At 37.7% G+C, this 72,089-nt stretch overlaps 1 protein-coding gene across 1 annotated transcript; it reads right to left on the bottom strand.

The window, feature by feature from the left end:
- Nucleotides 1-22,502: 22,502 nt before the first annotated feature.
- LOC126203687 (uncharacterized) lies at nt 22,503-52,227 on the bottom strand. The gene is made up of 5 exons (XM_049938056.1): nt 51,797-52,227; nt 51,526-51,674; nt 37,489-37,644; nt 37,202-37,388; nt 22,503-23,133 (listed from the first exon to the last, which is right to left on the bottom strand). The coding sequence occupies exons 1-5, from the start codon at nt 51,908-51,910 to the stop codon at nt 23,005-23,007; spliced, it is 735 nt and encodes a 244-aa protein (XP_049794013.1). The 5' UTR covers nt 51,911-52,227; the 3' UTR covers nt 22,503-23,004.
- Nucleotides 52,228-72,089: the final 19,862 nt, after the last annotated feature.

Genomic DNA, 72,089 nt, shown 5'->3' with positions numbered 1-72,089 from the left:
GCCTTGGTGCCAATGATGGTCATATGCGTGTTTGGCGCCGTGCAGGTGAGCGCCACAATCAGGACTGCATACGACCGAGGCACACAGGGCCAACACCCGGCATCATGGTGTGGGGAGCGATCTCCTACACTGGCCGTACACCTCTGGTGATCGTCGAGGGGACACTGAATAGTGCACAGTACATCCAAACCGTCATCGAACCCATCGTTCTACCATTCCTAGACCGGCAAGGGTTCTTGCTGTTCCAACAGGACAATGCACGTCCGCATGTATCCCGTGCCACCCAACGTGCTCTAGAAGGTGTAAGTCAACTACCCTGGCCAGCAAGATCTCCGGATCTGTCCCCCATTGAGCATGTTTGGGACTGGATGAAGCGTCCTCTCACGCGGTCTGCACGTCCAGCACGAACCCTGGTCCAACTGAGGCGCCAGGTGGAAATGGCATGGCAAGCCGTTCCACAGGACTACATCCAGCATCTCTACGATCGTCTCCATGGGAGAATAGCAGCCTGCATTGCTGCGAAAGGTGGATATACACTGTACTAGTGCCGACATTGTGCATGCTCTGTTGCCTGTGTCTATGTGCCTGTGGTTCTGTCAGTGTAATCATGTGATGTATCTGACCCCAGGAATGTGTCAATAAAGTTTCCCCGTCCTGGGACAATGAATTCACGGTGTTCTTATTTCAATTTCCAGGAGTGTATTTACAGTAAAAGTTCACTAATCCAAAATATAACTTCAAATATTTTTTATTCCTAGATTTTGGGAATTTTGTGATGGCCTCAATATTTTCTCCATCAGGCAAAATCCCTTTTTCACTTATGCAAGGCCAAGAAATTTTAATTGTTTCATTGCAAATTTACATTTTTCTAATTTTAGTGTCATACTCCCCTGTCTCATTTTCTCTCCAATTTCCTTTAAAATTTGTATATGCTCTTCCCAGGTCTTGCTTGATACTAAAATGTCATCCACATATATGATTAATTTTTCCAAGAGTTCTTTACCCAAAACAAAGTCTAATCCCCTAATGAATGCTGCTACAGATACATTTAAACCAAATGGTACTACACAGTACTGAAAACTTTTTCCATTAAACAAAAATGCAGTGTACTTTCTAGAACCTCTCTCCAGTTCAGTCTGATGAAACCCAGAAGTTACGTCAAGGCTAGTCATATACCTTACATTTTCAAACTTGTTAAGCAGTTCATCTATGCTTTCAGAATGGTCAGTTTCTCTCTCTAAGTATCTATTTAGATGTATTGAATCAAGAACTAATCGGATACCCCCATCTCATTTTGAAACCACTACTAATGGGTTATTGTATGAACTACAACTTCTTTCTATTATTTTCCACCTTTCCATTTTCTGAAGCTCTCTTTCCACTTCTTTTCTTTTGCAGATGGGAATAACATATGGTTTAATGAAGAATGAATCATGCACTTTTAATTTCAGTTTACATTGATACCCTTTTACTCTCCCAGGGTTTACATTAAATATGCCATTATAATTCCACAAAAAATCCTCAAGTTCTCGTCTGTTCTCTACATTAAGTCTTTCAGTTTCAGACACTTTTTTAGCTACCAGTTCACTGTAGGAGTCAGCACTGTTATCATTAATACAAAATTCCTCCCCTTCCTCACAATAACCATCACCGTTAGTCTCTTGCACCTCCCTAATCAGATTGCTTTGGCCATGATCTTCCATTACAATACTAGCTTCCCCATGAATTACTCTTTGGTTCAACAAATGTTATTTTCATGTCAGTCCAGATAAAATTTACTTTTGCCTTAACTATCCAGTTCATATCCAATATCAAGTTTTCATCAATCACTAAACATCCTTGTACAAATTGCACATCATTAATTTTAAATTCTAGTAAGACTTGTCTGGTAATCAATTTACTACTTTTTCCTGTTGCACCTTTTACCCTTACCCCTGTTACTGAAATTCTGTGAAATTCTCATTATTTTTAATCCTACCCCTTAGCTACTTTGATAATCCTGTAATTGGGCTACCTGTGTCCAGAAGACAGCTTCCTACCCAATCAGAAATCTGTACTACAATTTCATTGACTTCATTTTCAAATAACAGATCCTCCTCTATATCCCAGAAATTCACCCCTTTGTCACAATCATGGCTTTCTTCTACTGTTTCTACACATCCACTGAATATTTTTCTATCATATGACTGTTTTAGATTTTCAAAACAACTTTCCTTCCCTAAATACATATTTTGACAAATTTCATTTATGGCTTTAAACCTTTGGTCACTATGGTTACATTTGTTATCATAGTCACTAACTACTTTCACTATTTTAACACTGATCAAATTTTCTCTCTCATTTTCATTATAACATTCAGACACAATATCACTAACATCTACTGGCAAAATTAAACTATCGTGTACTTTTCTCCTTGTTTCAAAATCATCACTCAAGCTTACATCGGAGTTTCCAGAATCTTTCAGCATACAATCATCAACCTTAACTTCTGCATATACCATTCCATCCAATTCTGTGAGCAATACAGTATCATATTCATCATCATAAACATTATCATCACTCTTAATATCACTCTCAACACTCCATCTTCACACACTTCTTCAAATACACCAACAACTTCAACACTATGATCCTTCTGTTCTACTACATAATCTTTTTCCTGTTCATTGATTACTGAAATTTTATCTGGAATAACACTGTCATCTTCACTTTCATTTCTAAGTACATGATCATCAGCTTCCATACTTACAACACCAGTATCAGTTCTTTCACTCATTTCACAATCACTCAACATCTTCATCTTCACTAAACCATACTCATCAGATCTGTTCTCATCACTATCAGTAACTACCATTACATTACTACTATCAAAGAAATTTGTCAAAATGATTTCCTCATTTTAAATTCAGATTTTCTTTTCCTTTTTTTGTTCATCTTTGTTCTCAGATAAAAAATTCTCCCAAAATTCCCTATCAAAATTCATTCTGTTCACTTCAGGTTGTCTTCTGGATACAAAGTTTTATATGCGATTTCAGTCTTTCTCGGTGTCATGTATATGTGTCTTCTGGACACAGGTAGCCCAGTTACAAGATTATCAAAGAAGCTAAGGGATAGGATTAAAAATAATGAGAATTTCACAGAATTTCCAGTAACAAAGGTAAGGGTAAAAGGTGACTTCACCAGAAGATGATGGGTACGAAACTCATTGAAACGTTGCGACAAGACGATGCCACCACTCGGCTGATAACCTGAGAAGAATTCATCAGTACGTAGTTTTAGTATGCCCTATTTGCTCTACCCCTTCCATTTCTGAAATCACCACAATGTGCCTGATTATAAACACCATTTATATTTGCCTCACTCCGCCAGGCTCCGAAAGAGGCAGGCCTTAGTTTCCCAGACCATTCCTTCTGTTATCAAAATTGTTACCAACATTTCCTTGACTTTGTCCCCACTGCCTATTTCCTGGCTCAAAATTTCTGTTCTCTGATCCCTGCCTATCATTTCTTTCCCCATTTCTTCTGTCTTCATTTCTAAATCTACTATTCCCTTGGTACTCTCCCCTATAATATTCATTTCTAAAATCTCCCCTATAATTTTAATTTCTAAAATCTCCCCTATAATTTTAATTTCTAAAATCTTCCCTCCCATCCCAATGTTCAAAATGGTCATTGAAAGCTCTGTTGTTTCTATTTCTACTGTCATCTTGCCTGTCATTATACCTTTCATTTCTTTCCCAGGCTAGGTCTAATTTGTCAACATATCTCAAAAATTCCTCAATAGTGTCGTCAGGCCTGTAGACCAGACTCCATGGTACTCAAACGTCTTTTCAAAGCATCAGCTTGAATCATCTCATCTAATGGCTTATCTAAATGCACTAATGTTTTTAGCTGCTGCTCACAAAAGGTTTTCATTTGATCACTACCTTGCTTGAAATTTGGACCATTTAAGAACTCGGACTTGATTCTGGCTTGTCTACTTTCTGACCAAAATTTATTTATATAAGCACATTCAACTTCACAAAAAGTCATGTCATGTTTGATTGTCTGGTTAGCCCACGAGAGAGCCTCCCCATCCAAGAATTTTTCAATGAATTTAATTTTTAAATTGTCATTCATGCTACTTTCAAAATTGTCTTTAATTGAAACATAAAGTCGACAGGATATATATTCCCTTCCCCTGAAAAGGTATTGATATTATTCCAAAATTGATTGCAGTTGCTGAAAGATTTTATAACAACAGTGTCCTCAATATCCTGAATTTTTTAATTGAAATTTGAAATTCACCCTAAACATGTACCTATGGCCTTTTAGTTCTGTAAAATTATCATTCGCAATTTTGGTGAAGTCTTGTATACTTTTATCTGTCTTGTTAAATGTTTTCACTACATCTTTGTTAAATTTTTTTAAATGTTGAAATTCTGATGTTGCAAATTTTTCAAAACTATCATCTTTTCTTTCTACAGATTCTAATCTTTCTTCAAAATTCTGCTGTTCCTGTTTTAAAGTAGAAATTTACCCCTCTATAACTGACATGTGTTTGGTAGTTTTGTCTACTTGAACCCAACATTTTTCTAAGCTATCTTTTGTTTCACATATTTGGTTCCCAGGTCCATCTAATTTCTTTTTAGTAGAGTCAAGTTTTTGATCAAGAGAAATTTTATGTTCATCAATCGACTTTTTCTGTTTCTCCATTAGTTGAAGTAATCTATCCAAAACAGATGCACTTGAATCGAACCCACGAAAAGATGAACATTCACTTACATTATTGTGGTCACTGTTCTCCCCAATTCTGTTGTTTCGATTAACTACATTATCTTCAACATGGACTGATGAGCAATTACTTGTGTCATTATCATTTATTTCCTCCCCACTAACATTTACACCATTCTGATTATTTATGTCAACCTCCCTGTTGTCTTCCATATTAACAAAGGTAGCGAAAAATTTTCATACAAAAAACTAATAAAATTTGCACCTACAGTACATTTCTTCTTCTATGCTTTGTGATTATTTCAGTTTACCTCATTTTTGGCGTTTATCATTACGTTCTTTATATTGTAGTGCTGCTGATTACAATCTCATTGTTTTCCTTGCGGAACCCTCAAATACAATATAGAATTACAAAATTTTTCTGAAACAAAATGTAAGATTAATTTACAGAATAATGACATATCCCTGCTCCATTCACCACATGAGAAATTATTATTAAAAATTCTTATAATTATGCAGGGTGTACTCATCCAACTGCTTTTTATCTGATGCTGCCACAAGCACTGTGTTCCTTCATGTCCACTGTAACTTGGTTTTTACACCAAGAATGACCAATACAAACATTATGTTTCAGAATCTTTATTCTATATTAGGTCATAATTGTTATGTTACTTTGACAAAACTCAAAAATACTGACATGCTTACAACACTGACGTACATCTTACTTAAGCAATTACATGCATCTTGCACAACATCTCATTAGACACTGCCATCCAATGCCAACAAGGCTGCCCCTTTATATATAAATCCGAACAATCCTCAGTATTGTTATAAAGGGTTTTTTAATAAAATTACAACTAAAACTGCTGCCTCAAAATTAATGACACATTTCAACAATTGCACTAGCTCTTACAGAGCAAATACATATAACAATGTTCAAGCATTTAACATTTTGGGAGTGTGTAAATACTCAAAATATGAAATATTAACAATACTTTTAAATGATTAATGGAAAATCTCATATTAAGATGTGAAACAAATACTAACAAAGAGATAGAGGGGCTCGCCAGTACTTACCTCAGCTCAGTACAGCCGATAGATTCACAAAACAGAACAGAAAATTTACATTCCCAGCTTTCGGAACTATGTTCCTTCTTCAGGGAGGAGGGAGGGGAAAAAAGGGAAGAAGGGAAAGTGGATTCAGTTACTCCTGCCATCTTCCTGGACTGCACCTACGTTAACCAACCTCACTCCCATTTACTCTTCAGTCTTCTGCTTTTTCCCTCTCCTCTTCAGCCATTCACGCATCTTTTCATCCTACATAGTTGTGTTTATCTTTATACTATATACCTCTTTACTTCTGTATGCATCCTCTTTGGTTTGAAGCTGGCACAGTACTTAACAGTAGAGTATCTTTCGCTTTCCTCTGACAACCATGCCTCCATCCTTGCTACCCTCCCTGTTTGCCTTTCCCTGTTGCTTCATAACCTGGGTTGTGAATAACTGAACCCACTTTCCCTTCTTCCATTTTTTCCCATCTCTCCTCCCTGATGAAGGAACAAAGTTCCGAAAGCTAGGAATGTAAATTTTCTGTTCTGTTTTGTGAATCTATCGGCTGTACTGAGCTGAGGTAAGTACTGGCCAGCCCCTCTATCTCTTTGTTAATATTTGTAACAATACTTTTACTATTTTTATAAAATGCAAAAGATACATGGTTTGGAAAATGTTCCTACCAATGTATATGTTTCCAAGTCTCCCCTTGCATGTGGCAAAATAAGTCTTTTATTTATTATTGACAAAACACTTAAAGAACTGCCTGTGTTTATACGCCACTTATAACATTTTCGCGAATTACATTTTAATTTTCTAATCAATTTTGATTCTCTCAGTTGCTTTTTTGTTTAAATACTATAGACTTTAATTTAGATACTGTTTTAACACAAATCCACCTCAGTTTCAAAGAAATGACTTTGACCAATGCACTCGATCATTTGTTCCCGATTTCACCTAATTACGTTAATCCTAAATATTCCTACCATTTACAGGACTTATATACTTCAATACGATTGTAATTTAGTAAACAGTTTCATTGTAACAATTTTATAAGTATAGCTTTACCTATACCACTACCTTTTGTTTACCAGTGATTCCTGTTTATTTCAAATTGGCTCAAAAAATACGTGTTTTAAATGGGTTTCAATGGACTTCTACGTCTCACATATTAGTTTTCAATTAGGTCATGTCAGTGAAAAATCCTTACAACAAATACTTTTGCTTGTGACATATTTCCTAGTGATTCTTTCAGTGCTTTTACAGCAAGGCTACTGTCTTTTTTATACGCATCATTATCTCCTCCGATTACGACACAGTTCACACCATCTTTTACTGCTGTTGCACAGTTTTTCAGCACTTCTCATAAAGGAGCTCCAGGTTTTGTAATTCCAGTGACTTTATAGTCTGACTGGATATCGGACATGATTGCAGCTGGTCCCTTACCATGGCTCGTTGATAGAATGTAAATTTCTTCTTTTTCCTTCACTGTTTATTTTTCTGTCTTCCATTCCTTGTTTTCACGTATTGTGTCTACACCATGTTTATGTTTAACAGGACATAACGGTAACGAGTTGCCACAGGCACTTTTTTGGTTGATAAATGTGTAAGAGCAGTTTCCTGCAGCACTGAAAATTTTTTTCATGGCTTTTGACTGTCTGAATTTAACGCCTCACATCTGTTCATTAGTGGAACACGATAAATGTTCATATTTAACACAGGGTTGGAGCATTTCTTAGGCCTAATAAACACACACTGCTGTTCACAGTTTTGCGTCTCTGTCAGTATGTCCACATACAACTTTAGTTAAATTGTTTTGTAGTTCTTCCCTCACACTTATTTCGAGTCTTGCATTACACATTTCTAAGGCAGCTTCAGGACCGTTGCACTCAGTTCCGCAATCATATGAATTTTTACTAACATTTGCTTTCATGAAGCAACATGAATGATACCATTTGTGTGTCGCTACACGTGTTCTGATACCTTTTATCACTTGTTTTTCACATAGTAGACAATTTACTGATGGTAATTTACTGATATTTGATGAGCGATTTACCAGTACGTCCATATGCGCCGCCATCTTGGTCAAACATATGCTGCCTCCGCCACTGTATTCACTGGACATGACCCCCTCCGACTTCTTTCTGTTACTGAGGCTGATGAAAACCATGAAAGGACGTTGTTTGCCACCACTGCTGAGATAAAAACAGAATCGCTGAACACCATAACGATAAGTGAGTTCAGGAATGCTTTCAAGATTGAAAAAAGTACTGGCACAAGTATTTCATATGTGATAGGTATTACTGTGAAGGAGACAAAGCTGATGATGATGATCATGATATGATTAGATAAAGATTCTTTAAGAAAAACAAAATATCCTATTACTTTTTGACTTTCCTCCTACACCATGCAAAATGACCATGATGACAAACTCAGAGAAATTAGAGCTCATACAGAAGTTTTCCAATGGTTGTTCTTCCCGTGCCCATTTCGTGAATGGAGCAGAAGTAATGGTAAGGTGGTTTGGGGAGTATGGATGTGGGTGAGGTAAGTTTTCTCTGGTGAATAGATTTCTCCACTCCCTCCAACTTGTAGGCATTTGCAGCACTGCACTCTCTGCAGCCCCAGCTCCTGTATTGGTGAGATTTGGCATTAATTCAGAATGACTTCACTTCTGTCCCAGTTAAGCACAATCAACACTATGAAACAAGATGGTGGTTCTACATCTGCATCTACATTTATACTCCACAAGCCACCTAATGGTGTATGGTGGAGGGCACTTAAGGTGCCACTGTCATTACCTCCCTTTCCTGTTTCTGTTGCGTATTATTCGCGGGAACAACAACTGCCCGAAAGCCTCCATGCGCGCTTTAATCTCTCTAATTTTACATTCGTTATCACCTCGGGAGGTATAAGTAGGGAGAAGCAATATATTCGACACCTCATCCAGAAACGCACTCTCTCGAAACCTGGACAGCAAGCTACACCACGATGCAGAGTGCCTCTCTTGCAGAGTCTGCCACTTGAGTTTGCTAAACATCTCCGTAACACTTACCAAATAACCCTGTGACGAAATGCGCCACTCTTCTTTGGATCTTCTCTATTTCTTCTGTCAACCCGACCTGGTATGGATCCCACACTGATGAGCAATACTCAAGTATAGGTCAAACGAGTGTTTTGTGAGCCACCCTCTTTGTTGATGGACTACATTTTATAAGGACTCTCCCAATGAATCTCAACCTGTCACCCGCCTTGCCAACAATTAATTTTATATGATCATTCCACTTCAAATCGTTCCGCACGCATACTCCCAGATATTTTACAGAAGTAACTGCTACCAGTGTTTGTTCCACTATCATATAATTGTACAATAAAGGATCCTTCTTTCTATATATTCGCAATATGTTACATTTGTCTATTTTAAGAGTCAGTTGCCAATCCCTGCACCAAGTGCCTATCCGCAGCAGATCTTCCTGCATTTCGCTGCAATTTTCTAATGCTGCAACTTCTCTGTATACTACAGCATCATCCCTGAAAAGCCGCATGGAACTTCCGACACTATCTACTAGGTCATTTATATATATTGTGAAAAGCAATGGTCCCATAACACTCCCCTGTGGCACGCCAGAGGTTACTTTAATGTCTGTAGACGTCTATCCATTGAGAACAACATGCTGTGTTCTGTTTGCTAAAAACTCTTCAATCCAGCCACACAGCTGGTCTCATATTCCATAGGCTCTTACTTTGTTTATAAGGTGACAGTGCAAAACTGTATCGAACGACTTCTGGAAGTTAAGGAAAATGGCATCTACCTGGGAGACTGTATCTAATATTTTCTGGGTCTCATGAACAAATAAAGCGAGTTGGGTCTCACACGATCGCTATTTCCGGAATCCATGTTGATTCCTACAGAGTAGATTCTGGGTTTCCAGAAATGACATGATATGCGAGCAAAAAACATGTTCTAAAATTCTACAGCATATCGATGTCAGAAATATAGGCCTAATAGTTTTACGCACCTGCTCGACAACCCTTCTTGAAAACTGGAACTAACTGTGCTCTTTTCCAATCATTTGGAACCTTCCGTTCCTCTAGAGACTTGCGGTACACGACTGTTAGAACGGGGGCAAGTTCTTTCGCGTACTCTGTGTAGAATCGAATTGGTATCCCGTCAGGTCCAGTGGACTTTCCTCTGTTGAGTGATTTCAGTTGCTTTTCTATTCCTTAGACACTTATTTCGATGTCAGCCATTTTTTCGTTTGTGCGAGGATTTAGAGAAGGAACTGCAGTGCGGTCTTCCTCTGTGAAACAGCTTTGAAAAAGGTGTTTAGTATTTCAGCTTTACACGTGTCATCCTCTGTTTCAATGCCATCATCATCCTGGAGTGTCTGGATACGCTGTTTCGATCCACTTACTGATTTAATGTAAGACCAGAACTTCCTAGGATTTTCTGAAGTCGGTACATAGAATTTTACTTTCGAATTCACTGAACACTTCACGCATAGCCCTCCTTACACTAACTTTGACATCGTTTAGCTTCTGTTTGTCTGAGAGGTTTTGGCTGCGTTTAAATTTGTAGTGAAGCCCTTTTTGCTTTCGCAGTAGTTTCCTAACTTTGTTGTTGAACCATGGTGGGTTTTTCCCATTCTTCACAGTTTTACTTAGCACATACCTGTCTAAAATGCATTTTACGATTGCTTGAACTTTTTCCATAAACAATCAACATTGTCAGTGTCGGAACAGAAATTTTCGTTTTGATCTGTTAGGTAGTCTGAAATCTGCCTCGTATTGCTCTTGCTAAACAGATAAACCTTCCTCCCTTTTTTTATATTCCTATTCACTTCCATATTCAGGGATGCAGCAATGGCCTTATGATCACTGATTCCCTGTTCTGCGCTTACAGAGTTGAAAAGTTCGGGTCTGTTTGTTATCAGTACGTCCAAGAGGTTATCTCCATGAGTCGGCTCTCTGTTTAATTGCTCGAGGTAATTTTCGGATAGTGCACTCAGTATAATGTCACTCGATACTCTGTCCCTACCACCCATCCTAAACATCTGAGTGTCCCAGTCTATATCTGGTAAATTGAAATCTCCACCTAAGACTATAACATGCTGAGGAAATTTATGTGAAATGTATTCCAGATTTTCTCTCAGTTGTTCTGCTACTAATGCTGCTGAGTCGGGAGGTCGGTAAAAGGAGCCAGTTATTAACCTAGCTCGGTTGTTGAGTATAATCTCCACCCATAATAATTCACAGGAACTATGCACTTCTATTTCACTACAGGATAAACTACTACTAACAGCGACAAACGCGCCATCACCGATTGCATGCAATCTATCCTTTCTAAACACCGTCTGTGCCTTTGTAAAAATTTCGGCAGAATTTATCTCTGGCTTCAGCCAGCTTACCATACCTATAACAATTTCAGCTTCGGTGATTTCTATCAGTGCTTGAAGTTCTGGTACTTTACCAACACAGCTTCAACAGTTTACAATTACAATACTGATTGCTGCTTGGTCCCCGCATGTCCTGACTTTGCCCCGCACCCTTTGGGGCTGTTGCTCTTTCTGTACCTGCCCAACACCATCTAACCTAAAAAACCGCCCAGTCCACGCCACACAACCCCTGCTACCTGTGTAGCGACCTGCTGTGTGTAGTGGACTCCTGACCTATCCAGTGGAACCCGAAACCCCACTACCCTATGGCGCAAGTCGAGGAATCTGCAGCCCACATGGTCACAGAACCGTCTCAGCCTGTGATTCAGACCCTCCACTCGGTTCTGTACCAAAGGTTCGCAGTCAGTCCTGTTGACGATGATGCAGATGGTGAGCTCTGCTTTCATTCCACTAGCAAGACTGCCAGTCTTCACCAAATCAGCTAGCCGCCAGAAGCCAGAGAGGATTTCCTCCGATCCATAGCGAGACACATCACTGGTGCAGACATGAGCGAAGGACCCTTTCCACATCTGGAATGACTCCCCCTGGTATGCACATGGTTTTCTTCCTCTCCCTTACAATAATCACTCTCACATTTGGCGTTCAGTCCAAAGAAGAGACAGGTTTGATGCCACTCTCCATGCTACTCTATCCTGTGCAAGCCTCATCATCTCTGAATAATTACTGCAACCTACATTCTGAATCTGCTTGCTGTATTCATCTCTTGGTCTCCTCCTATAACTTTTACCTTCCACACTTCCCTCCAGTATTAAATTGGTGATCCTTAGATGTCTCAGAATGTGTCTTGTCACCAATCCCTTCTTCTAGTCAGGTGGTGGCACAAATTTCTTTTCACCCCAATTCCATTCAGTAACTCCTCATTAGTTATGTTATCTACCTATCTAATCTCCAGCATTCTTCCATAACAACATGTTTCAAAAGCTTCTATGTTCTTCTTGTGTAACAGTTTATCATCCATGCTTCAGTTTCACACATGGCTACACTCCAGATAAATACCTTCAGAAAAGAAATTCTAACACTTATATCTATATCCGATGTTAACACATTTGTCTTCTTCAGAAATGGTTTTCTTGGAATTGTCAGTCTACATTTTGTATTTTCTCTATTGTGGCCATCATTTATTTTGTTGCACAAATAGCAAATCTCACTTACTACTTTTAAGTGTCTTGTTTGCTAATCTGATTCCCTTAGCATCGTCTGGTTTAAGTCTACTACATTCCGTTATGCTTGTTCTGCTTTTATTGTTGTTCATCTTATATCCTCCTTTCAGAAAACAGTCCATTCTGTTCAACTGCTCTTTCAGGCCCTTTGCTGTCTCTTGACAGAATTATACCATCACCAGCAAACCTCAATGTTTTTATTTCTTTTCCTTGAACTTTAATTCCTACTCCAGATGTTTCTTTGGTTTGCTTTACTGCTTGCTCTATATGTACACTGAATAACATTAGGGATTGGGTACAACCCTGTCTCTCTCCCCTCTCACCCACTGCTTCCCTTCCATGTCCCTCAACTCTTATAACTGCTGTCTGATTACCATACGAGTCGTAAATAGCCTTTTGCTCCCTGTATTTTACCCCTGTCACATTCATAATTTCATGCTCCCTGTATTTTACCCCCGTCACATTCATAATTTCAAAGTGAATATTCCCATCAACATTACCAAATGCTTCTCTAAGTCTACAAACGCTATACATAGGTTTGCCCTTCCTTAACACATCTTCTAAGACAGCTTGTAGGACCAGTATTGCTTCATATATTCCTAAATGTCTCTAAACCTGTTCTTACCTGAAGTTGGCTTTTACCAGTACTTCCATTCTTCTTTCTTACCTGAAGTTGGCTTTTACCAGTACTTCCATTCTTCTGTAAAGAATTTGTGTTAGCATTTTGCATCCAGTACCTACTAAACTGATAGGTTGATAATATTCGTACCTGGCAGCACCTGCTTTCTGCAGAATTGCAGTCATTACATTCTTCTTTAAGTCTGAGGGTATTTCATCTGTCTCGTACATCTTGCACACCATATGGAAGACTGACTCTCCAAATGCTGTCAGTAATTCTTATGGAATATCGTCTACTCCCAGGGCCTTGTTTCGGCTTAGGTATTTCACTGCTCTATCAAATTCTTCTTGCAGTATTGTATCTCCCATCTCATCTTGATCTTCCAGTTCGACTATATTGCCTTGAATTTCATCTCCCTTATATAGGTCCTCTATATACTTCTTCCACCTTTCCCTTCTTTGCTTAGGTCTGTTTTTCTGTCTGAGTTCTTGATATTCACACAACTGCTTCTTTTTTCTCCAAAGAGATCTTTAGTTTTCCTGTAGACGGTATCTATATTTCTCCTAGTGATATATCCTTTTAAATCCTTACAAATGTCCTCTGGTCATTCCTGCTAAGCTGTTTTACAGTTCCTATCAATCTCATTTTTTAGACATTTGTATTTCGTTTTGTCTGTTTCATTAGCTGTGTTTTTATATTTTCCACTTTCATTGATTAAATTCAATATCTCTTGTCTTATCCAAGGAGCTCTACTAGGCCTAATCTTTTTAGCTATTTGATGGTCTTCTGCTTTCACTATTTCATCTCTCAAAGCTACCAGTTCATCTTCGATTGTATTCATTTCCCTCTGTTCTAGTCAGTTGTTGCCTAATGTTCCTCCTGAAGCTCTCAACAATCTCTGGTTCTTTCAGCTTAACCAGGTCCTATCTCCTTAATTTCCTCCTACCTTTTTGCAGTTTCTTTAGCTTCAGTCTACAATTCATAACCAATAAATTCTGGTCAGAGTCCACATCTGCTTCCAAAATCTTTCTGACCATTATACAGCATGTTCAAAAAAAGTGTTGAATACTTTGAGAGGTGATAATACTCATTGAAACAAGAAAAATTAGCACAATAAACATGGGACCGGAAATGCATACTTTCTGAGATAACTCAATTAAGTATGGGTCCAGAAATGCAAACTTTCTACAATAAACATGTGTTTACAGGTGGTGTTCAACATGGCAACCCAACATGGCAATGCACCACTCTGTCCCAGGTGTAAGGAATGACACACCATTTGAAGTATAAAGGGTGGCTGACCCGCTGGCAAGCATTGGAGACACGACCCTGTAATGTCCGCACATTGTTGCTTGGCGTAGTGTAGACCAGTTAATCAAAAGTCTATGGGATTGAAATCTGAGGAATGAGAAGGTCAAGGAGTGGGACCCCCCCTATGCAAAATTATATCAGGCACTTTCTTCTAATTCCTTTCCTCCACTCCATATTCACATATTATTTCCTTCTGATCCTTTTCCCACTATCCAATTCCAGTCCATTAATCTTTAAATTTTCGTCTCCCTTAACTATCTGCATAACTTCTTTTATCTCATCACACGTTTCTTCAATCTCTTCATCATCTATGGAGCTAGTTGACATATAAACTTATACTACCATGGTGGGTGTGGGCTTCGTGTCTATTTGCCTATGATAATGTGTTCACTATGCTATTCGAAGTAGCTTACCCACATTCCCATTTTCTTATTCATTATTAAACCCACTCCTTCATGACCCGTATTTGATTCTGTATTTACAACCCAATATTTGCCTGAGCCCAAGTCCTGATCCCCCTGTCACCTAACTTCAACCTATCAGTTTCCTTTAGAATGCCAGTTTTGTTTCACCTGATGACAACATCCTCCTGAATAGTTCCCACCCAGAGATCTAAATGGAGGCCGTTTTACCTCCTAAATACTTTACCCATGAGGATGCCATCATCATTTTACCATACAGCAGAGCTGGATGTCCTTGGGAAAAATTACATCTGCAGTTTCTCCTTGCTTTTAACTGTTCACAGTCCCAGCATGGCATGGCCAGTTTGGTTGACGTTACAAAGCCAGATCAGTCAGTCACCCAGACTGTTACCACTGCAACTACTAGAAAAGCTTCTGTCCTCTTCATGCACCATATGTTTGTATCTCAAATTTACATCAAATTAAACAAAGCTCCATATCAAAGCCAGTCATTCTCGCATACTTTCAATGTAACTGCAGGGAGAAAAACAACAATGTTCTGTAATGAACTGCAGTAATACTGTAAAAACTATTGTCTACATCAATGTTCAATAGTGGTATGTAAAAAATATGACTTCATAGAAAATTTGATTTTTGACAGGCATATCTTGCTATTTCAACAATGACATTTGTGACAGATGATTTATCAAATTTTTGTGTGATTTTTCAACATTTCAGGATCTTTTCCGCCTGACAGAGGTATGGATGTACACAGAATCAACTTCTGAATTGCTGCACCTTACATCAGTGCAAAAGTGTGACTAATCTCACAATAGGTTCATGGGTAGTACTACTTACAATCTCAAACTTTGCTAAGATGATGTGGTTACGTAAAAGGAAAGTTTACCTCATAAAAATTCAAGCAATATCAAGAACATTCTAACAAAGTATCAATGTGATTCACACAGAACAACTGGCTTTCACTGCTGTGAAATGTAAAGTTATGCATACCACGAAATATAAAAAAATTGTAGCAATCACACCTAGAGTCAGCCATGATGTAAGCAGTGCTTTTTCTGAGGAAAAAAAAGAAAAAAGGGGGGAGGCGATACTAGTACTCACAAAGGAGACATTACTCATTACTTCAGCAGCTTCCACAGTTTTAACATATCCTCTGATGTAAATCATTGTTTCTAGACTGCTTCTTGCTTTTGCAATGAACTACAGACTGACGACTTTCGGGTAGCCATGAATCTACATATTTGTTAGGTCTGAACTAAGCAAGAGGAGTTCCTACCATCCTGATGAACAACAGTGCAAAAGTTGTCCGCATAAGCACAGATGACCTAGATGCAATAACTATAAGATCCAATTGAGAGAAACTCCATTCACTGAAAGATATTGGAACTGTGCCCAAAGTGTGCTTCAGAGGAAGTAGTATATCTGAGAATTTATTTTATATCTAAAAAGAAAGATGATGAGACTTACCAAACAAAAGCGCTGGCAGGTCGATACACACACAAACAAACACAAATATACACACAAAATTCAAGCTTTCGCAACAAACTGTTGCCTCATCAGGAAAGAGGGAAGGAGAGGGAAAGACGAAAGGATGTGGGTTTTAAGGGAGAGGGTAAGGAGTCATTCCAATCCCGGGAGCGGAAAGACTTACCTTAGGGGGAAAAAAGGACAGGTATACACTCGCGCACACACACACATATCCATCCACACATACAGACACAAGCAGACATATGTCTGCTTGTGTCTGTATGTGTGGATGGATATGTGTGTGTGTGCGAGTGTATACCTGTCCTTTTTTCCCCCTAAGGTAAGTCTTTCCGCTCCCGGGATTGGAATGACTCCTTACCCTCTCCCTTAAAACCCACATCCTTTCGTCTTTCCCTCTCCTTCCCTCTTTCCTGATGAGGCAACAGTTTGTTGCGAAAGCTTGAATTTTGTGTGTATATTTGTGTTTGTTTGTGTGTGTATCGACCTGCCAGCGCTTTTGTTTGGTAAGTCTCATCATCTTTCTTTTTAGATATATTTTTTCCACGTGGAATGTTTCCCTCTGTTATATTCATATCATTAATTTGAGAATTTATTTTTTTTGAAGATATTCATGGAAACGATGAATTGTTTACTTTCAGTTAAAAAATGGAAAATCCAGGATGGAATGTAATAATTATAAGAAAAGGAAAATTGCCACTCACCATATAGTTGAGATGCCGAGTTGCAGAAAGGCACAACAAAGAGACTGTCACAAATAAAGCTTTTGGTCCGTAAGTCCTTCAACAAAAATAGATTTTACACACACACACACACACACACACACACACACACACACACACACACACACACACACAAAAGCATGCGTAAGGTGTACTTGCTCACTCGCGCGCGAGTGAGTGAGTGAGTGTGTGTGTGTGTGTGTGTGTGTGTGTGTGTGTTTTACTGATGAGGGCTGTGGCCAAAAGCTTTATGTAAGTGTCTTAATTGTGCCTGTCGGCAACTTAACACATCATCTTTATGGTAAGCAGCAATCTGTGTTTGTTGACCTACATTGTTGAAATTCCTATTTAAGTTTCCATCATTTGTTTCTGTTATTTCTTTATTATGAGACAAAGTATTCAAGTAAACTTTCTCCAATGTTTTATTTTTTCCTTCAGATGTTATTTTTTGGCATGCTTTATGCCTCGTACTCTCCTTGTGATTGTGTATCTTTTTTCTGTGACACTAACTGCTATTTTCGGGATTGTCCAAAATGACTGATTTTGCCATTTGTCCACACCACTGAAATTTTCATTCTTATCCATTTATTGACAGCTAGACTTCTCATTTCAGGGCACAATTTACATCCTAACATTTTATTCTTGACATACAGCCACTTGTTGCTTTTATATTTATCTACAACAGTAGCCAACATTTGGGCAGCCATATTCAGAATCTTTCTCGTTTTCACCATGAGCAGATTCAACACTTTCAGCTTCTTCGGTCTACCTGTTTTTACTAATCGTCATAATGAAACTACTTATTTTCCTCATTTTAAAGAACAGTTGCACTGATTTAAGCTGGATTGACTTTAAAGCTCACATGAACAGCTCGCAAACACATGCTTGTAACAATGAAAATATCACAGGAAAAGAAACACTGATACAGCTAGTGAACTGAGAGCAACTTCCTATTTCCAATAGCAATGTGTGAAACAGAAAAATGTGGTTCCAACTTATAAGATATATAACTGGAAATTTCATTCATGAAGACAACACCATCTACTGGGATATTTATAATACATTTTTTCTCTAAATAAATCCAACACTTTTTAAAATGTAAGAAAAAAGGTGCTGTTACACATACTGCCAAGAAAAAACTGCTGGTTATAAGTACCTGGTAGAATCGATGTGTAGAGATATGAAGCCAAAAAATAGCATTTGCTGTCATGAAGCTTCAATTAATATGTAAGTTAAAATGAAATCTGTCTATTACACTTTGCTTATAAAACACTTTCACTGAACTTACTTGAATATTGTTCATATCATTCGATTGCTTAGATCACACACTGCCACAGTTTAGCAATTCTGATAATGCGGGAAAAGGTGATATAAGGAAATATTAATTATAGTGAGTGAGTTTTCAGCATGTAACTTATGTGAACATAGGCTTTCCCAGGGTTTATGAAAAGCTCTCAAGCTTCAGCCAGGAGACAATGTTGTAAAACTATGAAATTTACAGGAGTGTCATTCTTATAATTTTTTTGGTAAAATGCCAAGACATTGTGGTTGCCATCCTATTTATATGTGGAGGATGGCACTCTGCCTATGCCTCTTCCTCTACCTGGTGTCAATGAGCCAACAGTGGGGAAAGGGAGTTCAGGCACAGCCACACACCATACTGTGTGGATATCTAGATCTGCCTAGCAAGTCAACTAGTGTGAGGTGGACTTCCAGCATTCAGCAGTTAATACACAATTTTACAGCAAACTAAGTTGATAGCCCTTGTCACAACTGATAATCTTGAGGTGCATCAGTTTACTTCAGCATGGAATCTCGTGTTACCAGCTATATGCTAAGAGGATGCCGATCAGTAGTTGCCATGCCATGCAGGTCAAGATGTCCACACAGAGAACTTATACCATGCCCAGATCTGGTGATGTGACAAGTTGGTTAAGAAAGGAAAAATCAAAGAATTTAGCACAATCTCTAGGCCCGTCCTAACTCCTCCTCCTGCTCCATCATGACATGGTGGACCCCAGTGTCCATGGAATGGAGGTGGCTGTACTTCACATACACTGACCAGACAGAACATTATGACCACCAACCTACTATCGACAAAAATCAATCCAGGCAATAGTAGTGTCACCTTGTAAGGAGTGAGTGATAGTCAGGCGTGTGCGTGCCCGCGCACACGCACGCACGCACGCACACACGCACGCACGCACGCACACACACACAGTGCATGTAGTATCACTGAGTGTGCTGTCCACATGTGGAATGGGGAAGGGACACAATCTGAGTTTGATCGAGGGCAGACTGTGATGGCCTGGAGGCTCAGCACAAGCATTTTGGAAACTGCACGACTTGTCATGTGCTCAAGGAACGCTGTTGCAAGTGTCTTCAACACAGAGTGAAATCAAAGTGAAACCCCATCCGGACATTGTGGTGCTGGACGGCCACCCCTCACTACAGATGTCTGGTGTTGTAGGCTGGGCAGACTGGTAAAACAGGACAGGGGTGAACTGTGGCAGAACTGACATCAGACGTTAATGCTGGGCAGAGTACAAGTGTATGTGAATACGCAGTGCACCAAATACTCCTAACTATGGGCTCCTCAGCCGATGACCCATGCATGTGCCAATGTTAACACCATGATATTGGCAGCTACAACTGAAATGGGTATGTGATCATCGGCAGTGGATGTTGGTGCAGTGGCAGAGCATTGTGTGGTCTGAAAAATCCCAATACCACCTTAATCATGCCAATGGCAGGGAGTGAATCTGTTTTCTTCCATGGGAACACCTCCCTGGCACCTGTACTGCAGGATGGTGACTAGCTGGCAGCAGATCCATTATGTTCTGAGGAACGTTCAAGTGGACATCCATGGGTCTATGGAGCTCATGCAAGGCACCATGACAGCTGAGGAGTATCGTTCACTGGTTGCAGACCATGCACACCCCTTCATTACAGCAATGGCATTTTTTAAAAAGCTAATGCACTTGTGTGTGCAGATGTGGTGCTAATTCTCTGCAGTGACCTACCAAGGCCTCATTGCCTCCCTGCCATGATGTCTTACTACTGTTATCATGCCACGATGTCTCACCACTGTTATCTGTGCAAAAGGTGGGCATACTGGCTATTAGGTAGTTGGTCTCAATGTTCTGGCTGATCGGTGTATAAATCTGGGGATAACAACAATGTCTCAATGCTTCGCCACACGACAAGTGTGATACTTGTCAAAAGTCACAGTTTCCCAACACTACCACATAACTGGAAACCCAGGGCCTTTCATCAGTGTGTACTATCTGACAGACTTTTTTGTGTCAAAGGGTGAAAATCAGCAATTGTAACGCCTTAAACCTATGAGCGTTGAGCTATGTGATCTGTAAGTATGAAAAATACACTCCTGGAAATTGAAATAAGAACACCGTGAATTCATTGTCCCAGGAAAGGGAAACTTTATTGACACATTCCTGGGGTCAGATACATCACATGATCACACTGACAGAACCACAGGCACATAGACACAGGCAACAGAGCATGCACAATGTCGGCACTAGTACAGTGTATATCCACCTTTCGCAGCAATGCAGGCTGCTATTCTCCCATGGAGACGATCGTAGAGATGCTGGATGTAGTCCTGTGGAACGGCTTGCCATGCCATTTCCACCTGGCGCCTCAGTTGGACCAGTGTTCGTGCTGGACGTGCAGACCGCGTGAGACGACGCTTCATCCAGTCCCAAACATGCTCAATGGGGGACAGATCCGGAGATCTTGCTGGCCAGGGTAGTTGACTTACACCTTCTAGAGCACGTTGGGTGGCACGGGATACATGCGGACGTGCATTGTCCTGTTGGAACAGCAAGTTCCCTTGCCGGTCTAGGAATGGTAGAACGATGGGTTCGATGACGGTTTGGATGTACCGTGCACTATTCAGTGTCCCCTCGACGATCACCAGTGGTGTACGGCCAGTGTAGGAGATCGCTCCCCACACCATGATGCCGGGTGTTGGCCCTGTGTGCCTCGGTCGTATGCAGTCCTGATTGTGGCGCTCACCTGCACGGTGCCAAACACGCATACGACCATCATTGGCACCAAGGCAGAAGCGACTCTCATCGCTGAAGACGACATGTCTCCATTCGTCCCTCCATTCACGCCTGTCGCGACACCACTGGAGGCGGGCTGCACGATGTTGGGGCGTGAGCGGAAGACGGCCTAACGGTGTGCGGGACCGTAGCCCAGCTTCATGGAGACGGTTGCGAATGGTCCTCGCCGATACCCCAGGAGCAACAGTGTCCCTAATTTGCTGGGAAGTGGCGGTGCGGTCCCCTACGGCACTGCGTAGGATCCTACGGTCTTGGCGTGCATCCGTGCGTCGCTGCGGTCCGGTCCCAGGCCGACGGGCACGTGCACCTTCCGCCGACCACTGGCGACAACATCGATGTACTGTGGAGACCTCACGCCCCACGTGTTGAGCAATTCGGCGGTACGTCCACCCGGCCTCCCGCATGCCCACTATACGCCCTCGCTCAAAGTCCGTCAACTGCACATACGGTTCACGTCCGCGCTGTCGCGGCATGCTACCAGTGTTAAAGACTGCGATGGAGCTCCGTATGCCACGGCAAACTGGCTGACACTGACGGCGGCGGTGCACAAATGCTGCGCAGCTAGCGCCATTCGACGGCCAACACCGCTGTTCCTGGTGGGTCCGCTGTGCCGTGCGTGTGATCATTGCTTGTACAGCCCTCTCGCAGTGTCCGGAGCAAGTATGGTGGGTCTGACACACCGGTGTCAATGTGTTCTTTTTTCCATTTCCAGGAGTGTAAATTTTGTTACACTGATGTAACTATATAAAAAATAAGAATCGAGCTGACCTCGCGGAGATTGTATAGTGTCCCAGAAATAGTTAACACTCGCTTTCTTGGCGTCCCAGCTTGTATGTACGAAAATTATTGCCCTAACAGAACCCGTTTACGAAAATAACGCAGAATAACTTCTAATGTTGTCTTCCTCGCAGACTTAACGTGGTACCCAGTCTGCCACGTGTTACCATTTCTGCTTTCAACACACACACACACACACACACACACACACACACACACACACACACACACACACACACACACAAGTGTTCCTTCCACTATGTAGAGGTTCCTATTTCCCAGCACAAAGGATGTGAATGAATCGAGCATTGTGATTGGCTCTTATCATTTTACCCGCCGAATTATTGATGCCACCAGTATCGAAACTGTCGTTTCTTTCTGCAGACGGGACTTTCAGTGGTAAAATTATTTTGCACAGATCGCTAAATGGCATTGACAGTTAAACCTGTCTCAATGCTTCACCACACGACAAGTGTGATACTTGTCAAAAGTCACAGCTTCCCAACACTACCACGTAACTGGAAACCCAGGGCCTTTCACCAGTGTGTACTATCTGACAGACTTTTTTGTGCCAAAGGATGAAAATCAGCAATTGGTAATGCCTTAAACCTATGAGCGTTGAGCTATGTGATCTGTAAGTATGAAAAATAAATTTTGGTAGAAAAGCAAATGAAAAATCACAAAATAATTTCCTTTACAAATTTTCAATATTGTCTCACTGAGAATACATAATAAAATAATACAGCAGTACTGTGAAAGAATACAAATCAACGAACATGGAAATTATAGATTTATTTCAAATATGAGCTTCTTTGAACTGCTATCTGGAGTGTGCACACAATATATTACCTAAAAATAAATAATTTATCAGCATGCTATGACAATGTGGATATCTTTCTCTCTCTCTCTCTCTCTCTCTCACACACACACACACACACACACACACACACACACACACACACACAATTATAAGTGCAATAATAAATAAATATAGATTTGGCAACAGATATGGAAATTACTGCTGCCATTTTACGAGAAGAGAACCCTTCCTGAGAGAGACAGTGTTAAAAATGTAAGTTAATGAATGACATATGACATCACATATGACCAGAACATTGTGCACAGGACCACTACAGTGGGCCGATAGATAAATTCTACAGTACTACATTCTTACAGAAAAAAATAGAAACATTGACAGTTAACTAATGTTCTAAATTTTTATCTTGTTCTGCAACACTTGGTTCTATTTCCGTTTCCACTTTGATCTGCTGAAGCCAATGCTCCACCTGGGATGGCCTTCGTTCAGTTGCATTCTCTGCGCAATCCTCATTCTGAAAGGAAAGAAAAGGACTGCTACTATTATCCATTTCAATTTATTTTCTCCTTTTCTCTTAATTACCACAATATCTCAGAGCACAATTCAAAGTTTTAAGAAGTTTTAGTTCTCAATTCCAAGCAATGTCATTTGAGACTGATGATGGAAACATATTGAAAATCTCTAACTTTCATCATCCATACAGCAAGTAAAATGTATCTTCATAATAAATACTCTGTATTAAAAGTATAATGGAAAAAAATTAATGGGAAGAAGAAAACAGTGAGCAATCAATTTACAGTAACACCTACAATTTAAAACAGTATCTGTTCGACAAAGGTGCTTTGTCTTCTCTGCCTGTAATCTCAGTATCTGCTTTTCAAATGTATTAAAGGCATTTAATGCAGAAACATACACAATCTCTAAAGCACCAAAGTCGCAAGATTAAAAACTTAATGGACATCTTTTGTACTGCCAATAATTAAAAGCAAGATGAAGGAGATAGGGAAGTTAGCGGGTGGGCATCCCCAGGGCTCTGCAACCGACAGGAAATGTCACACCCATAGCTGTTCCACACCTGATCCATCACAGCCAGGAGCACCCACTTGTCAACAAACTGCACCCTGAATAGAAAACTGGGTGTGGAAGAAAGGAGGCTAACTGAATCTAAAGGTGATTAAAATAGAGTAAAATATGAATAAAAGAGTAGCCTGGTTAAGGATATAGGGTTGGGGAAACCCCCAGACCTAGCATACTGCAGGAGCTGCCCCATCTGCAACCATCCTGTCCCTGCTCCATACGTAGATTAAAACCTTATAACTGACAATAAAAAACATTTTCACACAGAAAACTGAGAACCAGTTCAACTTCTGTCAATTGTTAACCAATATTAGAGGTAATGAGTGCAGAAGTCCATACTTAGCACAGAGGACCAGAAGGAAGTGGAATTTCACCAAGATGTGAGCTACTGTCTGCAAGGCTCCACAACCAGAATGTGGGAGTGGCTTGTTACATACAAGAAAACTATGGGTTGACATTGTATGACCAATGTAGAGATGATACAGGATTGTGGATTCCTTCAGAGAGAAGCAGAAGGAAGAGCACCCTGCTGCAGTTGCCTCCTTGATTGTGCAGTTTATTAGACGGAGCAGTAGCCCACCAAATGTCATGCCATTCCCGAGAAAGTAGACACCTCATGTCTACTCCACGTATCTACACTGGCAAAAGCAAACTGGGAGTGAGTAAACGCTCCTCTAGCCATTTGTTTGGCCAGTTCATTCCCCAGGATACACATATGAATTGGGACCCAGATAAAGACAATTGAACAGGCAACACAACAAAAGTCAGCAAGAAGGTCATGAGTAAAGGAGACCATAGGGTGGCAAGAGCAGTATCAGTCAGCAGTATCTAGACTGCTTATTGAGTCAGTACATATTACAACACTGTCAAAGGAGGCCATATAATAAAATGGAGAGCTCTGCTAATACGTGTCAGCTCTGCCATAAACACACTACACGTTCCTGGCAGGAAATGGCATTCCATACTAGCAAGAGATGTAAACACATATCCCATCTGATCAACAGTTTTAGAAGCATCTGTGGTAAAAGATAATGGAGCCTGGAACTCTTGAAAAACTGGACACAACAGGCGCCAAAGAGATCGGTCGTCATTTGTCACCTGGGCACCACCCACAGGGGAGGAAAAAAAAAAAAAAAAAAAACGGGGAGCACAATCCACGGAGGGGAGATGGAGCTCTTGGCAGAGGCAACGAGGTGCATTCCAACTCATAGTCCCACCAGAGAGCGGATTTCAGGATGACGATACCCCTCATATGTAAAGAAAATGGGGATTGTCGAATGGTGATTGCACAGGAGACCAATAGCTGGTACCATTGAATCTGAAGGGGGAAGAACCCTGTTTCAGCAAGGAGGCTGTCTATGGGACTAATTGGAAAGGCACTGGTGGCCAGATGCACGACATGATGGTGGACTGGGTCTAACAGTTTTAAAGCTGAACAAGCTACCGAGTCACAAACCGTGCAACCATAGTCCAGGTGGGACAAAACAAGGATCTGGTAAATACAGATAAGAGTAGCACAATGCGCACCCCAATATGTGTGGGCACGTAAGCAGAGAGCTAGTCTTCAGCTTGAGAATATGGGTCAGCTAGGTCACCTTTCTATCAGAAATGACGGCCAAAAAACAGGACTGTGCTACAACATTCAGATGCTGAGTACCTAAGTAAGATTCTGGGTCAGGAGGTACTGTGGCACAATGGCACAAAAGCATGATTGACATTTTTGTAAGAGAGAATTGGAAACTGTGGAAAGGGCCCATGCAGAGCCCACTGCATGGCACCTTGGAATTGGCATTCAGCAGAAGCTACTAAGTGGGAGCTAGGACCACATGCAAAAATTGTTGACATACAACAGAGGGGTGACCAGCAACCCAACAGAGGTTACTAACCCATTAAAGGGGATGATGAAAGTAGTGACACTCAACACAGAGCCCCATGGGATGCTATTCTCTTAGATCTGGGGAGTGAAGTGCCAACTCTAACATGTAACAACAGGTGGGATAAAAACTGATGAATAGAGATGGCCTTGAAAGCCATAGTCCTGAAAAATGAGTAAAGTGTGATGATGCCGCGTAGCATCATACGACTTATGCAGCTCAAAAAAGGCTGTGACAAGGTGTTGGTGTTTAGAAAAAGCCTATCAGATTGCGGTTTCCAACCAGGCAATAGCCTGAAGTAATTTGCAGTCAGTGAAGAGTTCATTATAGAATTGAGCTTGGTGCAGGGTGGAACATAAGGGGACATCTTCAACTTGACACTTCCGCAGTAGAAAGGTAGCTGGATGGGAAGAGCATGCCAATGCTGTCGCAAAGTGTGTCGCAAGCTGTTCTGCAAGTACCACTGAATTGGTAGAAAGACAACCCTGTAGGACAAGACCTGGAACAGATGTTGAACGTTGGCACCCCTAAGACCACAGAGACTGGCCCACACCTGGCATGAAGATGCATACATCCCTGAAGAAGAGACGTGTTCCCAGCATTCCCACTAGCTGCACCTGATTAAATAGCGAGTCTTAGAACAATGTCGCTCAAAAGTGATAAGGTTGGTCTGCGTAGGGCATCGTTTGAAACTTTGCAGGGCTCGTTAGCGATCCTGAATAGCTACTGCAATGTCTTTGGTCCACCACGGCACCAGCCAATGATGGGGTGAGATCTGTAGAAAGGAGAATACCAGTTCCAGTGGCACGGATGACTTGCACAACCTCATGAATGCAATCTGACTGAGAGGCATACAAAGGCCAGTTGACTCTTGTGAAGTGCCCAGCATGATACTCAGTCTGTCTGATGGTGGCACGGAAACAAAAGACACTACATAACTGGGACAAATTCCAGGCTAAAATGGAGAAATTTTACATGAAAATTAGCAGCAAGTCTGCTTAGCATAACAATTTAAAAACAAGGCGCAATGCTATGGGGAAACAACACAGTGTAATATACAAAATGTTTTGGGCCTACACCACATTGTGAAACCGAAAATAAGAAGTTGACAAAATCTCACACTTAATGAAAGGAATCACAGGCAATATGAACTAAGCATTCCTGGAAAATGATGCCATGACAACAGAGGAATTCATCAAAAGGTGCCAGTGTATTAAGGAAATGCAACAGACGATGAATCAGACAAAAAGAGGCATGACTAACTCCTAAATTTGGTTCCTATGGCAGTTGCAGAAGACCACCACGAAGTCTCCTCCCTCACGTGCCAAGTAGTAAGACAAGAGAGACAGCAGTTTATGGCAGTCAGAAGTGTTAGACTGGATATACATGAGATAGCAGCAGTGAATGTCAGTCTTATGTTCCAGGATGTAATAGAGAATAATGAAGATTTGTATCAGTCTTTACCACCAGTTCCATCATCAATCAAGTGGGACATGAAGAATGGATTTGGCCAACTTGTACTTATACTAGATTAGATTAGTTTTTCGTTCCATAGATCCGTGCTGAGGAGATCCTTGTGGATGTGGGACATGTCAATTTTTTTTTAAAGCTGAAATAACAATACTAATAGTATGAATATATACATCATTTGTTTCTATTAAAAAATTCATCAATGGAGTAGAAGGAGTTGGCCACTAGTAAGTCTTTCAGACTCCTTTTAAACTGATCTTTAATTGTAACTAAATTTTTTATGTTTACTGGCAAATTATTGAAGATGAGTGTTCATGAGTAGTGGACCCCTTTTTGAACTAAAGTAAGTGCTTTTAAGTCCTTGTGCAGATCATTTTTGTTCTCGGTATTGTATGTATGAACTGAGCTGTTTGTTGGAAAAAAGAGATATATATTATTTAGGACAAATTTCATTAAGGAGTAAATATACTGAGAGGCAATAGTTAGTATACCTAGTTCTTTGAAGAGGATTCTACATGACGTCCGTGAATGTACTCCACAAATAATACGTATTACACGCTTTTGCACTCTGAAAACTTTTGTTTGACTTGAAGAGTTACCCCAAAATATTATACCATATGACATTATGGAATGAAAGTAGGCAAAGTATGCAAGCTTTTTCATTTTTATGTCGCCTATGTCAGCTAAAACTCGAATTGCAAATACAGATTTGTTAAGGCGTTTCTGCAGTTCTGTGGTGTGTTCCTCCCAACTGAATTTATTATCAAGTTGTAATCCCAGGAATTTAAGACTGTCAACCTCTTCTATCTGCTCTTCTTCATACTTTATGCATGTGCTGGGTGGAAAACTCTTACAGGTTCTGAATTGCATATAGCGAGTCTTTTCGAAGTTTAATGTCAGTGAGTTGGCTTTAAACCATTTATTAATATCCATGAAAATATCATTAGCAGATCTTTCTAGAACTACACTCGACATACTATTTATTGCAATACTTGTGTCATCTGCAAACAAAAAGAACTCTGCTTCTGGCAGTGTAACTGATGAGAGATCATTAATGTACACAAGAAAAAGCAATGGCCCTAAGATGGATCTTTGTGGGACACCACATGTAATTTCTTCCCATTCTGATGATGACTGATGACTTAATTCCCTATTCCCTTGCACTGACACCCTTTCCTCCTGTTAGCGAGGTATGACTGGAACCATTTTGCAGCACTGCCCGTGACACCATAGAATTCTAATTTATTTAAAAGGATGTTGTGGTTCACACAATCAAATGCCTTTGACAAATCACAGAAAATACCTGCTGTTTGTAATTTTTTATTTAATGAATTAAGTACATTTTCACTGTAGGTGTAAATAGCCTTCTTGATATCAGAACCCTTCAGAAATCCAAACTGTGTTCTTGATAATATGTTATTTGTGGTCAGATGGTTGAGAAGCTGCCTGTACATTACTTTTTTCTAAAAGTTTTGAGAATGCTGGTAAAAGTGAAATCGGCCTGTAGTTTGATGGTATCTCTTTATCCCCTTTCTTGAATAGAGGCTTAACAGACTGCAACCATCAAACAACATCTAGCATATAATCAATAAAAGTTCAATCAGCTCTTGGGCCACGTATAACACCCTGCAGAAGCACAGACATTTGAAGCACAAAGGACAACATGCCAGTATGTTTTCACTGTGGACGCCCTGAATGCCGTAGAGAAAGAAGATGAATATTCAATAACTATCACACCACAAGAAATCAACCATTATAACAGTCAGCCAACTGAAGACGATTATAATCTACCCACCAGACATAGCCCATCATTGTACCATGGACGAGGTCACATGCCATAGCCACTGCTTGTCACTGTACAGAGTTACCAGCCATTCACCTAGCCACTGAATTCAGGAAAACTACACAAGGCGATCATCTATGAAGATGAGGCTGCCACAGATGAAAATAATCCATGGACAACAATTACCACAATGTCATGAAATCTGATCGATGTCATCGACAGCCAAGCTCCTTGTCTTTTTCTTCTGTAGTGTCTAAAGCTTACTGTCACCTGCTAACGAAGATTATATTCCGTGATACAAAAGTGACTGACTGCATGCGCGCACACACCCACACCTACACTGCCTTGGATGATTGATTGACACTGAAGATATTGTTATCCCGCCATAATAATTGAGACAACATTGATTCATCAGTCAACACAAACAGGTAAAATATACAGCTTTTATCAACTGCAAAAAGCTACCCAGGCTCCCAAAATAAACCTACATAACCATAATGATTATAGGGGTCACAAGTAGTCAAGGAGAACTGTTAATCACTAATTAACAGAAGTAGCCACAACTCATCTCTAATCGTATGTGCATAGGGACAGCCAAACCAGTCCAGGAAGGGTGGCTTAGTGTCAATAATGAAGAATCACATTCTGCTACTATAACAGCAAACACAGTGAAGGAAGCTACTATCAAACTGCCAATTTGGATTTGGCCTAATCCAGCAACAATGTCAACGAGTGACAGCCATTCTGCGACAATGTTGGGATACTTTCAAATTCGGAGTGGAGGAAAGATAGACCAAGAGGTCCATAGCGAAACACCATACAAACACTGGGTACCATCCATCAATTAATCAGCACTCGTATAGGTTATTGCCAACTGAACAACACATAATTCTGGAGGAAGTGGAGGAGAAGATGCTGCAAAATTACATAATTAAACCTTCAGAGAATCCTTGGTCCTCTACTGTGGTCTTTATGAAGATGAAAGATTTCAGTGTTTCTATGTCAACTACGAATTGAACAAATTCACAATAAAATATGTCTTCCTATTGCCACATAATGATGACATCCTAGACTGCCTGAAAGGAGCAAATTATTTCTCAACTATGGTCATGCGATAGGCTATTGGTAAATGATGGCACAGGCCAGGTAGAGACTGCCTTTACAACACCCGACTGCTTCTATGAGTTTACTGTTATGCCATTTTGACTATGAAATGCTCCAGCCACCTTTGAGTATATGATAGACAACCTCCTTGGAAACCTTTAATGGATGATATGTCACTGCAATCTGGATGACACTGTCATTTTTTGAAGACATCTGAAGAACATCAAGTCACCTGACAACCAAGTTGAAAGTGTCTTCAGACCACAGAACTCTGCCTGAATCCGAAAAAGTGCTTCTTGATCATCCAAGAAAAGAAATCTCGGAGCACCTATTTAATGGCAATGGGGCCTGTCCCAATCCAGAGAAAGTAAAAGCAGTCAAATATTTTCTAACTCCTTGGTACATTCATAATGTGAGAAGTTTTCTCGGAATGTGCTCATACTACTGGCGATTTATAAAATAATTATACATCAAGGCACGTTCCTTGCAAGAATTACTGCATGGAGACATCAAATTTTTCTGGGATGAGATGCAAGAAAGATTTTTCTTTTCCCTCATGGAGGCACTAATCTCTTCTCCAGTTCTGGCATTATATAATGTTAATGCTAAGCAGACCTTCACACAGAAGCTGGCAGTTTTAGGATAAGTGCAGTTCTAGTGCTAAATCATGAGGTGCTTTTGCTTCCAGAGTACTCTCCCAGTCCCAGATGAACTACTCTACAACTGAAAAAAAGAGTTCCTTGCCATTGTCTGGGTCATCGATAAGTTCAGTCATTTATTTGTCAAACCATTCACCATTGTGATGGATGGCCATTCTCTATGTTGGCTGGCAAGCCTGAAGGATTTTCTGGATCAAATGCCGATATGGGTGCTTTGGATCCTGGAGAATGAAATCACAGTAGTATACAAAAGTGGACACAAACGCCATCACACTGATTGCCTTCATGGAATTCTTTGGATGAACACAGCAGCATGGATGACATCTCAGTCATCACTGCATTAAATGACATTGCTGCTGAATAGGGAGAAGATCCAACACTGCTGAAAACCAAAGGAAGAACTGACCAAAGGACACTTCCAATTAACAAATGGAACATTGTGTATGAGGAACTATGACCCAATGCAGTTGGAGGTGGGGGTGGGGATGGTTGTTTATCATTCAACCTCATCCAAGGCTGGTTATCCTAAAGTATTTCCACAAAGCCCCAATGTCTTATTACCTTGGATACATGAAGATTTGAGGCAGAATTAGATGCAGGTGTCATTGGCCAGGTATCTATCGGTCTGTTAAGACACTACACGAGCCACTGTCAGGAATGCCAGCGATGGAAGTACGTGCTGCAATAGCAGCGTCATTCACCAGATCGGAATTGACCTCTTGGTGGTGGTTTCTGAAGTCAACAAATGACTATCTATGGATTGACTACCTCACCCACTACATTGTCATCAAAGCTGTGTCAACTGCCAACATTCCAGAAATTTCAACATTCTGTATGATGATCTCCAATCATGGAAAACTTTTCCAATATAGTCTGATATCAGTAGCAATTTCACAATGCAACATCAACCACAGGATGACAATTGCACTCCACCTACAAATGAATGGCTTCACAGAACGTTTCAAAAAAGACACCAGCAGATATGCTCTCTATGTATGTTAATACTGAACAGAGAGATTATGATAAAATACTGCTGGTCAAGATGTTCACATTTAACTCTGAGAAGCAACACACTACAGGCTTTACTCCATTTTTTCTGCTCCATGGTCAAGAAGCCGAAACAACATTGGATACACTGTTCTTGTTTCAACTACACAATACTCAGGATGAATACGTGAAACCCATCATCACCATGATCAAAAAAGGCAGGTGGCTCTCTTAAAATGTCTGGATGCCTAGGAAATGGACAGAGAGCACTATAGCAGACATAGTCCAGGAGACTCAATATGAAATTTGACATCTTCGCGGAAAATTACTGAAGCACAACCTTGGGCATATCATCACTTGTCAGATGTCACACACACAGTCAAGGATTATGACTCTTCTTACAAAGACAAATGCACAGACATATTATCCATGTCCATCTACCCTGAGGCACAGATTGTAAAAGAGGGTTTCTCATTCAAGGAAACTGAAGGCCTGCTCGATGATCACAAAGCTTTGACTGGAGGTGCTACCTTTGAAGCTCTTCATAGTAAAGAGGATGTGACAACATGACCAGAACACAAGGATTCTCTGGTGCTGCCACACAAAGGACCACTAACAAGATCTAGAACAAGTATATCGTCATCAGGTCCAATGATACCTTCTGAAACAGCATGTTGCCATTTACCCAGGAGACGGAAGAATGCCACGAGCTGTGCTGCAAGGAGCGTAGAGTAATGGTTGGTGCTGCTAGCTGGCTTGCTATGGGCAGCCAGTTCAAATCCAGTTACTAGCAAATGTTGATTTAATACTTCTTTCTAGAAGGTTATCAAATTTTCTTATGTATATAATATTTGCATGTTTCATATGTTTGACATTTGTATAAACAGCAGCACTCTTCTTCTAGGTGGGGGTTCTGCTCTGTAAGTTGCTATCCTTAATAAATATACTTTCAGGCTATGCATTAACTTCACTGATTATGCTGCTTTGGATTCAGATTTGATTGTGGTTCTGATGTGGCCATCAGTAACTATTTCTAAAAATTGTTCTCAAATAAGTCCCTTTCACAGACATCTTGTCTGCCTTTTCAACACGAAAGTGTTACATAACTCAACTAGCTTGATTACAACTCTGAATGTTTTCTGGAAGTGAAAACAAAATAAGGATACAATGAACAATTTTCTCATACATACAATTATTTCAACCACAAAAATTTACGATATTTCACAATGAATACATTATTATTGTTATTATTATTATTATTATTATTACTACTACTATTATTTCCAGTTCCATAGCTGAGCGGTCAGGGCAGCAGAATGTCATGTAAGGGGCCCAGGTTTGATTTCCGACCAGGTCAAAGATTTTCTCGACTCAGGGACTGGGTATTTTGTTGTCTTTACCATAATTTCATCCCTATCAACACACAAGTCACCAAAATAGTATCAACTAAAAAAACTTGCAGCAGGCAACCGGCTACCCAACAGGAGGCCCTAGCCACATGCACATATCATATCACAATAATAGTACTAATACTCTCTATTATTATTATTATTATTATTATTATTATTATACATCAATTTATCATCAGGAAAGCCTGAAGATGGTAAGAAGTCAGCTTGCCAAAATATCACACCATCTGGACATCACCATATTGCTGAAGAAGTATTCGACATTACTATTATTATTATTATTATTATTATTATTATTGAAACTGCGATGAAGAGTTCTCAGATTGCCAATAACTTATTCTTCCTATAATTTCCAGAAGGAATGATGACTGCCATCGCATGTGAATGGGATAACGACAGTAAATGCTGCCCATGAGTGTTACCAAAGTTTACCCTTTGTGATTCATATTCAACACAACATTGCAGAAACCACTTGTACAGTTTTTCATAAACAACCTTGTCACTGCAATCACTAACCATGCCTAATCCTTAACTTGCCAATTACATTTCAGAATTTTTAGATCCAGAAGTCTGCACAACTGGCAGCACTGTAGGTAGCAACAAATTGTAGATGGTGTTCTCTACCATTCACACAGTATGTCGTTGGATGTTCCAGTTGTCTATCAGTAACGGGAGCATTAAATTCACAAAAATATGTGATTATTACAGAACAGCCAGAATTTATGTCTCTTTTTGACATGCTAGTAGCACCAGTTTCCCCCAAAAATACTTCCGTAACAGATATCTGACTGTTCATATCTGAACACTTCTTACTCCACAGTTTCACAGGACCTCCAATGAATCAGACATTATCTTTGCAGTAACCACCCCTCCCAGTGCCTGCTTCTAGCTTATCAGTTTGACAAGAATGAAGAGCTTTATTACTGTGTAATTCACATGGGTAATGTCTACTGTAAGCACAGTTAATACTGTATAGAGAAAGTCTGATAGAGATGCAGACATGACATTTGCTTTTGGGACACACACAACTGGATGTGAATAACTTAAGTTAATTACAAATGATATGGGCGGTATTAAACTAGCTTTTACTCAGAACTACCTATTTTGAAAGTTACCTAGTGCAGAAGCATGAGAAAATTTTGTCACTTTTGAAGTCACTGTCAGCAAACTTCAACAGACAAAAGACTTAACTAGTGATATGTTGATGTCTCTTGCAGTATACAGTAGGAGAAATCTGTAAGCATATGCACTGCTGCCTTGATTACAATAGACTTGAAAATTTTAATGCATTAACATTTGTCATCATTAGCTTATGTTGAAAGAAACTTCAAGATGTGCTTACTCTAAGCATTACAAAGCAGTAGCCTATTACTAACTGATGACTTCAAAATGGATTGTGTCCATGTGCAATTTTGTGTCATTTGAGTAGAACAAGTCAGAACAACTTCTTATTGAAATAAGGTTGCCACAAGACTTACGAATCACATTGTAAACCAAATTTCACAACAGGTAATTACTCGATATAGCCCGTATCTACTTTACTACGTGCGAAGCTTCGAATTTTTATGTATAACAGACAAGACGTGTCAAACTCTATGTGGCAGTCAACATTCTGAATATTATTGGTGGAAGGACTGAAATTAATTTCCATGTTGCCCAAAGAGACATATTCAGCTGCATACAGAGCACTATTAAGGCAGCAGTCAGTTTTAAGAATTACACCACAATAATTCTACATAAATTATCTGCAAGCCTGAAATTTGTCTTCAGTGTGAAGTGAGTAAGATCTAAATTTCAAACAAACCATATGAGCTACACAGTTCAGCACTACTTGCCTAGTTCACATTAGTAAATCACTACAGGCAGGCATCAGTGTATCTGAACACAATTCCTAGCTACACTTAGCTGCTTACCCTAGTAATAAAGTTAAATAAGATTTCACTAGATATCTTTTCAATACTGCTTCATTCAGCTAAGCTGCTGACCACAGTTCATCTCGAATTGTACTTAGCAGTGCAAGATTTTTAGATCCATTAAGGAAATAGATTGACCATGGAAACATTATTCCTGTTATCAGTAAAGCTGAGACTTGGCAACACCAAGGGAAATGTTTGACAGCTCTGACCATCTACCAATTTCCTGGTGTGGATTTAAATTAACTTGATATTGTCTTGTGAATACAAGAAGATGATACTCTGAATAATACACATAATTCTGACCGAATTTTGTCAGAGAACAATAATATTTTTAGTAAATCTTTTCCTTTCTCTTTATTCCAGCTGTAAATTAACACTAAGTACAAAAATCAAAGAAAAAATGTTTCTAGTTAAAAAAAATTGCAGAATATGAAAGTCACGGGGGCAGGACTCAATCTGACTGAGCAGTTTACTATAAATTAAAACAAAATATGTTTTGTGCCACATCTGGAAAGTAATCATTACAGGAAAATTGCTATTGTTGTGCAGACTGAATCTCAGCTTCTATTAATTATCTACGTTATGCTTGGCTGTAAAAACTACATTCATTGAAATATATTATTATAATTTCTGTATGCAGAAGTCAGACTCCCAATGATCTTCTAGGTCACAGAGAATTTTAGCATACCTCCACAACAGGCGAACCTCTTTCTCAGCTCACAACCAACTCCGGACTGATACATGAAGTACACATTATCATGTACAATGAGGTTCTGTCACATAGTACGGCGGAGGGCACAGAGATTCAATTGTTAAGCCAAAAATCTGTAGAAAAACAATCAAACCTAAGAGGATAATATACTAGTTCCTCCTTAGTGTGTTTTAGCACTGTCCACTTGGTTACAGAAACCAACAAGGAATGTAAATTTTAAAATTTTCCCGGCGAATTGACTGTTCAAACAAATTTCGGGCTTGCAGCCGGTCATTGTTCAATACTTCGTACGATATTTCAACTGGGCACCTGCCAGTCATCTTCAGGTGAGCCGTCGCAGACTGGCGAAAACGTCCTCCGTTCCGCAATATATAGCGTACTGTAACTATTCTGCGCATGTGTCGAAAACTTGATAGATGAGCCACACTGCCCGCCAGCAGTGCCCTCGCTGGTGGCACAGTGGAACTCAGTCGCCCTCTGCGTTGCTGTTTGTCACGGCCGTCGACACACTCTGTCATCTTCGATTTGAGCAAATCGTGGAGATGATGGGATTCCATGCACTGTCCAGCTGGTAGCCGCTGTCATGGTTTAACAGATTTTCCGCCAGTCGTATTTCTATGGATTCCATTATTAAAGAATCCATGTGGGCATAGTTGCATATGGTCTACATCAACACTTCTCTCCCAGTTGCCTCTGAAAAGTCAGTACGCAGTTCTGTTGCAGCCTCTTGGGGATACCTAGGAGCCATAATTTATAAGAAGTGGACACAGGCATATTTGTTAATCATGAGCATCATTATGAGAGGGATCTTTGATGTGTGTTTTACAATAGCAGTGGAATGTTCAGATGACATTGCTATGGCGTGGCTAATTCAACATGCAACTTCTTTTGCTCACAACCTTTCTTTCTGAAAAGCAACAATGCATCACTGGTCGAAGCACAAAATGGCACTTCAAGGCATGCTGACAGCCTGAACAGTGCACATTAGCTGTAATGTTCCATTTACAACTGGGGACACAGTGCGCACTATTTACTTTTACCTTAATTACTCACACTGCTGTACAAAGCAAATGTCTGTGAGTGTTGCAAAAATGGTTTCTGATCAAAAAATGCAAGTCATGAGGGTAGGACTAAATCTGACTAAGCAATTTATAAATTAACAACAAAAATGTTTTGGGCCATACACGGAAAGCAACCATCACGAGAAGCAAGTGGAAAGTGTCAAAGTAACACTGGACAATAGCAGTGATCATCTTTGTGAACTTTGGTTACTTCCTCTTTAATCAGCAACCAGATTTCCTTTCGTGGCTGATCATATTCCATTACACATCACAAATTTCCTTTAGTCCAAAGTTTTCCTTCTAGGTTTGGAATAAGAAAGTCCCAATTCAGGAAATTTATATTGTTTCTCAGTTCTCTAACACACCCTTTGGCACCTGCTCCTATATATTATTTCCGGGAATTGTTTTTGCTTTGTCATCATAAAAAAAATATTGAAAGCACTACTGCTAAAACATAATTTTGATGTCACATATGCTTTCACAGGGAAACAGTGCAATGCCGTTTTCATTTAGGACATGAAACTACTTACTTGGTTATTAGAATTCATATCTTCTACCGTTACTCTTGCATCTGCTCCTTTTGAAGGCATATGACAAAGATTCAGACTCGTGCGAGGTGTGAAGCCAAATCGGATCACTTCCTGTTCAGCAGTGCTTTCTGATAATGACTTGTATGATGACATGTGATCCTCATTTGCATCTTGATAATCTTCCAATCTGCATAAGTGATTGACATTTTTAGACAGTAATATCAATACACAAAACATTCTTGAAATATTAAACAAAAAAAATTATTAGTGGCAGTCACATTTTTTACCTGTAAGGTGTAGAGTATGATGCTTCTGTACTGTCCATGATTATTATGGTCCCTCGGTTTACACTGACTTTACCAAATGATTGTATAGCATTGAGCAGTGCTTCCTCTTCTTTCAAATCAGCTTTCACTTGCATAGGGGGTTTAGGCATATCACCTCTAAAAACAAATTGTTGATGAATGTGTCGATAAGCTGACTTTGCAAACATTACAAGTATCTTATTTGACAGAAAAATACTACAGCTCAAAGCTAAAAAATTCACAGACTCAGAAAGATGACCCAACATACTGCTAATATCAGAAGTCTCATTGTTGGTAGGTTTCTTAGTATCACAATCAGCAATAGAGAAAATCATTTTTTTAACAATCAAGAAATATTAGCATTACAAAATTGTGGCATATAATAATCATTCACAAAGGAAGAACACAGACCAACCCCCAACAGAACGACAAATCATGGAAATGAAAATTTAACTCAAGATGAAACAGTGGATCATAAAGAATAACAAAAACATGGTAACTCCTGGGAACATCAGCAGCAAAAGTATAAAGGCACTCATAATCCAAGTTACTAACATCACTGCACAAAAATTATGAAAGGTATAATTACAATGTTTTAAATAATTAAAACTGCTTATGGCATATATGCGCACATGCCCCCCCCCCCCCCCCCTCCCATGTACACATTACTGTGATCACCCATTCCATTGCTGCTTCATAATTATTGAAGGTTTTTTAAATCTGTTTGCAGAATATGAAAATGTGTCCTTTTGTCAAAAAATGTGCCTTTGGTGACAAAAATATGGATTATCTTGTAGTTGCATGGAAAACTTCAACAACATACATTTGTATTTTATCTCTTTATCATGTTCCGAAGCTGCTTGGTCTTGGAATGAGTTAAAACATGGTTTACAAAATGCTGATTACAAATTTGCAAAAAAATTGAAGAGTTAATAAAATATGGAAAATAACACTACAGAGAAAAGTTCTTGACTACTGCAAGAAACTCCCATACAAAATTGAAGTGGTGCGCCACAAGGAACCTTTGACTATGGATATGAAGACTTCATAATTATCACACTCTTTTTGTTGTGCTGATAGACAATGAAAATGAGCCCTACCAAATAGTGCAGACCTTTCTGTACAATACTTTGAGTGTTATCCAAGTGCAAGTTATTTTTCTGTCTAGCACTCACCAAACATCTGAATGATGTAGTTTCTTCTGATTTAGTCAATACTGTCAACAACAAATCACATGATGGAGTACACATATAGGGACGTAAGAGTCAGACTTCTAAGGCACTTCAAGAATGGTCTCTACAGAGTTAATGACCTGACAACATCAATCTGCTTGATTACCTATTTCTGGGCTCAAAAGATTCTGGTGTTGCACTGTTGTTGTTGTTGTCATTTTCAGTATGAAGACTGGTCTGATGAAGCTCTCCGCACTAGTCTATCATCTGCATAACTACTCCACACATTTGAACCTGCTCACTGAATTCAAGCCTTGGTCTCCACAATTTTTTTTTCCCTTCCTCACCTCCCTCCATTACTAAAAGTCATCATCCCTTGATGCCTCAGGGTGTGGCCTATCAAATTGTGACATACATTTCTTTTTTCCCCTCAATCTGATTCGGTACCACTCCATTGGTTATTCACTCTACCCATCTGGAAGTCTGCATTTTTTATCTTCAGTACTTTAGCAACTATCAGTTATTTTGTTACCCAAACAGTAAAATTCATTAATATTTTTACTGTCACATTTTCTAATCTAACTGCATTAGCAATGTCTGATTTAATATGACTGCATTTCATTATTCTTGTTTTACTTCTGTTGATGTTCATCTCATAACACCTTTTCCACACATTATCTATTCTGATATAACTAAATCTTCCTGGAGACATTTGAATCTCATCTTTTATCCACGATAATGATAGAAACTGAAGAAATGAATTAAAATTTGTGCCATGGCTGGGACTTGAACGCAGGTCTCCCTGTTCACTGGGCAGGTGTGCTAGCCACTACACAACCACAGCATTATAGCTAACACAGCTGCATAGACTATCCAAGTCAAATGCCCTCCCTAACACAAACTTCAATTTACATCTTAAGCTTATTTTCCCCTTCTTAGATCATCACTGTTGCCGAGGCTCTCCAGTATTGGAATACTAACCCAGTGTTGGACACAATGGGGAAATCCTGCCTGTTCAACTGTCCTTCCAAAGTCTTTGCTGCCTCCAACACAACTGCAATATTATCAGCAATTCTAAAAGTTTTCATTCCTTCTTCCTTAATTTGAATTCCCATTTCAAATATCTCTCTCTCTTTTTCCTTAAAGCACAGATTGGATAACATCAGAGATAGGCATCAACAGTGTCTCACTCCCTTCTCAACTGCTGCTTCCATTTCATGTCCTCTAAGTCATAAGTACAGTATGGTTTCAGCACAAGTTGTAAATAACTTTTTGATCGCCGTATTTTAACCCTGTTACATTCATAATTTCAAAGAATCAAAGAATATGTTCCATTAATAGTGCACAGAGTTTCCCCAAAAGATACAGGGTGTTACAAAAAGGTACGGCCAGACTTTCAGGAAACATTCTTCACACACAAATAAAGAAAATATGTTATGTGGACATGTGTCCGGAAACGCTTAATTTCCACGTTAGAGCTCATTTTAGTTTCTTCCACCTACGCTCAATGGAGCACGTTATCATGATTTCATACAGGATACTCTACCTGTACTGCTAGAACATGTGCCTTTACAAGTACGACACAACATATGGTTCATGCACGATGGAGCTCCTGCACATTTCAGTCGAAGTGTTCGTACGCTTCTGAACAACAGATTCGGTGACCGATGGATTGGTAGAGGCGGACCAATTCCATGGCCTCCACGCTCTCCTGACCTCAACACTCTTGACTTTCATTTATGGGGGCATTTGAAAGCTCTTGTCTACGCAACCCCGGTACCAAATGTAGAGACTCTTCGTGCTCGTATTGTGGACGGCTGTGATACAATACGCGATTCTCAAGGGCTGCATCAGCGCATCAGGGATTCCATGCGACGGAGGGTGGATGCATGTATCCCCGCTAACAGAGGAGATTTTGAACATTTTCTGTAACAAAGTGTTCTAAGTCACGCTGGTACGTTTTGTTGTTGAGTGTTTCCAGTCCATGGTTAATGTGATTTGAAGAGAAGTAATAAAATGAGCTCTAACATGGAAAGTAAGTGTTTCTGGACACATGTCCACATAACATATTTTCTTTCTTTGCGTGTGAGGATTGTTTCCTGAAAGTTTGGCCATACCTTTTTGTAACACCCTGTATAACTGAAAGATGAACTCCCCTAAAATTAGCCACAATAAATGGAAGAAAATACAGCTGGAATAAAATGAGTACTGCTAACTCTGCAACAAAAATATTGTCCCTAAGCTATATGCAGAACAGTTTGCACCGAATATAAATCTTGAAAAAATGTACTCGCATTTATATAATAAAGAAAATCATGTTCCTCAACTACAGCTAAGGACAAATTATTTCCTTCTGACTGGGAGGGTGTAAATGTGTCATTGCTGTAGAATTGATTTAGCAGAAATTTGTTGATGCCCATTTCTGAGCAATGTTTCTTTTTTCTTTCTTCCATTTAAAGGATTTTCTCCTGAACAATAAGAAAACAGACTGCAAAGGGATGGTTTATTATGATTGTTTGTTTGTCTCTCACCTCCTTGGCAGCTGTTCAACTTTGTCATTCCTTCAGATTCAGACATACCCAGTACCAGCAGGATGACACTGTCTTATACCATTCTATCACAAGAAAGAGAGAGAATAGTAATTACTTTATAGGCACCAATGGAACTGTAAATATGACATAATTCACTCCTTAGTAAATTCTTGACTACTCCTGCAACTGGGCACTTCATGAAAACTTAAGATCTACAATAATGGAGGTGGTGGTATGGCAGCGAGAAAAACAACTTGCTTTTGTATCCATGAAGTGAGACAAGCATACCAGTTTTTCCATCAAAATATGGCATATACATCTCAATGCATTTCTAAACAATGGAAAGTCTAGGATATAATAATAACAACAACAATATGCAAAGCATAAATTGCTACTCACCACTCAGAAGAGTCATCGAGTCACAGACTGGCACAATGGAAAACAATGGTAGAAACATTCAGCTTCAGGACAAAGTTCTTCTGCAGAAGTAGGAAACACACAGAAGCACAATTTACGCACATGAAGCCAATGTTGTCTCTGGGCACTAAGGCCGAACTGCAATTGCGTCAGGTATGAGAAGCAGTCTAGTTGGGGGTACAGAAGAGGTACAGGTTGGGGAGGGCAAGGGGTGGGGGAAAATGCTAGTGCTGTCTGTGGGAGCATGCAGGAATGCAATAGTGATAGGATAGAGCCACTATGTGCAGCAGTAGGAGGCTGTGCTGGCTAGGAATGGGGGGGAGGAAAGTGGTGAGAAGAGAAGTAGACAAGGGCAAAGGTGTAGGTATGCATGATGGCAGGACAGAAGGCATGGAGTAGGAGAAGGAAGTATTTGACACCATGCCCCATGGCAGACTGTTAATGAAGGTACAAGTACATGGAATAGGTTCACAGATATGTGAGTGACTCCAAGACTTCTTAAGTAACAGAACCCAGTACATTGTCCTCAACAGTGAACATTCAACAGACACATCATCAGGACTGTCTCAGGGAAGTGCGATAGGACCACTTTTATTTTCTGTATACATCAGAGATCTGGCAGACAGCGTGAGTAGCAATCTTGGCTGTTTGCTGATGATGCTGTGGTATTTGGGATGGTGCAATCATTGTGTGACTGTAGGAGGATACAAGATGACTTGGACAAAATTTCTGGTTGGTACAATGAATGAAACCTAGCTCTTAAGTAACAAATGGAAGTCAATGCAGTTGATTACGAAAAACAAACACGTAATGTTTGAATACAGCAACAGTAGTGTGCTCCTTGAAGGGCCACGTTGATTAAATATGTAGGTGTAACACTGCAAGACAATATGAAATGGAATGAGCATGTAAGAAATGTAGTAGGGAAGGCGAATGGTCAACTTCAGTTTATTGGGGGAATTTTAGGAAAGTATGGTTCCTCTGTAAAGGAGACCACATATAGCACACTATTTCGACCCATTCTTGAGTACTGCTTGAGTGTTTGAAATCCACAGTAGGTTAGATTAAGGGAAGACACTGAAGCAATTCAGAGGCAGACTGCTAGATTTGTTACCGGCAGATTTGAAAAACATGCAAGTATTATGGACGTGCTTCGGGAACTTTCTGCAGGAAAGAAAGCACTCTTTCAAGAAACATTATTGAGAAAATTTAGAGAAACAACATTTGAAGCTGACTGTCAACTGGTTCTATTGCCGCCAACATACACTGTGCATGATGATCGTGGGGATAAGATATTAGGAATTAGGGTTCATAGGGAACCGTATAGACAATCGTTTTTCCTTCGATCTATTTGTTAGTGGAACAGGGAAGGAAATGACTAGTAGTGGTACAAGGTACCATCTGCCATGCATCATAAAGTGGATTATGGGAATGAAGGATATATTCCAGGGAGAGCTTCCAGCTGCATCGTTCAGAATAAACTTCTGGTGGTGGGAAGAATCCAGATGGCACAGGCTATGAAGCACTCATTAAAGTGAAACACATCATGTTCGGTCACCTACTCAGTAACTGGGTGCTCCAGCTGTCGCTTGGCCACAATTTGATGGTTGCCATTCATGGGGACAGATAGCTTAATAGTTGACATGTCACACAGGAAGTAGCACAATGGTTGCAACTTTGTTTGTGGATACCATGAGCATTTTTACAAGTAGCACTGCTTTTGATGAGATGAAAGATACCTGTGACAGGACTGGAGCAAGTGATTGTGGAAACATGTGTTGGACAGGTCCTACATCTTAGGATTTTGCAGAAATATGAGCCATGACGCAAGAGGCTGGGAGCAGAGGTATTCTTGTCCATCTTACTCCACTCGTGTTCTCGAGCAGCACTACCTAATAGGAAATTGCCATTAGTCTCAACAAACAATGACCCTTGTTAAACATAGTCCTGCCACCGATCTCTTCAACTGGTTGGTGCAAGTCAGGGCGTTTTCCCTGTAGCACTTTGTAGCTGACTTTATTGGGGTGCTAGAAGAACAAAGAAAAGTCTGTGGAGTTTTCCTTGAGCTCTCAAAGAGATCTGATTGTGTATGTCACAGCACACTAACAAACAAAAAGAAGCATAAAACAAGTGATACTCTAATTTTCAGTTAGTAAAGTTTGGTGTACTTTAGGGATCAACCTGGGGCCGCTTCTTTTAAATTTGTATGTAAATAACATGACAGCAGCAGTAGTTGAGACTGTAGTAGTATTCACACATGATACTTCAATGATAGTAAAAAATAACTAGCCAGAAGAACTAGATTAAAGATCCCAGTGTGTAAGAGAGAGAAAATTGGTGAGTGCACAGTGTACACTACGGAAGTAAAATGGGGATGTGTAAACTTCTGATAACATGAAGGTGAGAGTATTAACTTTTGTGTCGACAGCAACATGCTGGGATTAATTTTTCTATCTCGCCCACCTTTTGTAAAGGAAATCCTGGACTAGTATTGGGCATTTTATCTAAAGGTGATTAAATTAAGTTCTGATTAAATTAGGTATCTCTGTGTACATTATATGTATAAAGATAATCAAAATTGTATGTGCTTTGAATACACCTACACAGTGGAAATTGTCTACAGATAAATTAATGAATTAAGAAGTAACAAACTGTGTAATATAAATGAAAAGCATTCAAAGATATGGTCAACATAACACATTGACCTGCAAGGCTTTGCTGCTCTGTCACTCAGAATATTTTACCATTAAAATGACAAATCATAGGGAGATGTAGTCAGACTGCATGCATCTGGCAATAAACAATGCATAGTCTTAGACAGATGGGACCACAAGGTGAGAGGCCATGCATCAGTTACACAAATCTGCAGCATTTGCTCTATTTGGCCATATACTTGTTATTAATTATTTACTTACATAAATTTTCAATGAAATACACAAATCAAGATAGTTCTAAACGAGATTTTTTTTAAATAAGTATTTTCTTCCCTGGCTTCCCAGATTCAGGCTAAGATAAGCCTGTTCTGGTTTACCATACCGTTCTTGAGCTGCCCAAAAACCACCTTTCTGAACTTTTGTAGTGTATGGCCTGCTTCACGATTGTGGTCTTGAAAATAAACAGAATGTGTTCCTCCTATTTCTTTATTTTATGCACTTTTCTCTGTTATATATTCAATCCAAAATTCAGCCATTATTGGGATGTTCCTGATTTAACTCTCTTCTGTTGAAGTCTTTTACAGCTTTAAAGAACTTCATCTCTGATGTTGCCAACTGCCTACGATTCATCCTACTTGGAGCTAAACACTCTGCTTTATACAAAAAGGTTGCAACTGCCATCACTTTCTGTAATTTCATTTGTACACCTTTCTCCACTTTCACTTTATGGGTTTTTATAGTTGTCCCACACCAAGTGTCAGTTTTGTTTGCTTATATCCTTATCTTGTTCATAGCAATATTAGGGGAAGGAAAGTTGCACCTCACCATATAGCAGAGATGCCGAGTCACAGATAGGCACAACAAAAAGACTCTCACAATTATGGCTTTCAGCCGTTAAGACCTTCACACACACACACACACACACACACACACACACGACTGCAGCCTCACGCAACTGAAACCACACTGCTAGCAGCAGCACCAGTGCATGATGGGAGCGGCGGACTGAGGGAGGGTAAGGAGGCTGAAGTGGGGAGAGGGAGGGATAGTATGGCGGGGTAGTGGATAGGAAGTGCTGTAGGTTAGATTGAGGGTAGGGGAGAGGTGGGGAGGGGGGGGGGGAAGTAGCGAAAAAGGAGAGAAATAAAAAGACTGGGTGTGGTGGTGGAATGATGGCTGTATAGTGCTGGAATGGGAACAGGGAAGGGGCTGGATGAGTGGGGACAGTGACTAATGAAGTTTGAGGCCAAAATGGTTATGGGAACATAGGATGCGATGCAGGGAAAGTTCCCACCTGTGCAATTCATAAAAGCTGGTGTTGGTGAGAAGGATCCATATGGCACAGGCTGTGAAGCAGTCATTGAAATGAAGGATATAATCTCTGGCAGAGTGTTCAGCAACAGGGTGGTCCACTTATTTCTTGCCCACAGTTTGTCGGTGACCATTCATGAGGAAAGACAGGTTGTTGGTTGTCATGCCTACATAGAATGCAGCACAGTGGTTGTAGCTTAGCTTGTAGACCACATGACTTGTTTTACAGGTAGCCCTGCCTTTGATGGGCTAGGTGATGTCAGTGACCGGACTAGAATAGGTGATAATGGGAGGATGTATGGGACAGGTCTTGCATCTAGGTCTATTATATGGGTATGAGCCTTGAGGTAAGGGATTGGGAGGAGGGGTTGTCTAACAATGGACGAGTGTATTCTGTAAGTTCAGTGGACGGCAGACTACCAAGGTGCCAGGACGGGGGCAGGACATTTTCATTTCAGCGCACGAGAGGCCTTAAAGGCCGAAAGGTGAGAGTCTTTTTGTTGTGCCTATCTGCGACTCGGCATCTCCAGTATATGGTGAGTAGCAACTTTCCTTCTCATAATATTGTTACATTCCATCCTGGATTTTCCATTGTTTGGTTTATCCTGTTCATAGGTCATGTAGCAGCTCAGCTACAAGCAATAATGCCATTGCTTCAATGTTGTGCAATTGGGGCAGATTGCTGATCTCATAGATTCCTTTCCTAGGAGCACACTACCTAAGTTTTAGTTGCTGAAATCTTCAAATATAAATGCCGATCGCACAGAGATGCAGCTCATATCCTCCACAGTTTGTCTTAAATTTCTGAACGGTTATTTGACTGTCTGCATACGCAACATGTTCACAAATTATTAGCTTTCTAATTTGACTCCAAAAGGAAATGTCCTTGGTTCACATCAAGTCAGCTGTGTAGATGGAAATTCTGTGGCTGATTTTATACCTCTAACAATGGCTGATTTCCACTGTCTTCATTCTGATACTGGAATAAATATTCTGAACTAATTTGATCACATGTCTTAGATACCCTCTTTACCACATTTTCTCCCAAAACTTATTCCCATCAATATTATCAACAGCTTTTTCAAAATCCTGCAAAGCTAGGTGTATCTCCAAGCGGAATTACTTTTTTTTAAACTATCTGTTTCACTGTGAAAAAATTATCACTTCAGGACTGGCTTTCTCAGAAGCTTCAGATATTTATGAATATTCACTTACTCCTTTTCCATACACTTTGTTGGCCATATTTGAAAGATCCATGCTTTATTGTGAGCCTTCATCTTTTCTTTTTAGAAAGCAGAGAAGACTTCTTGTATTCCATTGCCCAGTATTTCATTCCACCTGCAGCATGCATTGAAAAAGATGCAAAATACACGCGGGACATCCTAATAACCATAGATCAAGGAAACTAGGTACATGCAGTATTTTTTGACTTCAAAAAAGCATTTTACACACCACCGCAGAAACATTCGTGACTGGATTGAGGATTCTTGGCATGGAGTATGCAGCAAGTTATCTTGGATGGAGACTCACTTAAAGAAGTGGAAGTAACTTCAGGGTGCCCCAACTAAGTTTGTTGGAACACTTTTTGTAGATGTACATTAATGACATGCCAAACAGTACTAATGGTATCCCCAGACTTCGTAGATGATGCAGTTATCTATTAAGAAGCAATATCTGAGAAAAGCAGCACAAATTTTCAAGCAGATTTTGATAATATTTCAAAGTGCTGTGAAGATCAGCAACATCCTTTACATAAAACAACGTAAAACCCAGGATGGAATGTAACAATATTGTGGAAAGGAAAGTTGCTACTCACCATATAGCAGAGATGCTGAGCTGCAGATAGGCGCAACAGAAAGAATGTCACAAATATAGCTTTTGGCCAGTAAGGCCTGTCATCAAAATTAGATGACAAACTGACATATACATACTCACGCAAACCCAACTCACACACATGACTGCAGTCACAGGCAACTTAGGCAGGTTGAGAAATGCAAATAGTGCATTCATAAACTGATAAAATTTAGTATGCTATGACTACAATAACAATTAGTGACAATTAGAATCAATCAACTCATAAAAATACTAAGGTGCTTACATTTTTACAGATATGAAATCGAATAACCACATAGGCTCAGCTGTATGTAAGGCAGGTAGCAGACATTGGTTCATTGGCTGGATACTGGAAAATGCAATCTGTCCACAAATGTGACTGCTTATAAATCATTCATGCATCCCATTTTAGAATATAACAAGTATTTAGGGACACATACCAAGAGGACTAACAAGGATTATTAAACATATACCAAGAAGACGGTACAAATAGTCACAGGTCTGTGTGACTTGCAGGAGTGTCTCACAGAAAAATCTGAGTTAGCAAATTCTTAAAGACTAATTATCCCATGAAAAACTACCAAAATTAGACTAATTACAACATACACAGAGGCGCTGTACATGTATATGCAGAGATAGATAGATAGTTTTCGGAAAACGCTTGTATTACATGAATATCATATTTACTCCATCATTTCCTAATTTCTTTCTGGTAATGAATTAATAATGAGCAACAGCAGACTAGTTTATATAAGGACTTAAAAAATATTGTGAATTATTAACAGATGATAACATTAAAATATTTTTAACAGTAATTTGTTTAGTGTGAACAGTTTGATTAGTGAAGACTACCTGACATGAGAAGTCAAATTAGTTCAAAACTATTACACAATTAAAAATAAATCTCTACAATCTGTCACACTATATACACTATAATAACAACTAAAACAATCAATTATTGACAAAATTATTTAATTGTATGTATAAAAAAATCTATCTACCAAGTGCTGGCAAAACATACACATAAAAGACTGTTGTAATTGGCAAGCTTTTGGGGCCAGTAGCACAGTCTCCTTCAGGCAGAAGGGTTGAAGGGGAAAGAAGAAGGGTGAAGGAAAAGGACTGGAGAGGTCTAGGAAAAAAGGTAGATTTCGGGAAAGTCACCCAGAACTGTGGATCAGGGGAAACTTACTGTACAGGATGAGAAGGAAAGGTCTTGCCTTCTCATACCATACGGTAAGTCTCCCTGAAGGAAAGAAAGGTTTTTCCTTCTCATCCCGTACGGTAAGTCTCCCCTGACCCGTGGTTCTGGGTGACTTTATGAAATCTGCCCCTTTTCTTAGACCTCTCCAGCCCTTTTCCTTCACCCTTCTTCTTTCCCCTTCAACCCTTCTGCCTGAAGGAGGTGCTACTGGCCCCAAAAGCTTGCCAATTACAACAGTCTTAAGTGTATGTTCTGCCACCACTTGGTGAATAGATGTTTTATCCACCAAATTAAACATTACACTATAATAAATTTGAAACACTCACATGGCACAAAAGTAGTAATTGCTGAAATATTAATAATGTTCTACCAGGTTTTCTACTCAATTGTTATTTCATTTCATGCAAAATATTTCATGACCAACTCAGCGATCTCCTTCAGGTGTTGCAAGTTTTGTGGTTGTATGCATTTGCTACCTGGACTCCAACCAGGCTGAACTATTGTTGGTCTCATACTGCTGTTTACAGCCAATTTCGATTTCTGACAACAACTACTCAGCAGAACACCTCACAGCACACTATCAATCAATCATGCTGAAAAAACCTGAGAGATAACATCCCTTCACTCTCATGAAATATACTTTGCTATTACACAAGTACTTACTCTTTATCAGTCTCAGCTACTGTGACATAGTCTCTCACTGTACTCTGGTTACTTCCTGCCCTTTGTAGGTTAGCGAATAGTTTGTTGGAGTAAAACTAATAGCTGATCAAGGGAAAGTTTTACGTTACAGAAAAGCGCCATCTGAATCTTGTCACGTGGCTCTACATGGGGCTCATTGCGAGCCCCTACTTCGAAAGTTTTGTGCGCTTACAGTACTATCCTTCTACATATTCAGATGTGTATTGATAACATGACCTATGTTTGGGTCCTGCAAATTAATAGCAGTAACCATAGTTACAACACATGTAACTGTTGGTACCTCAACACAAAGTGTGCACGAATGAGTCACACTCAGAAACATGATGGCCACTTTGGTGTCACTTGTTGTAATGGAATGACAACCTAAGGAGGCTGAAGAAGGAAACAGCTTTTAAAACAGAGTTAAAAACATATCTTTTTGAGAAGTGTTTACATTGTGGTGTGTTAGCTTGAAAAAATACTAGGTCCTTGCTTACTGATGAGTAGTTTTTAATCTGTTAACAGATGTGCCATCTATGCTTTGTCTCTTTGAACAAGAATGTTTCTGCTGTTGACTTCCTGTTTTCTCTGTTTCAGATGTAGTACAACCTCCCTGCTTTCAGAGAAGGGGGTCAGTTCCAAGAATAGTTGTGATGGACATAGTGTTGGCAGATGGTCGTGCGTGTATATTTCTCATAAGTTTGACAAAACAAGTTTCATGTTCTAGTTGCATAACTGATTATGCGCCTTGTGCGTGATGTAAGCTCCTTGTAGATTAGGTGGCCACGTGATTTTCTTTCAGAATTATACACTGAGCAAAGTGGTTAAGGCAGTGTTAATGAAATGGACGCGCATTCAGGATGAAAGGGGTTCATACTCTATCCACTGTGAGTTTTCCATAGCGTCCCCAAGTTTCAAGGTTAATGGCAGGATGGTTCCACTGGTAAGGCCATGGCCAATTTCCTGCCCTATAATCATCTAAAGCTGCCCTACTCTGTATATGTTTTACGTATGCATACACTATTTTTGTAATGTGTATTTCACATCACAGATACTGTTTTGTTGAATGATCAAATGACAACAAAATAAATAAGTAAATACTTATGTACAAGATCCAATTATGCTAATATTACTAATGCTTTACACTAGTGTATTTTAAAACAACAGCCCCTTAACAAATGTACCAGAATTTCCCACAGGTTGAACGAGCCAAAAATATTCATCTCACACTTTTATCACTTCCGTACGGTAACATAATAACCTTCTTTGTGTCCTGAAATGTTCAAGTATGTTTTGCATCCTTTGTATGATCCGCCAAATATTTTTCTGATGCATGTTACCCTGTGTGTGTGTGTATATATACAGGGTATTACAAAAAGGTATGGCCAAACTTTCAGGAAACATTCCTCACACACAAAGAAAGAAAATATGTTACGTGGGCATGTGTCCGGAAACGCTTCCTTTCCATGTTAGAGCTCATTTTATTACTTCTCTTCAAATCACATTAATCATGGAATGGAACACACAGCAACAGAACGTAACAGCGTGACTTCAAACACTTTGTTACAGGAAATGTTCAAAATGTCCTCCATTAGAGAGGATACATGCATCCACCCTCCGTCGCATGGAATCCCTGATGCGCTGATGAAGCCCTGGAGAATGGCGTATTGTATCACAGCCGTCCACAATACGAGCACGAAGAGTCTCTACATTTGGTACCGGGGTTGCGTAGACAAGAGTTTTCAAATGCTCCCATAAATGAAAGTCAAGAGTGTTTAGGTCAGGAGAGCGTGGAGGCCACGGAATTGGTCTGCCTCTACCAATCCATCGGTCACCGAATCTGTCGTTCAGAAGCGTACGAACACTTCGACTGAAATGTGCAGGAGCTCCATTGTGCATGAACCATATGTTGTGTCGTACTCGTAAAGGCACATGTTCTAGCAGCACAAGTAGAGTACCCCGTACGAAATCATGATAACGTGCTCCATTGAGCGCAGGTGGACGAAACTAAAATGAGCTCTAACATGGAAATTTAGCGTTTCCGGACACATGTTCACATAACATATTTTCTTTATTTGTGTGTGAGGAATGTTTCCTGAAAGTTTGGCTGTACCTTTTTGTAACACCCTGTGTATTGATAAACTGTTTAAGTTTATTAGCTTTGCTTAAAACAAATACTAGTTCGTTTACAAATATTGTATTAAGATATTTCTTACATTGAACGCTCCAGGAGAACACTTTCATGCGATTGTAACAGTGCCAGCTGTTGGCTCTGCAGAGCGTCTACTTGGCGTAAGAGTTGTTTCTCGCGAGACCTCAGTGCTTCTGCCAATCGTGCAAACGACGAACGGATTTCCGAATGAACCTGCAATGCAACATAAGTGCTACACTTATGCCAAGCGGCTTACCAGAATATAAGTACTAAGTAATATTTTTATGTGAAAACTGATTAATGACTATCTCATTCCAAATGCTAAAATTACTTGCCGATGCTGTATTCGTTTCTAACAACTGTCTTGACTGTGCTAAAATAGCAGCAGCCTGGCTAGGTGATTTTAGGTCAGTATTTGTAGAAAAGTCATCATCTTTCTTGTCAATCATTGTGCAGAAAATAAATTAACACCTTTAAAAAAAAAATCTATCTCTAACCTACGGAAACCTAACTGTACGAGATAATTCGGCGAAAATACCGTAAGTATATTAAGAACGCTTTCGCTCACTACCACACACGCAGCCTTGTCATCAACAATGACACTATCGCGTTATACTGCACTGTAGAACCATGACAAACCAACGGCGCTATCGCTATGTTGTGCCAGCTGATAGCTTCGAGCAGGTGACACAATCATTTTGTTTTCCCAGAGTTACAAATTCTCGACTTCATACTTCGATCTCAAAGTAATCTCTATTTACTACACCAGCGATACTACTAAACTGTCTGCGACAGCAACGGCTATAAATTGTCTGCGCACATAACTTCTGCGCAAAAAAGATCGTTGCAAAATAACCGGAGTTTGGCGTTGGTAAAAAATCGCGCAAAAAATGTTCAGAAGTGTTACCGCGTATCATCTCTGCGCAGTCAGATCGTAGTGTGTGTATAGGAATTAGCCTCAAATCACTCGCGAAACTTATTTTAACTGAACAGTGAATTCTAAAATGGCTGTTACTTGTGTACTTGTGCATTCATTAAAGAGTTCGTTACCGAATTTATGGAAATATTTAGGAATCACACTTGAGTAGTAAGTGGATCCCTGAGCTCCCTAGGGGATTATTTAATGATCAAACCCACCCCTGTCCACAAAAATAAATATAAAAATTAAATCAATAAAAATTTACTCACATAATGAATTCCAGATCGTGAAATTCGTTATCATTTTTTTCCGTTCTCCTCATTCCTTTACAATTTAGCTTAATATTATTATCATCAAAAAATTGAAAGTCCCAGGTAGTTATTATTTCCTGAAACCTGTTTGGCAAAATAATTTTAAATTTATTACCAAGCTCCATAAAAATTTTCTCCCCATATTCAGTTTTTAATTATTCTCGGCCTCAATGTAATACTATTCATTTACTTCTAGATCACTAATCTTTTTAAACAAATTAGAACTGCTTGCAATATTAAGCTTCTTCAATTGAGTATCCATTTATATAGAATAAAAAAGAATAATATTAAACATTTTCTCTCAAAATTCTGTGCTGAGCATCATACGCAAATTTTTTTTTTACCATACATGAGGATGCAGGCAATTGTATCTTTCGGAATTTTATCGTTAAAAGTGGCAACTAATTTCACTGTAGTTTTCTGTGTGGCTAATAAATTCCTTTTTATAGACTTAATGACATAGAGGGGATAATTTTCAATAAAACTGAAGGGACTTACATTGACATCAGTATGCAATTGAGTGACTTTAAAGTCTAGGGAATCATCACATGCTTTCAGATAGTTATTTAGTGGATATAGATTCCAAATTTCTTAAGGAAAAACTTCGTTTCATCCATTCTTTATATAGACATTCTGTAGTTTAACGTGGTTGAATAAAGAAGAATCAATTAGCTGATTATTTTTTGGTTAGTTTGAAATACAACAAAAATAAAATAACGCATATGTATCAAATTCTGAAGAATTACAATAATTAGCAATATCTAGTTCAAAATTTTTTTCCATCTAATACATCTATTTCAAATGTTTGTGACTCAAAGAAAGAAACTGGATTTTTTGGATCTTTTAGTCTTTCTTCTTCTGGCTATAATGAATATTCTGGCTCCCATTTTACGACTGGAGCACGAATATCCATAGGGTCTACTACGGTTTTACCTTCTTATGAAAGTATATCTTTTATTTCAATTCCATCATCGTTTTCATTAGCCCATCTAAGAATAGCATCTGCAGCAGTTGAACTCGAAGTAAAAATTACTGTCCAATCTCCTTCTCACATCATTTTTTCTATCTCTAAAAATTCTCCCAACAAATCTAGTGGAAAAAGTGCTTAATTTTTTTACTTTTTATCTTACCATTATTAAGGATATGTCCTTTCATGGTTAACTCACGAGCTATAGTCGAAGACAATCGCATAAGGACAGATGAAGAAATGAATGAATGTTATATTCTAGACAAAATATTGTTCCCTTCCTTTATAGTGATGATCTCAAACAGTTTTGACACATAGTTATTAATTAATTGTTTATTGGATTTTCCGTTATATGATGGATAGTCTGTACCATCAACTCCAATAGTATTAAAGCTCATGTACAACAGAATATGATTAGGATGAACCCAACAATCTCCTATATTTATATTAATCTCTGTGTTCTTGATGGGTAGATTTAGATTATTTTTAGTCTTCTCATTCACTGGGAACGACTAAAACTAAAAACTCTCGATTTTGCCATGATTTAATAAGAATAAAATATACTAAGACATTTCTAAAACAACTGTTACAAAGCACAATTACAGTCAATCAAATTATCATTTTCAACTGTTACAGTAAATTCTAAATATTGAATAGGTTCAATAATTGGAATATATACAGGATAATGTGGTTCATGAGTTATTGGTCCAGTTCACAGCTCATAGTTCTCGCTTCCCATGCACGGGGTCCCGTGTTCGATTCCCGGCGGGGTCAGGAATTTTCACCTGCCTCGAGATGACTGGATGTTATTGTGTCATTGTTATCGTCATCATTCACTCCTATTACGGTCGGGGGAAGGCAATGGCAAACCACCTCCACTTGGATCTTACCTAGTACGGCGGTGCAGGTCTCTCGTATTGTCCCCTACAGTCTGTTACGGAGTATGGGACTTCATCATCATCATCAAATTCTGCATTAGGCTTGAATACGGAAACAATATTAGTTTCTCTATGAAAATGATCGATGGGCTTTACAAACATTCCGTCAGCCAGATTAAAATTTCTATTAAGTAATTCAAATAGAATGGTTTTAGGAACATCGTTAACATTTCTTTCAATTGCATTAATAATTTGTATTATTAAATCCTAGCACACTCGCAATATTATCTTCTTTTATATCTATATCCAACTTTACATCACTTTCAAATCGCTGTCAATAGTAATTCTAATTCAAATCTCATCTTCTGTAATGTGAATATTTGGATTTTCGAATGAATAATTCTTTTAAATTTTTTAACCTATACTGGCCAAGAGGAATTTTTTTCTCCATTGCAATACAGTTTATTATTTTTCGATGTAACATTAGGCGTTAAAAAAGTTGAATAAAAACCAAACAGGACAACATTACTAAAGCTGTCTCATATAGGTAAACTCAACCTTTTTTTGAGAACAGATGAGTTATCCCTTAACTGAAATAAATTCCTCAATTACTATTAAAAATTTTATTAAATTAAACACAGATTGGGAACCAAAACTAAGAATTCCGGAAAAGAAATTAAAAATAAACATTGTAAGCTTTTAACAAATTCCATTCGATGTGCAATAATAGGATAAAATGGCTGTGGAAGAACAACATTAATGATTGCTAATTATATTCTGTCATCTGGATGGTTGAACTGGAATATAATGAATCATTTGTACATTTATTCTAAAGGTTTGGATCAACAATAATATCGAGAATTTATAAAAAATAGCAAGAAATTGAAGATAAATAAAGTATACCAAAAAATAATACTTTTATTTAAAATAATGATGAAATTATTCCAATAGATCAATGTGAAGATAATTCAGATGTAACTTAGGATGACTTCATTCTTGAAAATCTAGACATAGTTAGAGAATATTTTACTAGATATAGACATAAAGGAATAGATTGTTTTTATTTAAGTCAAAAATGTTCAAAATTCCAAAACAGTTAGAGATAATGTAATTTTTTAAATATTTTCAGACAAGATGACAAATTTAAACCATATGTATCATGAGTTTGTTGGAGGTGAATTAAAGTTTGATGATTGTAAAGAACTGTGTACTAAATGTTGGAATGATCAATTAGGATTTTTTATAACAGTAATTAATTATATATATATATATATATATATATATATATATATATATATATATATATATTAATAAAATGAAGGTAAGTTCAGAAATAAATTACAGAATTTCATAATGTTAAAAAAAATTTTAGTTAATGGTTTTTCATGTCTAATAAATGTATGCAAAATATGACACAGAAGTTGTTAAAAAGCTGGAAGAAATATAAAAATAAAAGAACAGTTGAAAGGGAAATTAATTAATGGAAAAAAACAATCACAAACAGAATATGAAAAATAAAAAAAGATCAACCAGTTATCTACACAATTGGATGAGTAAACCAAGGTATTTAAGGATTAGGTGATAATGTGTCAAAGCATTTGAAGAAAATAGAGAAGTTTGAACAACAAATGATTCCTTTTTTCTATCATCAGTTAAAAGAATTTAATATATACCACCAATTAAACAATATGAAAGTCCACAGAGCAACTATATTTTAAGTAAATCAGGTATACCAAATTTATTAACGAAATATGAAGAAGACAGAAAAAGTTGCGGTACTATAAAGGAAAGTGATGCTGGAAAAATGATGTAAGCGAAGGAATTCTAGAATACACAAACAAGACTGAATAAAAAGTTTTCGGATTAAGACCTGGTGGCACATTTAAATTTGTTGGTAAATTACCAGTAAAATTGAATGGTCATAAATTAAAACTTGGTAATAGTATATATGAAATTACAGATGGATTAATGAATTTTTTAACTAAACAACAAATAATTGTGGGAGACATAAATGCACTACTTGCAGGTTCTGGTTTATCAAATTGAGCAGATATACTATATCAATAGGGAGCATTATATTCTGAGAAAATCCAAATAAAATGAAATGAAGTAGATATGTTAAATATAAAGGTTTAATAAAAGAAGTTGTTGAGTTTAAGACTCAAGTATAGACGAGAAAACAGGTAAAGGTTTAATGAAATATATTCAGAAAAATCATTTGAATATCCATGGAAGGATAATGTCTATCAATTAATTGATATATAAGCAGTAATCTATGGAGAAGAATCAGCATGAAATAAAAATTACCATAATGAAAAATTGGGAATAATGCAAATCTTAACAAGTAAATTTAATGATTACATCATTAACAATCCAAAAGAAATTCCGTAATTGATTAGAATTTTGAATAGTGTTACGTAAAGAGTGGAAAACATGGTAAGGTTTAGTCAACTGATTTTGAAATAATTCATCTCCCAGCATATTAGTACCGTTGGCCCTTTACTAAGCTAGAAGAAAGACCAGCATATGGTGATCCAGGAATAAATAAATTAGATGATAAATGTAAAAAACACGTTATTGCATATAGAGATAATAATTATTTAGAAAAAAGACTCAAAGCAGATAAAGAACTTCAATTAGCTGCAAAAGAAAGAATGCATGCAGGTGATGCTTCATTACGAGAAAAATTAGTGGCAGCAGCATTTAGAGGGATTATTTATGGAAAACGAAAATTAGGTATGGGTTTAGGTGTGAGAGGCAGTATTCGTGGAGAGTAAAAACATTAAACCTTATAAATTTTTAATCTACATAAACGAATAACTTTACAACTTGCTATACTTCGCAATGTTGTGTCAAAATTAAAGTAAAAGGAATAAAAATTAGAGCCAATAATGATCAACAATGTAGTATTAATCAATTTTTAAATGATGCCCAAGAAAGGTAGGGAGATAAGAAAACTGTCAGAAACTTACCCATTACATTAGCCACACCCATGCGAAAAAAATTGAGCATATTATGAAAAAGAAAGGAACAAAACATGAAGGTGGATTTCTTCCATTACTATTTTCTGTATTACCATATTTAACTGTAATTGATCCACTTGCTGATGGATCTTCAGCTATTGAAAAAGCAATTATAAATGAGAAAAAAGCTTGTAAAGAAGTACAAGAACAAAAAGTACGTAATATGTGAATGGAAAAGAAAGGCAACAAAATAAAAAAATTTCAAAAGAATAATATATTTCCATCCTAATGCATTAATTAATTTTGATATAGAAAAATTGATTAAACAATTAAAAACTATATATTTTCGTGACTTTTTATGATTGATGAATTACCAATTCCTCGTAGAGAATATTAATATCGAATAGTTAATTTAGATATATCTGACCATGTTGGTACTCATTGAATTTATTATTACAAGAATAAGGTTATAAAATTTGTTTTTGATTCACTTGGAGGAAATATACCTAAACAACTAGTTAACTACTAGGGGAAAAATTAACTGTACTACAATGGGGAGAGGATACAGAATTTTAATGAAGTAATTTGTGGTCGTTTATGTCCATTTGTCTTAAAGCTGTTAACAGACAATTATAAGTATAATGATATTTTGATTCTAATAAATGGACATATTTGGACAATAGTTATATGCTTAACTCAATAGTGATTAAGAGAAATTAAAAGATTTCCTATCATTAGAACCAAAAACTAATGATGAATTAGTTTCAAAATTTGAATATTTTCAATCAAAAATCAAAAATATTCAATCATTGGTAGACTCAAAAATAATTAATATAATTAAACAATTTCAGAATGAATTAAATGATTTTTAGAGTAACCAGATGTTATATTGGCTTTAACGGTAGAAGAATTGCGAATATAAAAGATCCAATAGATGTAAAAGTTATAATGGAGAAACAATATTTACAGAATGAATTATCGAATCTTGTTACAAGTCCTGAATACAGCGAGGTCCTCACAGATTTAAAGCAAAGAAATGGTGTTTATGATGGTACCATGGAACATTATAATAAAGAAATAAATAACATGAAAACAAGTCTCGATAATGCATTAGATAAAATGGTTTTTCTAAGAAATAAATTTAAGTAATTTGATTCGAAAATTAATAAAGATCTAGAATTACTGAAGTATTTAGATTAAAATAAAATTTTAATAAATTTTTATTTTATGTGAGTGGAAAATCGTTATCACATCTATTGTGATTTTCTGAATCACATAATCCTCAAAGAGTCAACAGTAAAAATAGAAGACACAGAACTGAAGGTCTTTGTACAGTATGTAAAAGAAAAAAAAGTAAATTATTTTAAAAAATTTGTAGATGAAAGGATAAATATTCATGAAGAAATTATTAAGGGATTACATAAACTAATGAGAAAAAGTTTTAAAATGAAATGTAATTTCTCCTGGTGTAGACGATTTATGGCAAGGTAATTTAACTGAAATGGACTCTAAAAACTAAAAATGAATTTGAAAAAAGGAAAGAATGTAGATATGACTTTAACTTCTTTATCAACACGTTGTCTAATCGGATAGTCAGTGTCTTTATATTCTTCATGGTAAATAGTGACAGTCATAGAGTTGCAGAATTTACTGTGAAGATTATCTACAGTGGGTGCTTCAGTCATGTCTAAAATTGCGTCTTTACATTCTAATATTTCAAAAAACCTTTAGATTTAAACCATTGGTTACTCTTATCATCAATAATCACAAATGCTTGTTTATCATTGTATGCAAGCCTGTTATTAACAAGTTCTATGATCGACTCAATTTATATAGAATGAAAATGTATTATATAAATTAAAATTCTATAGTGATCGATAGTGCCATTCGCTGACTTTCTCTGTAATTACAAAAGTTGAACTTTGGTGAAGGGACGGAATACAAGGGAGTTAACGCTAGTGAAGATTCATTATATCATTAATCAATTCCTCTTGTGAATATTTATCTAAAGTATTGTACTAATTTCGATGACAAATAATTCTTAAATTTTGTTACATTTGTCGCTATAACTTTATTGAATTTGGCACATATATAATTCTAAAACATTCATCGGGATTTATAAGTCTATTTCTGATTATACATATTTCATTTTGTCTGTTTTTAAATTGTGTTCATATGACATAATATTCATAATTAAAAACATATAATCTTCAAATAACAGAAGTTTCTCTTAAATTTCCTTCACTTAATTGAGGAACAACATGAGGTAAGTGTCTTTATTTCTTCATTTCTTTCATTTATTATTTCAACTGCATCACGAATTACTTCTCTGAAACCTTCTGTAGTTTCATCTTTGATTTTATTTAAATTTAGCAAGTGAGTTATTCTCTTGCTCATTTTGTACTCACATTGTTTTCTAACGGTTGGTAAAACTTGGTCATAAACCTAATCTTGAAAATATTCTGCAAAACGTAATTCGGTTCTCATAACTAATATGATCTGGTTCGTTGATAAACTTCGTTGAAATTTGTAAATATTTAGGAAGTCCTGCGCTAGGTCTACCAAGCTATTTAAGCTACCAAGCTTGAATTGTTTTCCTAGACTGAACATATCCTAAAACATCAGCAGCATGATTTGTGTTAGACAATGGCTTATTCTTTTCATCAGTAATCGTAAACACTTGCATAACATTTTATGCATTTTATTGACAAGATCTATGATTGACTCTCTTTATATAAAATAAAAATATATTAGACAAATTAAAATTCTATAGGTGACACACTCAAAATTAAATGTTAAATTTTTTTCTCTTCACGTTTACTTCATTCTGAACATATTCATATTCTAGTGCTAGTGGATCATCATGTGCTATTTCTGTCAATGGAATTTCGTTGTTTTTCCGAAATTGAACATAATTTTTCTTATTTTGTTTCATGTTTGTTGAGGGTAAATCTTTCCATAGAGAAAATATAAAATATCATTAGTAATAAACACATTTTTCTCTTTATATATAGGTACCCGAATATCTTACAAACTTGTACCTAAAGTTAATTGATGGTTATTATTCTGAATAAATTCAAATATCTTCATTGCATTGCAAACAGCATGTACTTGAGACTGCTTCAGCTGTCGCTAGATTGGCTCCATTTGAATACAATAATCATATATTAGATAAAATATTTAGCCTGGTTTTACTAATTTCCTTAATAGTGTGTCATTATTTCTGTTTGAGGAAATGTTTATTGGTTACAGACACATAATTGAAATATAAAATACACATATAAATGCTATTGACCATAAAAAAAATTGTTGTTCTTGTTGTGGTCTTCAGTCCTGAGACTGGTTTGATGCAGCTCTCCATGCTACTCTATCCTGTGCAAGATTCTTCATCTCCCAGTACCTACTGCAGCCTACATCCTTCTGAATCTGCTTAGTGTATTCATCTCTTGGTCTCCCTCTACGATTTTTACCCTCCACGCTGCCCTCCAATGCTAAATTTGTGATCCCTTGATGCCTCAAAACATGTCCTACCAACCGATCCCTTCTTCTAGTCAAGTTGTGCCACAAACTCCTCTTCTCCCCAATCCTATTCAATACCTCCTCATTAGTTACGCGATCTACCCACCTTATATTCAGTATTCTTCTGTAGCACCACATTTCGAAAGCTTCTATTCTCTTCTTGTCCATACTAGTTATCGTCCATGTTTCACTTCCATACATGGCTACACTCCATACAAATACTTTCAGAAATGACTTCCTGACACTTAAATCTATACTCGATGTTAACAAATTTCTCTTCTTCAGAAACGCTTTCCTTGCCATTGCCAGTCTACATTTTATATCCTCTCTACTTCGACCATCATCAGTTATTTTGCTCCCCAAATAGCAAAACTCCTTTACTACTTTAAGTGTCTCATTTCCTAATCTAATTCCCTCAGCATCACCCGATTTAATTTGACTACATTCCATTATCCTCGTTTTGCTTTTGTTGATGTTCATCTTATATCCTCCTTTCAAGACACTGTCCATTCCGTTCAACTGCTCTTCCACGTCCTTTGCTGTCTCTGACAGAATTACAATGTCATCGGCAAACCTCAAAGTTTTTACTTCTTCTCCATGAATTTTAATACCTACTCCAAATTTTTCTTTTGTTTCCTTTACTGCTTGCTCAATATACAGATTGAATAACATTGGGGAAAGGCTACAACCCTGTCTCACTCCTTTCCCAAACACTGCTTCCCTATCATGCCCCTCGACTCTTATAACTGCCATCTGGTTTCTGTACGAATTTTAAATAGCCTTTCGCTCCCTATATTTTACCCCTGCCACCTTCAGAATTTGAAAGAGAGTATTCCAGTTAACATTGTCAAAAGCTTTCTGTAAGTCTACAAATGCTAGAAACGTAGGTTTGCCTGTTCTTAATCTTTCTTCTAAGATAAGTCGTAAGGTTAGTATTGCCTCACGTGTTCCAACATTTCTACGGAATCCAAACTGATGTTCCCTGAGGTCCGCTTCTACCAGTTTTTCCATTCGTCTGTAAAGAATTCGCGTTAGTATTTTGCAGCTGTGACTTATTAAACTGATAGTTCGGTAATTTTCACATCTGTCAACACCTGCTTTCTTTGGGATTGGAATTATTATATTCTTCTTGAAGTCTGAGGGTATTTCGCCTGTCTCATACATCTTGCTCACCAGATGGTAGAGTTTTGTCAGGACTGGCTCTTCCAAGGCCATCAGTAGTTCCAATGGAATGTTGTCTACTCCCGGGGCCTTGTTTCGACTCAGGTCTTTCAGTGCTCTGTCAAACTCTTCACGCAGTATCTTATCTCCCATTTCGTCTTCGTCTACATCCTCTTCCATTTCCGTAATATTGTCCTCATCGCCCTTGTATAAACCCTCTATATACTCCTTCCACCTTTCTGCCTTCCCTTCTTTGTTTAGAACTGGGTTTCCATCTGAGCTCTTGATATTCATACAAGTGGTTCTCTTACCTCGAAAGGTCTCTTTAATTTTCCTGTCGGCAGTATCTATCTTACCCCTAGTGAGACAAGCCTCTATATCCTTACATTTGTCCTCTAGCTATCCCTGCTTAGCCATTTTGCACTTCCTGTCGATCTCATTTTTGAGACGTTTGTATTCCTTTTTGCCTGCTTCATTTACTGCATTTTTATATTTTCTCCTTTCATCAATTAAATTCAATATTTCCTCTGTTACCCAAGGTTTTCTATTAGCCCTCGCCTTTTTACCTACTTGATCCTCTGCTGCCTTCACTACTTCATCCCTCAGAGCTACCCATTCTTCTTCTACTGTATTTCTTTCCCCCATTCCTGTCAATTGTTCCCTTATGCTCTCCCTGAAATTCTCTACAACCTCTGGTTTTTTTCAGTTTATCCAGGTCCCATCTCCTTAAATTCCCACCTTTTTGCAGTTTCTTCAGTTTCAATCTGCAGTTCATAACCAATAGATTGTGGTCAGAATCCACATCTGCCCCTGGAAATGTCTTACAATTTAAAACCTGGTTCCTAAATCTCTGTCTTACCATTACATAATCTATCTGAAACCTTTTAGTATTTCTAGGGTTCATCCAGGTATACAACCGTCTTTTATGATTCTTGAACCAAGTGTTAGCTATGATCAAGTTATGTTCTGTGCAAAATTCTGCAAAGCGGCTTCCTCTTTCATTTCTTCCCCCCCAATCCATATTCACCTACTATGTTTCCTTCTCTCCCTTTTCCTACTGACGAATTCCAGTCACCCATGACTATTAAATTTTCGTCTCCCTTCACTACCTGAATAATTTCTTTTATCTCGTCATACATTTCATCTATTTCTTCAACATCTGCAGAGCTAGTTGGCATATAAAGTTGTACTACTGTAGTAGGCATGGGCTTTGTGTCTATCTTGGCCACAATAATGCGTTCACTATGCTGTTTGTAGTAGCTAACCCACACTCCTATTTTTTTATTCATTATTAAACCTACTCCTGCATTACCCCTATTTGATTTTGTATTTATAACCCTGTAATCACCTGACCAAAAGTCTTGTTCCTCCTGCCACCGTACTTCACTAATCCCCACTATATCTAACTTTAACCTATCCTTTTCCCTTTCTAATTTTCTAACCTACCCGCCCCATTAAGGGATCTGACATTCCACACTCCAATCCGTATAACTCCAGTTTTTTTTCTCCTGATAATGACATCCCCTTGAGTAGTCCCCTCCCGGAGATCCGAATGGGGAACTATTTTACCTCCGGAATATTTTACCCAAGAGGACACCATCATCGTTTAACCATACAGTAAAGCTGCATGTCCTCGGGAAAAATTACGGCTGTAGTTTCCCCTTGCTTTCAGCCGTTCGCAGTACCAGCACAGCAATTAAGAGTGTAAATATTTCATTTATTCAGCTATCTAGACAACAGCAACAAGAAAGTGGATTCATTTATTAAGAAATTACTTTAAGCAATCTAATAAAAATTGTCTCAAATGGAAGTCAACAAGTGTAAGAAATGTGAAGTGGAGAAGTCAGTTGATAACATTCACTAACATAAGTATACAAAGGATAAACGTTCACATATATGTAAAGAATGTATTATAAACTTTCAAGGAAATATGAATAATGATAAACAAGTTCTTTGTGTATGTGGAAAACATATTTAATTGGACTATTAGAAGAAGCATTTAAAAAGAGTTTGCAAAGATGAACTATTGTTATCTATGAAAAGTAATACATATGTTAATTCAACCAAGAAATGCATAAACTGACAAGAATTTAAGAATTTAGATTGCTTTTAATTGAGTCCTACATCTAAAAGCAAACTGTTTAGTAGATGTAAGATTTGTATTCAGAGTTATTATAAACAATGAAATAAAATTAACAGACTATCGAGTGATGAAAAACAAACAAACTGTAAAAATGTATAGGCTGTAAAGAAATTAAAGATTTCATTTGTTTTCTTTTAACTGTTCATCTGTGAACAAGCTCTCAAGTAAATGTAAAATTTGTCAACTAGAAGATAAGCTAAACAGAAAAATGGTGTGTAAATCTGGAAAAGAAATAATTAATTAAAAGTGATCTTGAAAGACATTTATAGTTAGTCAAACATTTTAAATTAATTGGATGTAAAATTTAATTAATTAAGACAGTTCATCGTTTCACTTCTACTTTCTTCCAAACCTAACGTTTTTTATCTTTATAAAATAAGGACCAAAAATGAAAGCTTTGCTGGGAATGATTACTGTCGCTCAACTTCGTGATTATGCAGAAGGACTAATTTGAGAGTGTATACCAGATTAAGAAACAATGATTTAATTAGTTTAATTATTTTGCATCTTTTGCCACCATCTGCTAGGGCTCTCGATAATTTGAAAGTAAGAAAACTCAAAGCTACAAGTTAAAAATCGCGGTATTAGAGGACATAGCAAATTAAAAAAACCAGAGTTCATTAGTGATGTTTGGTTCCAGGAGTTTGTTTCATCCATAATTATTCCATATGACTAGATCCAGACGTAAACGAGTACCTAATGCAAATTATTTCTACAGATTTGTGATAATGTTATTGAAAAAATCTTGAACGCCTAGAGAAGAAAAAATAGTGAGACTAGACCGAATTTATCTATTCAGTATCAAACTATTTCAGCAAGAAAAAAAGACTGCGGCACCTATAAAGTATTTACTTGATATTAAACAGTCAAGATCCAGATTTATTGAATAAATTGAACTTGGTCTGTAGACTATAAAATTGTCTTTAATTGTGCTAATATTGCTGAACTCGATCTCATCAGTGAGAAAACAGATTATGTCACGATATTACTCAATGGTTAAAGTAGAAAAAAGAAGGACAATTTTAGAAAAGGAGATAAGTTGAATATAACATCCAAAAATCCAAAAATGTTTTTTGCAATTTCTACAGGATACAAGGAATCCAATGCTTCTCAAAAAGCTGTTGAAATTTTGTGCAATAAAATCAGAATGTATTGACTATAGATATAGCAGATATCTCATTTAATATTCAGATGATAACAATTCCTTGAGGCAGGGAAGGTAAAAAAATAATAGAGCTGATGATAAAAGACTAAAACCTGTATCACAAGAATTAATAATAATGATAACTTACTATACAAATAATATTTTGGGTACTAACTACAAATGAGATTAAGAAAATTGGAGATGGAGATAAGTATAAATTCAAACAGACTTAACTGATATATTATGTAATCAAATAGGTGAGTACAATGAAGAGGGTTATACTTTATGATATTAAAAATGTTAGTATACTAGTTTTCCAAAAACATTTGATTTGAAAGAATTGAAGAAAGGCTACTTTCTGTATTTATTCAATACACATGAAAATGTCATTACATATGACCAATTCCATATACTCGATATTATTGTGTTGACACTATGAAACTGGAAGATAGAAGCAGTTGTCAATTTATGTGTTAAACATAATAAAAGCAATTAATGAGTACTGTAATTCTGATGTAATTATATTAAGAAGAGGTTGTTTGGAACTAAGAAATTAATGTCTAGACATAGCTAATATTGATTCAATCCATTATTTAACAATTGCTGTAGTTTGTATGGCCATTTACAGATCTGAATATTTACCTGAACATACAATCGCTGTATTGGATTAAGAACAAAAAGAAAATTATACTAGAGAATCCATAGGCTGTTTAGACAGTTTAAACAATGATAATATCTTACATGCTCTTAACGGTGGAGAAGTAAAAATAGCTGGAGCAAAAGAAGTGGATTTGATAAAGAAAGTAATACTATTTATGAGTACCACGATTGTTTTTGGCATGATTGTAAAAAAAGTTTTACAAGTGAGACGATTAGCAATAACAATAAGGAAAGAAAGCATGACTTTAACAAGAACTGTAGAAATACGAAATGCAGGATCTAATTTATTGGAATTTTATTTGCCTAACTCTCCAGAGTATAAGATGCTTAAAAAAATTAAAACAGTTACTAGAAGTTGTCAAACCACTGAATCCAAGAATAGCTTTTTACAGTGGTCAAACAAATGCGATAAAATTAAGAGCTATAGCAGATTGTGTTAATACAAAAATAAAATGTATTGACTTATGCAGTCTGTACCCTGCTGTGTAATTTTATCCTGAACAGCATCTGAGGAAAATATGTAGACTAAAATATTATTCTAAAAATTGGTGTGGTTTAATAGAATGTAAAGTAGCGCAATCTAGAGGACTGTATAATCCTGTTGTACCAGTAAGAATAAATGAAAAATTGTTGTTTCCTTTGTGTGTTAAATGTGCCAAGAAAAAATAAATAAATGCAATCACAATTACAAGGAAAGAAGTTTTATTGGAGCTTGGACGACTACTGAAGTGGAGCAAGCTGTTGAAAAGGATATAACATTTTAGATGTCTATGAAGTATGGGATTTTACAAATAAAAGCAGCATATTGTTTAAAACTTTTGTGACAGGTTTTATGAAAAAAATTGGAAACCAGTCCACTTGATTTTGGAACTGATGCAGATTGTATCAAAACAGTTAAAGAGAAATTACGTATTGACTTAGATCCTGATAGAATAATGGAAACTCTAGGAAACCGAACTGTTGCTAAAACTCATGACACTGTGCGTCAGTGAATATGTAAACCGAATGAGAATAGCCAATTCCTATCAACTATAATGTGCTGAGCTCGAATATCACCACAAAGACAATTCAAAATTAGCTCTAGATTTCATTTCACACTGATTTACTAAGGAGAGGTAATTATATATGTATTTTTATATTAAGTTTAAAATCGAATATTATAATGGTTTGTCAAAATCTACTATTGAAGTTAACAGAAATGCCACAAGTTTGTGTTAGCAGTGCTGACACATTTTGCTATATGTGTGGAGAAGTGAAATTTGATTCACAAAAACAGGAAATAACTCCATAGATTAAAAAAGCTTACTGTTGTTATTTTGGATGCAAAATAGGTGATCAGAATAAAGCCTGGGCTCGATATGTGATCTGCAACACTTGTTCCAGCAATAAATTACAATGAGATTGCAGATAAGATGCCATCTTATGAAAAACTTGGTTGCAACAAGTCATTGAAAATGCATTTCTTATATAGTCATCTTGACTTCTTCCCCAAAGATAGTGGTGCAGTAAGTGCTGAATATGGGGAGCGATTTCATCAAGATATTGTCACATTTGAGAATTGTTTTAGCAGATTACCACTTTGCTGTCATAAGGGATGTTCCCGAGTATGTGTACAATTGTCAAGCCAATCAAAAATGGCCATCTTCTGAATTTTTCTCTGAACAAAATAAATAATTGTATACACAGTACACATGGACATTTAACATTTGTAATCCGTTATGAACGTTTATGACCAATTAATTTATGTATTTTCTTTTGTGCTTTACATAGATCTGATACAAAGAAGATTTACAAAGTATTTTCATTCATGTAATATTATCTTCATTTTTTCTCAGTATTTTATTTTTATACTTCCAGAATGGCACTGAAATTTATCAATGCTTAACACATAACATAATTCAAGTAATTATTCACTTAAAATTTGTTATGTGGGATGTTGGAACATGAATGCCTATTTAGTTAGTGAGTCATTTATACAGAAATGTAGATTACTTTTTTGAAAAAACTAAATATTTATAAAGATCATGATTTTGTATCATTTTATACTAAAATAAACATAATTAACTCAAAATCTCGCAATTTACACGTTTTCACTTCAAATTTGCTGTTCAGTGTTGTGGGGGAAATTTGGGTGAAGGCAAAATGTGAGTCAAAAAAATTATGTAACAGATTTACAGTGATTTTACAAGATACTATTGGCTGATCGATTAGATAATGTAGATATGAATTTTATGAATGACTTTATGGTTCATACGAAGTCCAGTTGCAAGAATTATTATATCGAGAATAATGCAGTTACAAATATTTTTAAAGCTCCACCGTTACATCAAATTCAAGGTTTAGATTGTATGATATGTTATACAAACTAGGAGAATCTGTTATATATTTTGATACAGATAGTGTAGTATATATTGATAATTCTGAAAATACTGTGGAAACAGATTGTATGTTAGCCGAATGAGCTGGTGAATTAGGAAATAACTGGGTTATGGTTAGGGTTTCAACTGGCCCAAAAAGTTATTATTATGAGAAAACTGATCAAAAAACAGAGTTGAAGGTAAAGAGATTCACTTTGAATAATAACAATATTCAAAAGCTGAAAGGCAAATCTATGATAAGATTAATCGAGAGTGAAGGGAAGGAAAAGGTACAATTAGAATACAGCCATATCACTGGAGATTTAGACACTAAAAATCTACTAAAGAAGCATAATAAGAAAGAATTATCATTTCAGTACAATAAAGGAGTAGTTCTAGAAAATTATGATACTCTGCCATATGGATATTAAAATTTATTTATTATTTAGTAAATTTTAATAAGATTAAAATATTTTTTCTCTATCTTCTAATGCAAGAATAAAATTCATACCACATTTGTTGCACCAATGATATGTGTTTGTTAGTTTATTTTTATTGTATTCTCTGGTTCTACAGCCATAATTATTGAGTGAAAAATTATTAAAATTAATGAACAGACTTTAATATAATTTTGTATTATGTTTGGTAAATTACTTATTGGTAACTTATAAGTTGCTACTTTTTTTACAGTCATAAAAAAGACAGATTCTGAGTTTTCTATTTCGTCACTCATTTCTATTCAGTTTCATGATAACTATTAAATTTCATTTTGTATTCTTCTTTATAAATTTGCTTAAATACATTCATACATTATATACATACATACATACAAAGAATGATACATTGATACATTAATACTAACTTCTCATGTGTTCAGTGATTAAAGATGGTTAAAAATATTCTTTGTAGGAAATACATTCAACTTACTTCTCTCTTGGTTTATTATTTCTATCAACAAAGATATCAAATTTAAATTCATCCCACATATTTGTTATATTTATGTAGATTAAAAATTCATTATTTGATTAAATTTTTTATTTATTTTCATTGATTCAATTTTTATATTAATTTTTGAGGGTAGGGGTGTATTTGATTGTTAAATAATCCTCTAGTGCGCTCAAGGGACCCACTTACTACTCACTTGTTTGTGGAAGCTTAAGACCAAGGAATACAGTGAACGATATAAGAAGGCAGCTGCTTATAAATCTTAAATAGAAAAAGAAGAGTAGTTGAACCTATGGCAAACAGGCACACTGCAATAAAATAAATCATCGCAAACTTAACCAAAATAGTTTTTCTGCCTACTTTGAATTATCACATTACATTGACCTGCATTTAGGACTACTAGCATACCTTCACTCATCATGCTATAACCTTTTTTGACCACGTAGACAAAACCAAAAAAAGTATTTATTCTGCTGAAAAGTACAGTCAAAATACTGTATATTGTGTTAAGGTGCTCATGGAACATCTTGCGGCAGTGTCTTCAGTGACGTAGGGTTCCTTATACTTATGAGTCTACAGAGATACTCCACAATGAAAAATGTATTCATAACAAGAGTTAATTTAAGGTGAACTGTGAAACTCAGCACCATAACAATAAGTGTAGAATGTTTCCAGAATGAGATTTTCACTCTGCAGCGGAGTTTGCGCTGATATGAAACTTCCTGGCAGATTAAAACTGTGTGCCCGACCGAGACTCGAACTCGGGATCTTTGCATTTCGGGGGCAAGTGCTCTACCATCTGCTCTACCCAAGCACGACTCGCGCCCTGTCCTCACAGCTTTACTTCTGCCAGTATTCTATATCCCAAGCAGACCTTGGGAGATGCAATAGCAGATTATGACATTTTCCGCTGAATCCCCTATTTTATGGGATTATAGCCTATGTTCTATGAATATACATGAGAGAGGACAAGTTACTCTCTCACCTACTTTTCGTATATAGAAAATTATTTAAGATTTTGTTACAACCTGATGAGCCTCAAACAAGACTCTAGAAATTTAATGGTCTGAGCAGACGTTGATGGAGCCTGGTAGGACGCTAAAAGCGTGAGATTTTTATGGTTCTTAGCTCATAGAAACGGCATGTTGGGAGTTGAAAGCAATTGGCGAGACCATCCCTCAGTAAATCTTGCCATACAGGCCCACAGCCGTACAGAGTACACAGAGCAGCCCCTCATTGAGACAGGTCTCCAGCAGAACAATGCTGCGATACCTGCATTGGCGCCAGCTGGTGGGGACAGACTGAATGAACACATCTACACAGTGGAGTCGTAAACCGGGCATTGTGTGCAGAGCCACATGTAATAAATATCCACAAGTTATCGTGTTCGCTGATACTGCAAATAGGCCTGTGACCCAATTCCATTGGCCACCTCGGTTGTATAAGAAACTCCGGTGTCTGAGAAACGTTTAGAGATAGAATCTTCATTACACCTTATGTCTAGGACTAACAAGCTCAAAGGCACATGCGATTTAGATAAAGATCTTTAGAATTGTATCTGTTCGCTTGTTGCCATGGGAAGCGATGTGACTTCGGAGAAAATCATCTTCCCCCTCCGTAAAAACTTAAAAAAGCCAGTAATTGGCGGTTTATTTTTTTTTTTTTTCAAGGATTCAGGTTTCTTAACTCTTGCCCTGATGGACAGGAGTTTGTGCTGTCGTTTGGAGGGGAGATTTAGCGCCTCTAGAGCCCTATGATTGGCTCAAGCTGTCGTGAAGGCGGTGTCGTTCGTGCACTTTGTAGGAAAACGGATTTCTTTTCTGAAGAGATGCAAAGCACTTGGATGTTGGACTTTGGTCTGGCAAGAGACTTCTGGTCTATGCTCTGACCCATGTGGTTGGTACTTGGAACCTGTCCTGAGACTGTCTTCACTTGCGAGTAGTTAACACTGGGGATCCTGTGGGGAAGTTTTTACAGTTATGACAGTGCGACTTCAGACGTCTCAGAGTACTCGTTGGCAAAGGGCGCACTTATTCGTTTTTGGTTTACTAGTCTTCAAGTTTGGTATCATTCTGCGCTCTGTTGTATAAGTGAGCCAAATTGGTCCTTGGTACGGCCAGTGAATGGATGTGTTATCCACTGAAATGTACCGGGAATTCAGGGCTCTGATAGGGAGTAAATTGCGATCCATCTGCCTGATCGCTAGACCATGAGATTTTTGCATTTCTCTCGTATCCGTGGTCGATTGACAGGTGCCGCCTCTCGTCTCACCTCCACCACACCCATCTCGCCAGCTACAAGTTACATCACCACACATAGAAACAGGGTAACATACTGCTGCTCCAGCATTGTCAGGGTGTACATACCTCAATCGTCACTTTCTCTCAGCTGCACTTATGTAGTGAAACAACAGTAGGCTTAATCAATCAAAATCTGCTCAGTGTCAGATTAATTCAGATTGCGTTATCCATATTTTTAGGGCCACCTGACTCACTTCTGCCACCATGATACTTGTCCATTGTAATCTTAAACCAGCTGTTACTTGTTTACAGTATTCAACCAATAACTTGTTTAGCATAATTTATGTCTGCCTTTGTTTTGGGAAAATAAATGTTATTAGAAAACTAAATTGTGCATATGTTCTCAATCATTATTTATAAC

The sequence above is a fragment of the Schistocerca nitens genome, chromosome 9, assembly GCF_023898315.1.
Source record: "Schistocerca nitens isolate TAMUIC-IGC-003100 chromosome 9, iqSchNite1.1, whole genome shotgun sequence".
In the NCBI taxonomy this organism is placed as follows: domain Eukaryota; kingdom Metazoa; phylum Arthropoda; class Insecta; order Orthoptera; family Acrididae; genus Schistocerca; species Schistocerca nitens.
The sequence above is the reverse complement of the archived record's forward strand: the minus strand, read 5'-3'. Positions and strand labels throughout refer to the sequence as shown.

Coding starts and splice junctions, on each gene's coding strand:
- LOC126203687 (XM_049938056.1), bottom strand. CDS start 51,910: ATGATTGACAAGAAAGATGATGACTTTTCTACAAATACTGACCTAAAA. Junction 37,645..51,525: donor GTTCTCCTGGAGCGTTCAAT/GTAAGAAATATC, acceptor ATTTGTTTTTAG/AGGTGATATGCCTAAACCCC. Junction 23,134..37,201: donor ATATGAATTCTAATAACCAA/GTAAGTAGTTTC, acceptor CTTTCCTTTCAG/AATGAGGATTGCGCAGAGAA.